Source organism: Apium graveolens, chromosome 10 (genome assembly GCF_009905375.1).
Source record: "Apium graveolens cultivar Ventura chromosome 10, ASM990537v1, whole genome shotgun sequence".
NCBI classification, from domain to species: Eukaryota; Viridiplantae; Streptophyta; class Magnoliopsida; order Apiales; family Apiaceae; genus Apium; species Apium graveolens.
In genome coordinates this window covers 119,041,478-119,113,566 of record NC_133656.1, presented here as the reverse complement: position 1 = coordinate 119,113,566, position 72,089 = coordinate 119,041,478, and the positions used below count along the sequence as shown (strand labels likewise).

Sequence of the window (72,089 nt, the reverse complement as noted above, 5' to 3'; positions counted from 1 at the left end):
AATCTTGAGAACGTTAGAAATCGAATACGCCATGGTTCAGTATATCAATTGCAGATGGGCGAGAAGATTAAAAGAAAGATTAAAGAGCCTGGAATGCGATTGGAAGCGATTATGAACTAAGTTAACTGAATAGAGAAACATGTGGGAATGGGTTTCAATAATCAGTAGCTGTTACAAACGTTCATGAGCACGAATTACTATAATTACGAAGAAAGGATAATTAGTAAGAATTATGCTAGTCCTTTTGAGATAGTAAAATAGTCAGGATAAGTGTAAGTAAGTTGGCTTCACCGCCACACTTTTAACAGATTCATAAGGTATTTATACATGTATACTCAGGAAGAGCAATTTAGCTCCATTGTATATAAAATGGAGACTTGAGTTGAGTTATATAAGAAACAGATATAATATGAGGTCAACGAGAGGTTGTTAAGTAATGATTGATGCTACGAGTAAAAGTTTATGAAAGTTGTAAGGTTGAGAATCAACCCGAGAAAATGAGAGTGAGATACTTGAAGGTATCACTGTCTGATCCTTAGAGTGATTCTGAGGACAGAATCCTTTTAAGGGGGAAAAGATGTAACATCCGGGATATCGAGTGTAATTATTTTTATCAATAAATAATTTTTGTATGATTATTATGTATTTTTTGGTGAATTATCTGATGATTGGTGTGGATATGTGAATCCTTATATGTGATACAGTATAAGTATGTTAATTTTTATATGACCAGAATAAAATATAGATAATTACGGTATTTTTCTGGTAATTTTTGGGCTGTTATATGATTTTATATTGATTTATGAATTTATTAATTATTTTCTGAATAATTACAAAATTATTTTATAAAGCCGGGAATCGTCCGACTTCAACTATTTTACGTTTTTACAACCTGAAACTCTTCTGAAAACTCCTTCCTAACCTAATCTGGTAATTCCGGATATTTTCCGTGTTTTGACTTTTTCAATTCAGATTACGGTTTGACCTGTGCGCGGCCTGGCGCACAATTTTCGATACGATAATTATTTCGATATACAAACAAAATCCGTATTTTCGAAAGACGGGATATTATTACGTTATTTTCATATATAGTGTTTTATAAGAATCCCGGTTTGGATAATTATCCAATACAGGTACCGAATCGGATCGTGTTTGCAGTTACTTAGCGGCTAAGTAACTAATTTAACGATCCAAGACGATCCAAAACGAGCCAATATTTCAAAAATATATATAGCCCTTTTATTATTTCATTTTATTCATATAATCACAATCAGTCACTAAAACCCCGTAAAATACAGAGAAAATGTCGAATTGATATTGCGTTCTTGAGAATCAAACGTACAAACGAAGGCGTTATCGAACTCCGATTCGGGCGTGCAACCTATCTAAACGAAGCTCTCCGAAAAGTAATTTCATAATCAATCATCCTTTTTTATGCAGGAATCAAGGTATTTTTCTGATTTAATTATTTTATTTTGAATTATTTATGAATTAAATTATGAAAATTTGTTCTTAATGTTGTTGATATGATTTGATGATTCCATCATGTAGATAATATTTTTCTGGTCAATCTGGTATATTATATGTCAAAAACCTAGTTCAATAACATAGAGAAAATGATGTTTGATTCTCGGATTTATAAATTAGGGTTTATGTTCTTGAATAATTTCAATTGAGATTTAGGGATTTCTTTGTTAAGGGTTATCCTTGGAAATTGATTATGCCATATTATAGATCGTGAGAAGACAAATTTATTGGTGTATCTGTAATTAGCAAACGATAAACGTAAAGGGTTGGCCAGAAAATTGAAGGTGCGGCGGCGTTGAATTTTTTGATGTGATTTCCCAGCGATTCGACTATTGTTTGTTTGACCCGAACACATAATCGTGTTCCTGGTACCGTTATCGACATATCTGCACATTTCAGAGTGTTTCTGGCAAGTTCTTCGTTCGCCGGAAAAGCTCCAGACGGCGGGGGGTCGCCGTTAATGGCTTCCCCGCCCGTCGCCGGCGAGTTGGTGGGGAAGAAAGCCAAAAGTGGTGTTTAGTTCCCCCTAGTTTCCTGTGTTTACAATCCAGCCCCTATAATTTTAAGAACTTACAAAATGTGGATTTATGTTTTATAAATTTTCAAAAATTAGATTTCTCTTTATATTATTTTCAGAAAATGATTTTTTTTAATTATTTAAAATTCCAAAAATCATTATTTTAATTCTAAAATTCATTTTTAATTCAAAAATTAATCTGATTTATTTTATTAATTAATTTTAATTAATTTTTAATTATTTTAATTAATCAATTAGTTTAATATTAATTGATTAATTAACTTAATTAATTATTAATTGAATTTAATTGATTTAATAAATTAGATTTATTTATTTATTTTGATTTAAAAATTCCGAGAAATAGTTTTGAGCTTTAAAATATTATTTTAAATTATTTTTAAGGCTCGATAATTATTATAAAATTATTTTAAAGTTAGATTATGGCGTTCGAACACTATTAATTAATTATAAAATGATTCGGAGACCCGTTTTAATTCCGAAAAATGTTTAAAAATTCATAATAAATACCTGAAAAATCATTTTGACCCTGAATCTTCTTTAAAATATTATTTTGATCAATCTCTTGCGTGTTATGTTCTACGTGCTATCCGATTGAGGTGTTATATGCCTATGTGGTTGTTGTTTGACTGTTTTAATCGTAACTTTCAATCCGTAAATCGGATTTGGGTAAAACGAAGGGTAGATAAAAGATTATGACGTCTATGTGACGATTAGAATAATATGAGTATGAATAATTAAAAGATACTTGTGATGCCTAGCAGAGTCAACAAGGCATAATTAAATTCTGATCAAGCTATCAAGACATCAACTACTGACAATGCTCAAGTTGATTTGAAGAAAATGACAATTGCTGATAAGAAGAAGCTGTTATGGAAGAAAGCTACTCTAGTTGAACCAAAATTCAATCTCATGATTAATCAACTCGCTACATTTGGGTTAAGATCCAAGCAACCTAGAGATAGAGCTGGATTAGGTTCTGACGAAGAGAAGATTCAAACAGGAGTAGAGGTTACTCTAAGAGATCCTTTCATGTTGACAGACAAACCATATGAACAAATCAAACAAAGGCACCTTGACAAGGTGTTGTCTGCTCAAATTGTGATAGATGCTCATGACAAAGAGAATCTAAAAGAGAAATTGATCTTATTTCTCAATGATGGAAGGACTTATAGACTAGCTGATACTGATGTACTAAAGAAGTCTTTCAGAGAGCTTCAACATATTCACTATCTTCTGGAAGTAAAATCTGATGTTACAAGAAGATGGTCAAAATACATTTTGAAGGCTATAAGAGATCTATTCAGAATCTCTGGTACAAAGACTTCTCATTACAGTCCAATGATTACTGAAGGTGATGAAAGAGAAATTCTTATGCTGAAGAATTCTGCTAAGGTGGAAGTTATTCTAAAAGGAAGATGCTTATATTATAATGAAAACTCTTTACATCCTAAGGTTATCAGACTTGGTGATGGACTTGAAAGAACATCCATTCAAGCTCTCAGAACGGCCATTTATCAAATTGGTGATAGTAAAGAAGAAGAACTGATGCAGGTCAAAGCACAGTTAGCTGAAGTTCTGAGAAAAGCTGAAGATAATCTGATAAATGATTTTGTTAAGAATCATTATAGATTCAGATTGATTCAGTGATGTTGGTAAAGATGGATGTTTTGTAAGTTGTAGTTAATAGTCTTATTAAACTTTTGTTGCATTTGAACTTAAATGTTTTTGACAACATCAAATCTATTAACTTGTACATTCTTGCATAATTTACAAGTTGGGGGAGATTGTTGGATATATTTGAGATGTCATGACTAATATGTTTCATGTTTAGTTTTCAGATCTTAACAAAAAGGAAATAACAGTTCTTACTAGAATCAGGACTTACTGGAAGTCAGGACTTAAGAATATCACGACTTGGATTATCAGAAGATAATATCAGAAGATGGATATCAGAACTTAAGTACTGGAGGACTAAAAGTTAAGGAAGGAAGCTGATTTACAGGAAAGAAGATCGAGACTAATACAGAAGAAGATATGCATGGAAAGAGTTAGAGGACTAGAATAATTATATAAGATATCTGATTGATATATTTTAGGAGACGGAATTGAATTCCATATCAATTAGAAGTTATCTTGTAACTGTGTGTCTATATAAACACAGGCATAGGTTTACACTATATGTGTTACGATCATCGAGAAGATCATACATTGTAGCCTAGCAGCTCTCGTGATATGTGTTCATCACTGAGAGAGGACAGTTCCATTGTAACAGAGTTCATTATATCGAATACATATGTTTTCTGTTACTTGTGTTCTAAATTGATTTAATTGTATTTTACACTGTATTCAACCCCCTTCTACAGTGTTGTGTGACCTAACATAACTACACACCGCCATCGTATACTTAACAACACAGTATTGACATTTTAACACGAGAACACCGAAGTTGGAATGAAATATTATGGATTCATATACAACAAGTTTCAATTACTTTACAACTATATATATCGAAACTACACAAATTAAGATTAATATCAACAATCTTTAACTCATGATCACAGACAACCAAAAAAGTTTTCATCATCAGAATCATCAAAGCCTAGAAAAAGAAAACTATAAACATTGCATGATATACTATCACTCGACAAACTAGACAATGATTGAGAATAAACTGCTTTCACTGACATATTTCGTATAATTTATTTAAATTATTAGAGACTATACACTTTATTTTTTAACAACACTATAAGAGAAAGGTCAATAAGCAACGACTCGGAACTGATGTTTAAAATGTTCAAAACTGATGTCTTCGTGGGTGTAATATAAAGTCCCTATAATATAATACATCATTTCTAGATAAATAACTGATATATTAGACATTCTAAGACATTATTTAGAAACCGATATGAAAAATAAGAAATAATATCAATTGGCCTATACAATAATGCTTCTGTAAATAGAAAAGACGTGTTATACACATCAAGCCAGTTATTGTCTGATGTAAAAAAACACATATCACCAATAAAGAAAATGATGTAGTATCATAGAAATATATGTGGGTGTGATTATGTTTTAAGAGAGTCGGGAGAAAGAAAGAAGAGGATTAAAGAGATTTGAGAGAGAGACTACGGAGAATTGGAAAAATATCGGGGAGTATAATAAAACCTGATGTCCAGCAGCTAAATATACATCGGAAAAAAGTGATGTCTAAGAAAAAAATAGTTTTTTTATAAAAATATATGTTTATAAGTTCATTAGACATCAGTACATAATGATGTCTAAGATGACCAAAGACATCAATTTATTTTCCGAAAAATTGATGTCTAAGGGCTAAATAAACATCTGTTGTAGGAAATTATGTGATGTCATACAACATGTTATACATCACTTTCAAAAAAACAAACGATGTGTATGTGAAGAATCACTCAGTGTGTTTTATTTTTTCTAGAATATAATGCAATTCATTTATTTATAAAATTAATTATATCTAACATACTTTATAAAAAAATATAGGATATACATCCGAAATTAAGTTATTAATCACTCAGTTTGCTTTGGGAAATGTTGATTGATTTTGTCCCAACCTCAAATGGGCTCTCATTGGCTGAAGCACCTGCTTTTAAAATGCCCCTGGTCATTCACATGCTAATGTTGTTGTTGGCATTTCTCTTCTTGGTGCATCATCAGCTTTCATCTTAAAGGTATTATGTCAAGAATCTATATATTTCATCAGAGTTTATATTCTGGTTGGAGTATTTAAAACATGGTGATTATTTTAAACATAACATAGAGATGGAGAAGACCTGTTTTCAATGATAAGGTAGGTAGTAGATCAAAGATTTCAGTGTACCATTATATTATTGATATTCAATATCTTATAAGCTATCGCATTTTTAGTTATCAGAATTTAGACACCTGACGCGGTCCATCTATTTTCCATGTCGTTCTTCTCATTTCATGTCACTAAATCTAAGGAGTTTAGCATAAACAACTATGCAAAATTTCTTTTTAACAATTAGTATAAATAAGCTGCTTGTAATACACAAGTTTTAAGCAGTATCATGTTGCATATTATTAAGTTCCGTCAAGTTGGAAGAAATGATTTGAATTGGTTCTATTTTATAGGTAAAAATACACATAATTTTTATTTCTTACTTCATTTCATTCATGCAAATTTAAGCACGTTATTAGAACACGTTTCTCTTGCCATCCCAGGCCAGAAAGACTTCCCCATAATTTCATACATATATCTAACAATTCCTTCATTATCATCCTCACAATCTCCTGACATCTCCCTAAGTAATCTTCTTTATTTTTATTTTCAACTTGAGATACTCACAACTTCATTTCAAACTCCTCGTTGGCTCGCTTTTCTTCAATACACTCCAACCATTATTATATTCACCTACTATGTTTTAATGCTTATATAAATTTAATACACACACATAAACATAACTGTACCAGTGTTCAGCTGTGTTGTATTGCAAATTACGAGCTTTCTCTATCAACTCATTAGTACTTTTCATCACTGAATTCTGATCTAGATGTTTTCTATCTGATAATAATCTTTCAAGCCCATGTCATATCACTTATTTATTCATTACATAAATTCAAAGCCAATGCTTTCGTGAGAGACACCCAATATAGGAAAAAAAATGGTCAGACAATAAACTAATTGTAAATGAATCTATATGTGTATTTAATTTATATTTTCTCTAAATACGAAAGCCTTTGAATCTTATAAAAACCTTTGAGCCTCAAACCATATGCCATAAACTGACACAAGTATGTTGGTTGATTCAACTATGTAAACCAGTGTTATGTGCCATATGAGACCATTGACATTAGTCCAAAATGTTGAAGGAAAAGGACTGAAACATAAAACTTAACACTACTAACTGTACATTATTGATAAAACTACCACCTCTCCATGCTTTTCAATTTTTGACTAGCACTGCTTGTTTTCAAACTTTATATGCTCTTCAAGTTCGGCCATTGCCACCAAAACTAGATCCACATCTATTAACTGTTTTATTTCCTCTACATTCCCCACTTTCATCCCTGTAATTTTGAGATAAAAAGCCCCCGTCTCATTGCCTCGTCTAGTGTTCCACAAATAGAACTATCAACACCCTTGAAAACTCTTGTTAATTCATGTCAATTACCGCCTTTCTGAAAGATTTAGAAATGTAAATCAACGAGCGCTCATCTATCAACTTAATTGCCAATGCACTTAGAGTACCATTTTCATTAAACGCGTGATCTTCCAAAACTTTTATCTTACCTTTCATTTCCTTTCGTAGATTGTCCAGTTCCATGGTCAAGTATTGCTGGTTTCTTTCACATTCTTTTCCCCTTCCTTTATCAAAATCAATTTTGGCAGTTCTAATAATTTTAAAAAGTTATTTACCTATTTCAGCATATGTAATAACTGGATTATTATAGAGAAAACTCATCTCTAAGTCTTATCTTATATTTTCAACAAATCTAGTAAAAGAAAAAATAATAACTGGTTCAAGTAAAGTATCCATTTATTTTAAACTTATTTTAATGGTATTTCTAATTAGGAAAAATTTAACTATTCAAACTAAAATACATCTATAAAACCTATTACTTGGTTATGGCCTATTCTTTTCAAAACATAATCATTTACTTAGAACTATCTATGTTGCAAAAAAAAAAAAAATCTAACGATCCTAATTATTTTACACTGTTATTTACCTATTCAAAATGCAAACATATCTAATTATTATACATACCTAATTTTTGTCTAAATAAAATGACACATTCCTAACATACTTAAACTATGTTTCATAAAGTTGACATAGGCTAAGGTAGAGGTTGTTGTGCATTCGGTATTAACAGAACCGAACCGAATTTTAATTCGATTAACCGAAACCAAAATATATTAAAAAAAGCGTAATCGAATATTGAATCGAACTTAATTCATTTATAAAACTGAGCTGAAATTTTTATTTCGGTTATCACCGAAAATCAATATCAAAAACCTATTTTATTACATGACTGAAATAACAACAACGATGGACCAAAATGAATGTCATCAAATGAATCATGCAATCCACAAAGGTTTATTACAAAATACTCATATGGTAAAATATTCATTTCAACCATTAATACTCATTAATTATTACATAATTAATAATAATACTCAATATTTAATGTATTATTATATAATAAAATTTAATCATTAATAAAATTATTAAGATTTATTAAATATTTTTTTCAAGCATTTATATTTTTTTCATTTATACCCATATATTAATATTTATATAATATTTAATTAATATTTATTTATATCCTGATATTAATACTTATATAATCTGTATATCATACTTATTCCCTCAATTAACACATCATTAATAAGCATATTTGTATATAACTCGTTAATTGATGTGCGGTAGGCATGCCCACATTACCAATCAGAAGTGCACTAAAAGGATGTGTATCATCGGAAATAAATAACACGCATGCGTATCTTGCTGTTTTCTAATCCCCTCATGTCTCCACCTATTCGCATATACAAATCTCCATATAATACAACTCTGCATGCGTTTAATTCGTACACTTTCTTCCACTCTCCGTCTAATTCACACACTTCATCACTCCGCCGTCATCGTACCAGCGTTGATTTCGGCATGTCGACCTACAACTACCATTATTTACAGCAATCATAACTTTGAAACTTTATTATATACAATCAACTTCATAATTTGATCAATACCACCAGTCATACTTATCACTTTGACAAAAAAAATTCAGATTTGAAATTAAAATTTGAAAGACTTGTGCTGGTGAGTTGTTGATATGGATGGTGATGGATATATAACCAGAAGATTTTGATGAGGGACAAAGGTAGAGGAGATGTAGGAAGCAGAGATAAGACCTTAGGGAAAGAGAGAGGGGGAGAGAGAGAGAAAGAGAGAGAGAGAGAGAGAGAGAGAGAGAGAGAGAGAGAGAGAGAGAGACGATATTTTCTTGACAGAGAGATATGCATCACTGAATAGCATATTACATGGGTAAATAGGGTCAAAATATGCATATGGGCAAATCAGGCTGCACCAACTCTAATGTCAGTATTCTGGTCATTTTCTAATGATAAACCCTGACATTATTATCTATAAAATATTTATTACATCTCATCATTAATTTATTAAAATTTATTAATTGTTACATATTTAATAATATGCATATTATCCATAACTAATTATCATTATTATGTAGCATATTCATATATACATAGTTACATACATACACACAGCTGTATATATATAATAATATTTTATTTAAAGATTGATTTTTCAGGTATAAAATGAAAAATTACATATCTTTGACCTAAGTTTAAATTCTGAGAACGAGAAGTTATATATTAATATTTATCAAATTAATAATATAACTAATTGGATTATATATTAGGAGTAAAAATAAATAGTATTATTTATAATTTAAATTTTACATAAAAATCAAATAGACTTAATTGAATTAGATATATGTTTGAACAATATGTATATATATAAAAATTTATAATAATAATAATAATATACAATAACTGTATGAGAGAAATTTGATTACAGAATCTTGTGATTTTATGGGTGATAGCTCTATGTAACTAATATAGGAAAAGAGTGGCCGAAATTGCAAAATTAGGGATGAGGATGACCAAATATCGAGCAAACACGGCAAATTAAGTGTTGTATCAACTAAAAATATCACACCAATTAGAGTATTTTTGTATTACATGGATCTGGATATCGAATCAACTCTCATATGCGAACATCTAACATATTATATTTATAAGCTAAACAGAATTTTGAAATTTTCGATACATCAGAAGTTACGGCATACACGTGAAATGCACAGTGCTATAGCTCCATGGAGGGGGGGTGACCATGTACATAATATATGACAACAAAGCTTACATTCATTCCTATAAATTTGTGTATAATTACCATTTGAGTATTCAAATTATCCAACAAAACTATGAGTACAACACTAGAGTAAAAAAATACCAACTGAAGATGGTGGAGAATTAATGATGCTAATAGAGATTTGAATTGACTCAGTTCATTTAGTGACTCGTAACGGTAAGTTACCAATTATTAATATAAAAATGGACAAGAAACAGAAGAGAGAATGAACTACATGTAAGGAGGTCGTTGGAAGGCAGCTATAATCAAAAAAATAAGAAGGGGGTGACGTTGAGGGGGTATGGATGAGTACATATTTATGCGTATATTAACATAAAATAAATACGCGATCATGGTTAGTGCATTAGGTGGGCAAACAAACCAACAAAATTTAAAATGGGTCAAGGTATAACCAATCTGGGTTTAGATTAATAATTGAATAATATAATAGAATTACTAAAATTATATAAGGACTAGGATTTAAAATTGAATTAGATTAATGGGCTTAAAATTTGGACCAGATTTTAATATGGATAACTTGTAGGTTAAGAAAAAGGTTTTTGTATCATTATAAATACATCATATTCGTGTTTCTCGTCTTTTTATTAAAAATTCGTAGGGCTCTTTTACACAAAAATCAGCAGTCTTGTAAAATTCATAAAAATTTCATCGTAAATCAGAATTCGTTGATTTTGGACTTTTCAGAAAGGTCTTTTCGTTCTCTTCAGTTTTTGTGTTTCGTGTTTTTCAAGATAAGATCCTTTAGAAGGTCCAAAAGGATAAATTAGAATCTGATCAGAATTACAATTGTGGAGAAGTTCAAGATTTTAAATATTTCGTATTTGATGGGTTGCTAATGATTGAATATGTGTTTCTTTGTGAATTACCATTTTGAGTAAATGAGGTAAGCAACAATTTGTTCTCCGTATTACTTGTTTGCTTATGTGTTATGTAAGTAACTACTCGTTGCTCCGTATATTTTCAAAACATGAATTATCTGTTTGATTATGTAAGTGATTCTTTATTGCTCTGTATATATTGTGTAACGTGCCTTATTATACGTGATTAGATATTCTCCGATATTTGTTTAGTTATTACAAGTATGATATGGATATGTGATTAATAAGATAACAAATTTTTAGAAATCCCCGGTCTTAGTCATGTATAAGAATTAGAACCCGATCATTGCGTAGTGTGATACATAGAACTTAGAACTAGTTTACGCACGTTTCGGAACACATCGATACATTTTCAAGCTTCGGTTTAACTTGTCGAGGGACGTAAACTAGCCACCATCGAAAAAGAATAAAAACTGGTCACTTGGGAAGTGTGGCATAAAGTATAAGATGCCGGTCACAGATAAATTATGGCATAAGGTGTGATTTAGGACTGTGAGACTAAAGATAAGAATTTTTTATTAAGATTTATTGGTTGATTAAGAATATTGATTATGTGAATTTTAGATTATGTGCTTCATTAAGAATATTAACCCGCACTGTTATAAATTGTGTGCTTCATTTCCAATGTTATCCAACTCAAACGCTTAGACAAAACCTGAAAATGGTAAGTAATAAGCTATACAGTCCATCAATAAACCAATCGATCCAACTAGTTGTGCCAAACAACTGTTAGGAATATGTGTATTAGTTTGATGATAAGTTAAACAAAACACTTAAGTAGAAATCTAGTGTTTGTAGCCTCAACGGATAAGACCATTTTGGTTACCCGTTGATGGAGTAGCTTTACTTAAAAATAAGTTTAGTATTGTAGCACATTTCAGTTTCTGTATGTAAGTTTTAATTCTTAGATGATTGTGGGAAATTATAAGTCATGTTGACTACTAGTGGATATGCAAATAGGAGGGCTAATTATAAATATTTCATGCCTTGTAATTTTGTATAAGTGAAGTAGTATCAACTGATGAATTAAAGGCCTTCAACGGATGAGAAACAAAGCTTCAACGGATGTCTCTAAAGCTTCAACGGATAACATCCTTCAACGGATGAGTGCATCAACGGATAAAGCTTCAGCTACTAATGCATCAACGGATAAAGCCATCAACGGATGAAAGCTTCAACGGATGCTCAGTTCAATAGCATTTGACAGTGACAATTCATAAGCTGACAGAGGCACATGGGTTGACAGAGACAATTGGAATGTGGTAGCCTCTTGGAGGAATCAAGAAAATGCAGCATTTCCATTCTGGTGCAAACAAGGAAGTATTCAAAGATTCACAGATTATCCTAGATTGCATTGGATAGAGAAATGAAGAAGAAACATGTGAAGAATCTTTTTAATTGTATTTGTACTTTTGTCTTCACTTGAAAACTTGGTAATATATAACCAAGTTGCAGCTAGTAATTAGATGATGAATTTTCCAGAGCTGTTTAGAAAAACATAGAGAGAAAATTATCTAGTTTGTACTAGGACGCAGCTGTGATCAATTCTTTTGAATCACAGATTTTATGAAATACACATCTCTAGTGGAACAACAAATCCACCAGAAAAGTTTTTAAAGCCTTTGTGTTCTTTACATTTGTGTTTTGAATATATATCTGTCTGCACATGTCCAAAGCAATTCACACGCAACTGTTCATCAAAACACTTAGCCTTTGAAACTGCTCAAAACTTGAAAAAGTTTTGAGATTTAAATTCAACCCCCCTTTTGTAAATCTCATTGTTAGTTCCTTAGGAATAACAATTGGTATCAGAGCAAGCTCTTAACTTACAAAGAGTTTAAAGATCTATTCTACTAACATCATGAGTAAGAAGGATATTGGTGTAAAGATTCCAATCCGGGAAAGAGATAATTATCATCACTGGAAAGTGAAGATGCATCTACATCTTCTCTCTCAAGTTGAAAGCTACATCAACTACATTGAAAATGGTCCTCACATCCCTCACAAGGTAGCCACAGCTGCAACTGCCATAGTTGTTATTGGACAGTCTATTCTCAAGACAAAAACAGAATGGACTGGTGAAGATATTGAAGAAGTTCACAAGGACAAGAAAGCCATGAACATTCTGTTTAATGGTCTAGATCAAGATATGTTTGATAATGTCATTAACAGCCAAACTGCTAAGGAAATTTGGGATACTGTGCAACTCATCTGTGAAGGTACTGAACAAGTCAGAGAAAACAAAATGCAGCTTCTCATTCAACAGTATGAATACTTTCATTTTGAAGAAGGAGAATCACTGAATGATACCTTCAATAGATTTCAGAAACTGTTGAATGGATTGAAGCTGTATGGCAGAGTGTACCAAGTCAAGGATTCCAACTTAAAATTTTTGAGGTCTCTACCAAAGGAATGGAAGCCTATGACTGTTTCACTAAGGAATTCTCAAGATTATAAGGACTTCACACTTGAAATATTATATGGAATTTTGAAGACCTATGAACTTGAGATGGAGCAAGATGAGCTGTTGGAAAAGGGAAAGAGAAAAGGTGGATCAGTTGCACTTGTAGCTGACAATGAGAAGACTGAAGCCAGGAATGAAGAAAAGACAATATCAAGTCTCAATCTGGCACAAGCAAATCAGAATCAAGCAAGGGAAAGGATCAAGTAGCTAAGGTTGAAGATAGTTCCAGTCAAGATGACTCTGATGATGTTGATGAATATATGGCTTTTCTGTCCAGGAGGTTTGCAAAGATGAAATTCAAGAAAAATGCTAAATTCACTAAGTCAAACAAGAACATGGTAGACAAATCTAAGTTCAAATGTTATAACTGTGGCATAAGTGGACACTTTGCAAATGAGTGCAGAAAGCCAACCTCTGATAAGAAGAAATTTGAGCAGGTGGATTACAAAAAGAAATATTTCGATTTGCTCAAACAAAAGGAAAGAGCTTTTCTGACTCAGGATGACTGGGAAGCGGATGGAGCCAATGAAGATGATGATATGGAATATGTTAACCTAGCCCCGATGGCTAATTCTGATGAAAATGAAACTAGTTCATCAAGCAACTAGGTAATTACTACTGACCTCTCTCAGCTTTCTAAGATTGAATGCAATGAAGCTATAAATGATATGTCCAATGAATTATATCATTTGCATGTTTCCCTTAAATCACTAGCTAAAGAAAACACAAGAATTAAAGAGAATAATTTGTTTTTAAGTGATAGGAATGTTGTGTTAGAGGGTAAGGTAATTGAGCTTGAAAAGATTAAAATCAAATGCTTATCTGTTGAAAGTGAACTAGAAGAGTTTGTTAAGAAAGTAGAAATTCTTTCTAAACAATTAGAACGTGAACAAGATGTAATCAAGGCCTGGAAAATATCTAGGGATGTTAGCGCTCAGATTGTCAAGGTTCAGGGAATTGAATCACTCTGTGAGAATGCCTGGAAGAAAAACAAAAAGAAAGTAGAATTAATTGATGGATTGTCAACGGATGTGGAATCAACGGATGATGAAAGTTATCCATTGAAGGAAGAAAAGGATCATCCGTTGAAGGCTCATCAATCAAAACAGGCAAGTGATTCTAAAAGGAACAATTTGAAAAATCTCAATAAGAAGTTTGGTTCAACTTCCAAGAACTTTGTCAAAGAAAAAGCTAGCACATCCAAAGATGCCAGTAAGGTGAATATACGGCACATGACTTTAGATCAGTTGAAATATAGGCTTAAGATGGTTGAGGATAAAAAGGAAACTAAAAGGAAATCTAACAGAAATTTAAAGGTAGGGATTAACAAACACAACAATTACACACCTGATAAGTATGCTCCTAGAAAAAGTTGTGTGCATTGTAAAAGTGTTAATCATCTATCTGCAAACTGCAAGTCTGTTAAGAATGCTCCCATGCCTTTAACTCTTTCCATGCCTAACATATCTATGTCACATCTACATGCTATGCCTGTTATGTCTCAACAGAATCCTCATGCACATTTTGCAAACATGCCATATGTTAATAATCCTTATTTTACTGCATTCAGTATGCCTCAAATGCCATACAACATGCCTATGTGGAATAATATGTTTGCACAATCTATGCCTTATCAAATTCAACCAAATGTGCTAAATGATTCTATGACTAACTCTACACTTCAACCAACTACATCTGAGACCAAGGTTGACCCAAAGTTACCTAAGTCAAAAGATACAGGAGGTATGAAGTCTAGGAAAAAGACTAACAAGGCTGGACCCAAGGAAACTTGGGTACCAAAATCAACTTGATTTGATTTTGTTGTGTGCAGGGAAAAAGAAGGAATCTATGGTACTTGGACAGTGGTTGTTCAAGGCACATGACAGGAGATTTCACCCTGCTCACAGAGTTCAAGGAGAGAGCTGGCCCTAGCATAACCTTTGGAGATGACAGCAAAGGGTTCATTATGGGATATGGCCTGATTTCAAAAGAAAATGTCATCATTGATGAAGTTGCATTAGTTGATGGTCTCAAACACAATCTATTGAGCATCAGTCAACTATGTGATAGAGGGAATACTGTTTCCTTCAATTCTGAAGCCTGTGTTGTCACAAATAAGAAGGACAACAAAGTGGTTCTAACTGGAGTTAGAAAAGGGAATGTGTACTTGGCTGACTTTAACTCTACAGATGCAGAATCAATTACTTGTCTTTTCAGCAAAGCAAGTCCAGATGAAAGTTGGCTATGGCACAAGAAGCTGTCCCATTTGAATTTCAAGACAATAAATGATCTAGTCAAAAGGACTTAGTTAGAGGAATGCCTCTAGTGGAATTCTCAAGGGATGGACTGTGTGATGCTTGTCAGAAAGGAAAGCAAAAGAGAGTATCATTCAGTAAGAAGCTTGAATCAGCAATTGATGAACCATTACAACTGCTACACATGGATCTTTTTGGACCAGTCAATGTATTGTCAATTTCAAGGAAAATATATTGCCTAGTGATTGTAGATGACTTCTCTAAGTTTTCATGGACCTACTTTCTTGGATCAAAGGATGAAGCTAGTGAAATCATTATCAATCACATCAAGCAAGTCAACAATCATCCAGATTTCAAAGTAAGGAATATCAGGAGTGACAATGGAACTGAGTTCAGGAATTCTACCATGAGGTTGTTCTGTGAATAAAATGGGATCATGCATGAGTTCTCAACTCCAAGGACTTCACAACAAAATGGTGTGGTGGAAAGGAAGAACAGATCACTAATTGAAGCTGCAAGAACAATGCTTGAAGAGTCAAAACTCCCAACATATTTTTGGGCTAAGGCTGTTAACTGTGCATGTTACACTCAGAATATTTCTCTAATCAATCAGGCAAAAGGCATGACTCCCTATCAATTGTTCAAGAGAATAAAACTAACTTTAAACTTTCTTCATGTCTTTGGTTGCAAATGCTACATTCTAAGGAATCAACCTGATCACAAAGGGAAGTTTGATGCAAAGGCTGATGAAGGAATATTTGTTGGCTATTCTGCTGGAAAATCATATAGGGTCTACAATCTAAGAACCAACATTGTTATAGAATCTGTGCATGTTGTGTTTGATGATAAAAAGATTGATGGACTAACAGATGAGGCACATCATGAAAGACTCAAATTTGACAACATTGAGATATATTGTGATGATAGTGAAGATGAGAATGATGGAGAAGGCACCTCGAAAAGAATTCAAAATCTGCCTTTGGATAATGCACAAAATGCTGCATCAGTTGAAAGTCATAATTCAGCATCTGTTGATAGAAGTAATGCAGCATCCGTTGAAAGACAAAGTGCATCATCCGTTGAAGTACATAATGAAGCATCTGTTGATCATAGTCTATCAACGAATAATCAATTCACTTCATCAGTTGATAGAACTCCTAGCTCCTTTCAAAGGATCAGTAACTTAGGGGGAGTTTCAACCAATCAACACTCTATCTCACATCATGACAATACTGAGGCAACCTCATCTAGAGCTAATTTACCACCTCAAAGGAAATGGACCAAGAATCATCCTTTTGAATTGATCATTGGTGATGTAACATCTAAGGTGCAGACTAGAAGGGCTACTCAAGACGAATGTCTATACATTAGTTTTCTATCACAGGAGGAACCTAAGAGAGTGGAAGAAGCTCTATTGGATCCAGATTGGATTTTAGCAATGCAAGAGGAGCTAAACCAATTTGAAAGGAACAAGGTATGGAAGCTGGTACCCAAGCTAAAGAACAAGAGCTCTATTGACACAAAATGGGTATTCAGGAACAAGATGGATGAAAATGGCATTGTCATAAGGAATAAAGCCAGATTGGTTGCCAAGGGCTATTCTCAACAAGAGGGAATAGATTTTGATGAGATATTTGCTCCAGTTGCAAGACTTGAAGCCATCAGAATCTTTCTAGCCTATGCAGCCCATGCCAATTTCAAAGTCTATCAAATGGATGTCAAGAGTGCATTTCTGAATGGAGAATTGGAGGAAGAAGTTTATGTAAGCCAACCTCCAGGATTTGAAGATCCAAATTTTCCAAACTATGTGTATTATCTGTTGAAAGCACTCTATGGACTAAAGTAAGCACCTAGAGCCTGGTATGAGACTTTGTCAAAATTTCTTCTAGATAATTACTTCACAAGAGGTACTGTTGACAAAACTCTTTTCTTTAGAAATGTTAATGGCTCTACAATACTTATTCAAATCTATGTAGATGATATTATATTTGGTTCTACAGATGATAAGCTTTGTAAAAAGTTTGCTAAGTTAATGCAAAGCAAATATGAAATGAGCATGATGGGAGAGCTAACTTATTTTCTTGGCCTACAAGTTAAACAAGTTAGTGGTGGTATTTTCATTAGTCAAACTAAATATATTTATGATCTTTTAAAGAAGTTTGACTTAATGGATTGTTCATCTGCAAAAACTCCCATGGCCACTGCCACCAAGCTTGAATTAAACAAGGCTGAAAAGTCTGTGGATATTACAAGTTATAGAGGCATGGTTGGCTCACTTCTATATTTAACTGCTAGTAGACCTGATATAATATTTTCTACATGTCTTTGTGCTAGATTTCAAGCTGACCCTAAAGAATCTCACTCAGTGGCTATTAAAAGAATTTTCAGATATCTCAAAGGGACACCAAATCTAGGAATTTGGTACCCCAGAGAGTCTGGTTTTGATCTAATTGGCTACTCAGATGCAGATTATGCAGGTTGCAAAATAGACAGAAAAGGTACAACCGACACCTGTCAATTTCTAGGGAATAAGCTTGTGTCATGGTTCAGTAAGAAGCAAAATTATGTTTCTACATCAACAGCTGAAGCTGAGTACATTGCTGCTGGTAGTTGCTGTGCACAGATACTGTGGATGAGGAATCAACTATTTGACTATGGGCTAACTGTTGACAAAATTCCTATATTCTGTGACAACACAAGTGCCATTGTCATTACTGAAAATCCAGTGCAGCACTCAAGAACCAAGCACATTGACATCAAGTACCACTTCATAAGAGAACATGTGATGAATGGTACAGTGGAACTTCATTTTGTTCCAAGTGAAAAGCAAATTGCAGACATATTTACCAAGCCACTTGATGAATCAACATTCACAAGATTAGTAAGTGAGCTAGGTATGCTTAATTATTCATAAATTCATGTCCTTATTATAATTTATTTTGAAGCCTGAAATGAATTTGTTGCAAGAACAAAGTAGGTTTTAAGTAAAGTTTATTCTATCAATGGATATTCCCTATCCGTTGAAAGCCAAAATTGTTCTATCAACAGATGTTCACTATCCGTTGAAAGACAAATACATTTCTGGTAATTTTATCCTCCAACGGATAAAACTGTGTTAATCTTCAACGGATAACTATTTACCTCATCTGTTGATGTGTCACATCAGTTGTTTTAAGTAAGTCACAACTGTTGATTCTTTTACTTAACCGTTGATACATATATACATACACAGTTGTATGTATTTGTATTAAAGGCAGTTTTTAGAATTTATACAGTTTTCTTTATTCTCAAACGGCTGTAATTTACTAAAATATATTGATTAATCATTCTCCTTACGTTTTAATTTGAGAAAGTATAAAGCTCTTGAATTTTTATTCTCACTTTACGCGTTCTTGCAATTTTTCAAAAGCTTTTACTCTCTTTCTCTCCCAAAACTCTCAACTTTTCTCTGCAACCTCTACCCACTACGATGGCACCAGTGGTAAAGATAATGTCCCAGTCTGGATTTGTCTATGAGAAAAAAAAAATTCATAGCTTTGGTGGAAAGAATGAAGCCCACTCAGATTATCACAAGATGATGGACTTCATCAAAAACTGCAAACTAAGCTATGCAATGCTGGAAGCCCCAACTATTTACTGTGAGGTAATTGAGGAGATCTGGACAACTGCAGAGTTCAACCCCACTGATATGACCATCTCTTTTACTCTCAAAGGTAAAGATTAATGTATTAACTGTGATGATATACAGTCATGATTCAAACTACCTGAGAACAATGCCATGACACCACACACTGATAATGATGTATCTGCCATGTCAGATTCCATAGGCTATTCTTTTGATTCTGCTAGTTTAGGGAGTATTAGAAGGAAATGCCTTAGGAAAGAATGGAGTTTTCTTGGTGATGCCTTTATCAAGGTTTTCTCTGGGAAAATTAGTAATTTTGATGCAATAACTTCATCTCTAGTTAATATGCTCTATATACTAGTTTCTGATAGGTATTTTAATTTTAGCAACTATGTCATGCTAGAATTGGGTACCAGGTTAGGTAACAAAGCTAATAGACCTCATAACATCTACTATGCTAGATTCTTTATGTTATTGGCTAACCATGTTGCTGAAGGTTTGGTCATAACCAATGAGAGTAATAAACTCAAATGCTGGGCACAAGAGAAAAGGGTCCTTGCAGACCTTTTGAGAATTAACCTCAACAATCAGGTGCCATTGGTATATTTACCAATAATGAATGCAACTCAGGTAAGTGAGATAAATACTTTTTCAACTCCTACTACTTCCAACCCCATTATTTCTTTGCCTTCAAGTGTGGCCATGGAATCTGTGTCCTTGTCCCAACAGATTCCTACCAAAGCCACCAAACCTAAAGTTTCAAGACCAAAGTCAAAGAAAACCACCTCTGTTGTTTCTCAAAAGACAACAGTTGTAACAACTACCATAAACCCTGAGGGGAGTGAACAGGGTGTGAGTGGTGAGGGGACGGGTGAACATCAAGAAACCCCCCAGGATAAGGTAGGAGAGGTGAGTGGTACCCCAGCTAGCCAAGCCACAGTTTCTCAAAAGACTGTGGTGGTTGAAAAGGATTCAAACTCATCCCTAGTTGCATCCTCCCAAAAGGGTGCAGCTATTGAAAATAGTCCCCAACCAGGGATACAGAACAAAAGAGGGAGGGACACTGAAGCCACACACTCACCTGTAAAAGCCTTTACAAGAAGAAAGAGGATCAAAACCTCAGTTTCCACACAGGGTGCACACACTGCACATATACACCCACCTGTATCTATGCCTTCTCAAATTCAGCTTGATGTGACTCCAACAAATGTGGAGTCACAGCCCCATTCTCTCAAAATTGACACACATCAATCACCAAATTCTCCATCACCATCTATGGATGTGGACATGATATTCACATCAATTCCTGATTCTCCCTCTTTACAATTCAGGGAGGAGCCCCACTCAAATACTGGTGATCATCATCTTTTAGATGATTTGTTGGATCATCAGCCAATTTTTTCAGATTTGGTTGAAGAATCTGTGTCCCCTAAATTAAAATCAATCCACACAGATTCAAAAATCATGTCACTTTCAATTTCTACTTCTTTTCCTTCTTCAACGGATATTTCTCATCCGCTGACAAGTGGTTGTTCTTCGACGGATAAGCTTAACAGCAGTTATCCGTTGATACCATCAGTTCCTACTTCAACGGATTCTCCCTATCCGTTGTTAGTCTCTACACAAATAACTGAATCAATTCCAAGTGTAGAAGATATGGCTACTGTACTACAATTCCAAGTCCTACAATTCTGAGAAGCTGGATTCAGTAATGCCCTATGGTACCATGCAGGACTTGTTACTGAGACTAAGGAGAGAATCAGATGCTGAAAAGAGGCTGGCCAAGTTGGAGGACAGAGTTCATGTCATTGAAAACTCTGTGGTCACCATTCTTCAAAATCAACAGTCTCAGACAAGTCTACTCATGCAGCTGGCTAAATCACAAGGCTTGACTCCTCTCCTTGATGATAACAAAAAGGGGGAGAATAAAGAAGGGGAAGGGGAGCCATCTACAAACATCCAAATATCCAAAGTGTTAGTTCTTGCCATCACTACTTCTCCAACACTTCAAATTAAAGGAAAGCTTGATGGAATTGATCTAATCCAGCTAGCAGCAGCTGAGATGAAGGTGAAAGAGCAAAGGAGACAAATTGATGAAAGGATGCAACATGTGTTTGGCTCTACAACCTCAAAATCATTATCTGTGAAACATAGCACAAAGGTTGAGCCAATCATTATGGAGCACAAGCCAGTAAGGAGGAATAAGGTTGGAGAAACTTCCTTCAGGAATTTGAAACCCATGGTACTCAAGCCATCCACTAGATTCAACAGGGACTCTACAAAGAACCCTCTAAACTTTAGTCAATCAAAAGAAGTAGATTTTCCTCTTCCAAAACCTGATGAAGACAAAGTTTTGGGTGGCAGAATCATAAAGCACAAAGAGACCAATGATGTAGTGGAAAGAAGGAATATGGCTATCATTTATAGAGAGGGAAATAGTATCTGTGTGATGCAAGGACATCCCAAATTCTTAAAAGCCAAGAGGGAAGAAACCATGAGGTTAAAGGAAGAAGCTAAAAAGCTGAAGGCTGGCAAAAGAGCAGAAGCAAAGCTTGAAAAACAGCTAAAGTCAAGTCAGGATGAAGAAAAGAAAAAGATTGAAGACAAGAGTGAAGAAGACAAGATTGAAAGCAGAAATGTGGATATGGGGAATGTGGTTGAAGAGAGTGTGGAGGAAAGAAAGGAATGGCAGAAAGGGAACAGAAAGAAGGCCAATGCAAAAAGGAAGAGTGGAGATAACACTGAAGAAACCCAATCAAAATCTAAACCACTACCTTCCATTCCTGAAACTTTTGTTGCTGATCCTAGTATAAATGTCCATGGTGAACCAATCATCCCTAAAGAGGAACCTATTGATTGGAACACCATCAACTTGCCTACCTTCCTAACTACCTCTCCACCACCAAAGAAACTGAAAAGAAAATCCAAATCTACACCTCCCCTATCCTCAAGTAAATTCACTCAGAAATACAAACCTAATCCTAAGCCACAAGCCTCAAAGGATGATTATGTTCACATTTGTGACATAAAAGAGTTTACAGATATTGAACTCTATCTGGATGAGCTGGAGGAAGTAAGGGGAATAAGTGCATACAAACAGCTCCCAGAAAGGCTAGTGTTCAAGTATAAAGGAAATGAGGAAAGGACTTGGCCTCTTCAAAGAATTCTGAATGAAGGCTACTCTACCTTGGTTAGAGTCTACTCAGCTATCAAAAGGGATTCTGGCTTTACCAGGACTGCCAAAACTGAGATTCTCAACAAGATTGCCAGCATAAGGAAAACTTGGTGGGAGTCTAATTCCTTGCCTAGAACATTACTCATACCTGAGCATGGAATTACAATTCATAAATCACCTCATTGGTTGATGGAGTTCAGAGACAATAAAGGAGTCAGAAGATTTTTCAGACTTGAAGACCAACTTAAAATTGCCAGTAATGAAACTCTCAAGGAAATGCAATCTAAGTTGGACATCAGTGAAGAAGATGAAGTTGAATTCTACAGACAACTCCAACTCCAGGTAGAGGAAAATGATAGGAGGCTAGGAAAGAAAACAAGGGATTAAAGAAAAAGAAAATGATCTGCTCAGCCTAAAGGAGCATCCTTGGAAACAATACACCTTTGCAGCACTTTTGAATTTCTACTTGACTTCAGTTCATATATTTGTTAAGTGTTTTGTTATCATCAAGTTAAACCTGAATTTATGCCTACAATTCTAGTAGACATGAATAGGGGGAGATTGTTAGGAATATGTGTATTAGTTTGATGATAAGTTAAACAAAACACTTAAGTAGAAATCTAGTGTTTGTAGCATCAACCGATAAGACCATTCTGGCTATCCGTTGATGGAGTAGCTTTACTTATAAATGAGTTTAGTATTGTAGCACATTTCAGTTTCTGTATGTAAGTTTTAATTCTTAGATGATTGTGGGAAATTATAAGTCATGTTGACTACTAGTGGATATGCAAATAGGAGGGCTAATTGTAAATATCTCATGCCTTGTAATTTTGTATAAGTGAAGTAGTATCAACTGATGAATTAAAGGCCTTCAACGGATGAGAAACAAAGCTTCAATGGATGTCTCTAAAGCTTCAACGGATAACATCCTTCAACGGATAAGTGCATCAACGGATAAAGCTTCAGCTGCTAATGCATCAACGGATAAAGCCATTAACGGATGAAAGCTTCAACGGATTGTAATATCCGGGATATATCGTGTAATTATTTTTGCTATTATATAATTATTATGTGTGTTCAGTATCTATTCTATGAGCTAATTGTTAAGTGTTATCTGTACTTGAATATTCAAAAATAATATTAATTGAGTATTTTAATTTTTATATGTCCAAAATAAAATATAGATAATTTTCATATCTTTCTAATTATTTTTATGTTGGTTTATGGATTTATAAGAATCATATGAAATTTCTAAAATCTTTTTCTGGGTAATTAAAATCTATTTTATAAAAACGGGAACCAACCGACGTCAACCGTTGTTACATTTTTGGAACCCGAAACTCTTTCGAGAACTCCTTCCTAACCTAATTGTAATATTCCGAGCATATTCCATGTTTCGACTTTTTCGATCCGGCTTACGGTTTGTCCTGCGCGGGTCCCGGCGCAACATTTTCGATACAATATTCGTTTCGGTAAATCAATAAAACCCGTATTTTCGATAAACGGGAGCTTTTTATTAAACTATCCCAATTATCACTTCGTAATACGTGTAACCAGGCGCTGAGACCAAGACCGCAGTACAAATTGTACTGATTTGGATAATTATCCCGAAAACCGATACCGTTTGGATCAGTTTTTACAAATAAACGTACCGTTTTATATCCGGAATGATCCAACGGGATACAAATTTTCCATAATTATAAATAGTCTTTTACCGTATTTTATTTCGTATCAAAATCATTTGCAGATAGTTAATTATATAATTTTTCGAGAAAAGCCCTAATTTCTTAAAATTGTTCTAAGAATCAAACAGTAAAACGAAGGCGTTACCGATCTCTGTTTTCAAAGCTTGAGTAACCAAAACGAAGGATTTGAAGTGTTCTATCAGATTCTGAGCATTGTTTCACTGCAGAAATCAAGGTTATTTTTCTAAAAATTTATTTATTTTCGAATTTATTTTATTAAAAATATGAATTTTTGTTCAGATGATTATTTGTATGATTTGATGATTGCATGTTGTAGAGCTTGTTTTCCTGATGATTTTCATATGTCATACGTCTGATTTGGAGTTCAATAACATGTTCAAATTTGAGTTTGATTTTCGAATTTCAAAATTAGGGTTTATAACCCGTATGAATGTTCTTAATTGAAATTTGGGGGTTTCTTATTCTGTGATAGATTGATGTTGTGTTATAGTGGGTTGTGTTCTCTGTGAAATTTGCAATCTAGTCGTATAAGTTTCATGAACCAACGAGGTCTGTAGAGAAGGGAGTTGTGTTTTGAAGTTTTCCGATGTTCGCCGGAAACTGGAAAACTTCACGGCCAAATTCCGGCCAACTCAGGGATTGTTAGGTTGTTTTGATTGCATGATTGTATTCCTGGTAATTTGTAGATGTGATCTGGAGCTTGTGGTAAGGTGAGGAGGTCGAAATCGTGTTCCCCAGCGAACCCGACTGTTTTCCGGCGACGGGGTGTAAAATTGCAGTTTGGTCCCTGGACTTTTGGGGATGATACAGTTAGGTCCTTGAAGTTTCCAGACTTTGCAAATTTAGGATTCCTGTTTATAAAATGTTTAAAAATCATATTTCCTATTTATTTTTATTATAAAAATTCGTTTTTAATTTTTGAAAATTCTAAAAATTATTATTTTAATTCTGAAAATTATTTTAATTCACAAATAAATCTAAATTAATTAGTTAATTAATTTCAGTTAATTTATAATTGATTAATTGGTCAATTAATTCGAAAATTAATTGATTAATTGATTTAATTAATTATTAATTGATTTTAATTAGTTATTTAATTAGATTTAATTATTTAAAAATGATTTAAAAATTCTGAAAAATAGTTTCGAGCTTTAAAATATTATTCTAAATTATTTCCAAGGCTCGATAATTATTCTAAAATTATTTCAGAGCCAGAATGGGCCAACCGAACCCTGTTTATTAACCCGAAATTGATCCAACGACCCGTTTTAATTCCGAAAAATGTTTTAAAAATCATTTTAAATACCAGAAAGCCTATTTATGACCCGAGACTTCTTTATAAATAATATATCATTGATTACGTGATGTATTATGTGCTACATGTGACTTGTTAATTGACTATCGGTCTATATATTCGGTGTTTACTTGATTATTGCATAACTTTCAATCCGTTAATCGGATTTGGGTAAAACGAAGGGTAGATAGAAGTATGTGTTGAATAAAATTCCATGAGTAAATTATTGATAGATGCTTATGATATGTGAGCAGAAGAGGCAAGACGTAGGAAAGGGAAACAGGTAGTTGAGGAGTAAAACGGTTGTGATTGGAAGCGAGTGCAGTGTAGTAAGCTAATACCAGGCAAGTGTTCTGAACTTTCTCGAGATATTGTAGTACTTGATAATCCTGTGATATTGCAAGTGCTTTGAAGCACAGAAACCTAAATCCTGATTTCAGTTATTGTACTTGAGCCATGAATCATATTCTTTCTAATCCATTGATTATTGTATACCCAAACAAGAACCACAAATCTACGATACTACTCTACAAATACATACAAATTAAATACCAAACACTGAAATGAACTATTATATACTCAACCCATGGTATCTTATACTTTGAAAGATCGAATCCTTGAAACCTTGAAACGTTGATTCCTTTGTTATCCAATTCTTTCATTACCCAGCATCCAAGCTTTTAAATTGCCTTATTGATCCTTACAAGGATTGAAACCCTTTCATTGTTAAACATTTATTGTTGTTAATGATTTCGGTTATTGTTTACTATTGCATATTCTGTTATTATGTTAGAATTGGATTGTTTTTATAAAATTGTGGACCAGATTCGTGGTCAGACCATATAATGGTCAAGTTAGGCCAATGTGTGCCTTGGATCCAGTAGTTAGAGCAATGATGTGTGCCTTGCTCGGGGTTAGTGCGTGACTGATCAGCAGCCTAACCTTGGTTTTTAAATTAAAAGTATAATATCCAATTCTAAATCATAATCCATTGTTCACTTGATATCATAAACATATTCACCTGATGATCATTATTCTCAGTTTTGTCATTGTGACTTGCTGAGCTAGTTAGCTCATTCGTGCGATGTTGTTTATATTCTTTCCAGTTAAAAAGGAACCAGTTGGTAAAGAGGATCCCCAGTCCAGCGCGAGAGCTAGGGGTTCAGGTTGAGAAAGCTGAGCAAGTAGGCTTCTTTTGGAATAATTTAAGTTTGTAAAAGTTTGTAATAATGTTTAATACTCAGTTTGAATTTGAAATAGTTGGGATTTGAACGGTTTGTAATATATTAGTGTGTTTGGCTTGTGTGCATACTTTAACCTGTTGCGGTCCGTGGTGATTGGTAAGTAGGGTCATTGCATATATTATTATTATCTTTATTATTGTTATAAGCAGGTTATAATTAAGGTGTGTGTGTGGACCCCAAACTTCTGACCCGGGTTTGGAGGGCGCCACACGGATGCTCGGTTCAATAGCAGTTGACAGTGACAATTCATAAGCTGACAGAGGCACATGGGTTGACAGAGACAATTGGAATGTGGTAGCCTCTTGGAGGAATCAAGAAAATGCAGTATTTCCATTCTGGTGCAAACAAGGAAGTATTCAAAGATTCACAGATTATTCTAGATTGCATTGGATAGAGAAATGAAGAAGAAACATGTGAAGAATCTTTTTAATTATATTTGTACTTTTGTCTTCACTTGAAAACTTGGTAATATATAAACCAAGTTGCAGCTAGTAATTAGATGATGAATTTTTCAGAGCTGTTTAGAAAAACATAGAGAGAAAATCATCTAGTTTGTACTAGGACGCAGCTGTGATCAATTCTTTTGAATCACAAATTTTCTGAAATACACATCTATGGTGGAACAACAAATCCACCGGAAAAGTTTTTAAAGCCTTTGTGTTCTTTACATTTGTGTTTTGAATATATATCTGTCTGCACCTGTCCAAAGCAATTCACACACAATTGTTCATCAAAACACTTAGCCTTTGAAACTGCTCAAAACTTGAAAAAGTTTTGAGATTTACATTCAACCCCCCTTCTGTAAATCTCATTGTTAGTTCCTTGGGAATAACAACAACATATAAACATATGACAAAATATGACATTCTTTACGATATATAAAACACACACTTTCGATACCTTTCATATTCTTATTTGATAAATACGATACACATAGAACATAAATAATAATTCAAAACCCATATTCCATGCTACGACCACTACAATCCGGTGATAATAATCCTAAATTTTTAGAAAACTGTCACAACAATCCGGTGATGAAGGTCCTAAATTCTTATTTGATATTTTCACAAACCAGGGCATAAATCAGAGAGCAAAAATTATTATCTCGTATACATATACTATAACACATAATACTTTAAAATATATCATCACTTCGCCCATATTTTGATAATCAAATATAAACGCATAACAATACAATTTTGAAAACACTAGTAAGATCGACCGAAAACTTACCTCAAAACATGACCAAATCTGAACTTACTCTTTTTTTTACCTTCTAAACGACATTTTATTGAAAAATATGAAGCACGAAAGTTGTACAGAAGGAAAGACCTTTCCGAAAAGTCCAGAACCGTCGTATTCTGACTTACGATGAATTTTCTATGAATTTTACAATACTGCTGATTTTTATGAGAAAAAGCCCTACAAATTTTGACAATAAATATGAGGAAAATGAATATTATGTATTTATAACAATATAAAACCATATCCTTATCCTACAAGTTATCCATATTAGAATCCGATCCAAATTTTAGGCTTATTAGTCTAATTCAATTTTAAATCATAATCTTAATCCAATTTTAATCCTTTTATTCTATTATTCTTTTAATATTATAATTCTAAAAATTACGGAATATTACAAATTTTAAATCATTTTATTCTATTATTCTTTTAATACTATAATTCTCAAAATTACGGGATATTACATAAGTCCGTGACACGTCTACCCATTGATCTACCAAAGATCAAACTATGGTCCACAAGATCGAATCCTAGGGAATGTACTAGTCTCATACCTAATACATTCTGAAAGACAGTCTGCTTAGATACCAACTGTAATAGCCCGCACTTCCGGCCTATTAATTCTAAAATCGAAACTAAAATATAATATAATTTACTAATCAAAAATCTATTACAAAGATGACTATTACGAAAGCGCAACTAAAAGCGGAAGTACAAAAGTCAATTTACTTCATTCCTAAGATCCTCAAACACCAATGTTATCCAACTCGAATTTTAGACCGAATTTGAAATATTAAAAGAATGAGCTGCGAAGCCCAACAAGCAACTACCATTTGACGTCTCAAAGTAATATTTTATATCTTTTTAAAAGCACACTTGACACATATTACACATAACATCTATCACATAGGATCACACAAATATTCTATAACAATTAGTATAAGATTCATATTATATATTCTATAACAATTATCAAAATGAAGCATGCAACATATTCTATAATTCACATAATCAATATTCTTAATCAACCAATAAATCTTAAAAACAAATTCTTATCTTTAGTCCCACGGTCCTAAATCACACCTTATGCCACATTTTACCAGTGACCGACATCTTATACTTTATGCCACACTTCCCAAGTGAGAGGTTTTTATTCTTATTCGATAGGGGCTAGTTTACGTCCCTCAACAAGTTAAACTGAAGCTTGATAATGTATCGATGTGTTCCAGAACGTGCGCAAACTAGTTCTAAGTTCTATGTATCACACTACGCAATAATCGGGTTCTAATTCTTATAAATGACTAAGACTGAGTATTTCTAAATATTCATTATCTTATTAATCACACATCCATATCATACTTATAATAACTAAACAAATATCATAGAACATCTAATCACACATAATAAGGCATGTTACACAATATATACTGAGCAATAAAGAATCACTTGAATAATCAGATAGATAATTCATGTTTCAAAATAAACGGAGCAATGAGTAGTTACTTACATAACACATAAGCAAACAAGTAATACGGAGCAGCGAATAGTTACTTACCATAGTTAATCAAAGAGATAATTCACAAAGAAACACATATTCAATCCTTAGCAACCCATCAAACACGAAACATCTAAAATCTTGAACTTCTCCACGATTCCAATTTTGATCAGATTTTAATTTGCCCTTTTGGAACTTCTAAACCATGTTATCTTGAAAAACACGAAATTAGAAAATTGAAGAGAACGAAAAGACCTTTCCGAAAAGTCAAAATCAACGAATTCTGACTTACGATAATTTTTTTGCGAATTTTACAAGACTGCTGATTTTTGTATAAAAGAACCCTGCGAGTTTTTAATAAAAGATGAGGAACACGAATATTATGTATTTATAACGATACAAAACCCTTTTTTCTTAACCTACAAGTTATCCATATTAAAATCTGATCCAAATTTTAGGCTAATTAATCTAATTCAATTTTAAATCCTAGTCCTTATATAATTTTAATATTTTTATTCTATTATTCGATTATTAATATAAATTAAAAAATTAGGGGATATTACACCGCTAAGTTGTTAATATATTATTTATTTTTATATTTAGTTATTTTATGTATATAAATTAGTGATTTACAGAGGATTGTAGTTTGTATTTTAATTTAGTTTGTATTGCAGTAAGACTCTATAAAAATATAACAATATACATTAACATGCTCACTAAAATTGCAAGATATATTCAAATTTAAATATATTTAAAAATTAGTAAGTTAGACATTAGATATTATATATATATATATTACTAGCCTATAACCCGTACAATACACGGATTGATTATAACATTTATTATTTTATTATTTTTTATTATATAAAATTAAATTATAGCAGATAATAAATATGTATTATTGAAATTCATGACAAATTTAATAATTTATATATCATGTTATTGATAGATTCAAATTTTAAATAGTTAAAATAATAAAAAGTCCTCCAGCAGTGTATGCGGTTGATTTGGTGTATGCAGATGATGTGATAAAGATTTTTTTTTAATTTGTTCTTGATTTGTTAATAGATTATTATTTTTAAATTGGAATTATTAAAATTAATTTTGAAAGTGTTTTGTTCCCTACGAAAAGGTGAAAAACAAGTGGAGTGCGATTAGAAATCAAGTAGGATTATCATTCAAAGAGTTTGTAATTATATCAAATACATGATTTAATTTTTTTAAATAAAATATATTTATTTTAACTTTATTTTGGAATGTGTTAACAACTATTTTAGGATAACCCGTAACCCGTACGATGCACGGGCTGTTTTTAATTTATTATGATATAACTTTTTTGTGTATAATAGTTAATTTTAATTGGTAATTGAATTTTAAGGTAATATATATATATATAATTAATTTTAATAATAAAATTGGTATACTAATTTATGTCTTTCTTCAATTGAGAACAATTTATTTTAAATTTGATTCTACCGTGTAATAATTTTGGATAATTGTGATTTTACTGTGATTCTACACTTTAAACTATTTTATCAAATTTCAATAATTTTTTAAATGAAAAAATTGTGCAACTTCGTTTATAATCTGGTACCTAAAATTTGTAACTATATATAATAAACGATGAAATAAAATATGTATATTTATATATTTTTAAATAATAAGTTCTTACGAAATAAAATTTTAATATTAATATGATATTAACATGTTTTGAACTTTAGACATTCGTAGTATAAATGTTCTAAGAATCTTTTTAATATGAGCTTGTTTATAATTTTAATATTTCATAATATTAATTAAGAAAAATTTATATGCGTATAATCAAATATTACATTCTGAGTTACTTTCCCGCTAAGTTACTTTCCCGCTAACTGTGATTGATATGATAGGATGAATATAAATCTTACATTATTCTTTATAACTATATATTTTAATAAGCCAAAGATTTATTTGATAACAAAATAATATCTATGTTTTATTTTTTCTTATCCATGTAAAACTTTAATAGACATAGAAAATTAATACTTCTTTTGTTCGGGACTTAGCTTTTGTTGAAGGTTAGAGTTTGAGTATATTCGGGTGTAGGGCTGTCAATGGATCGGAAATCCGGTCCGATCCGATCTGATCCGAAAACTAACAGAGCGGATATGGATCATTAAATTAAAAATCTGATCCGAAAAAAATCCGATCTGATAGCGATCTGATCCGATAAGTAACTGATTTTGATTTAGGCCGATCTGATCCGTTAACGATCCGATCCGAATATTTATTATATATATATATATATTATATAATAAATTATAAATCAAATATAAAATATGTGATGCGGTTTTTTTTAAAATTTTCGTTAACATGTGTTATGAACTTCTGTAAGTGTTCCTTGAATGTCATTCATATCCTGTAGTGTTTTGTTTCTATATCATAAAAGCTCAATTATGCCTGTAACATCCGGACCTTGAAGTGCATATAATTGATTTACCAAACTTCTGAATGAATACAGTGAATAAATCAAGCTGCTACAGTTAATGTTTTTTTGTTGCTTACCATTATTAAATTGCTGCTTCAATATAATTAGAATTAATTTTTTAAATATAAATGGATCGTAACTCCGATCCGTTATCCGTGATCCTAATGAATCCGGATGTGAAAAATCTGACTAAAATACGATCCGGATCCGAATTCGGTAAAATTAAATGGATTAGGATATGGATCAATGTCGATCCGATCCAGATCCAGATCCGATCCATTGCAGCCCTATTCGGGTGAAATTAAAAAAGGGCTTTTGATATGTATTGAATGAATTGTGAGTCATGTACGTGGGGGAACTTGGAACAGTAGTGACGTGTATTTATGTAATTTGTGTTTTGTTTTTTTAGGAAAGGGGTACTTTTTCATGGAAGGTGTTAAATAGCCAAACAAATTATCCTATATTTTGTTTATAATAGTATAATATAGATAAATAAGCTTTATTACTTATTGTTTTAATTTTTTATTTATTTAACAATAAAATTATTATATTATAATTTAAATCAATAAAGTTAATATTTTGGAAGTGTTTGATTTCCTACTAAAAAGAAGTTGAGTGCGCTTAGATATCAAACTGGATTATAGATGTAAACTTGATTATAGAGTTTGTAGTTATATTGCATACATAATTTATTTATTTTAATGAAATAATATTTGTTTACATTTTTTGGAAGCTGTTAACATATTTTTTAGGAAAGTGTTAATCAACCGACCAAACGAAACCATGTTTCGCTTATAATAGTATAGTATAGATAGATAAATATGTTACATAAACATTTTATAATATACGTTAATCAGCTTGTCATTAATTGAGAGATCAATTTACAAATTTTTATTAATAAATTTACCATAAATATCGTAAATGATATTGAAGATGTATAAATTCCTAATTCAAACTTTTCATAAATAAAGCTGATCAAATAATTAAATAAATCTTAGACAAATCTGAATATAAATATCAAACCTGAAAATGGATTATACATGGGTCAAATTAAACCGAAAAATTTAATTCAAGCCTAAATATGAATAACAAATCTTAGGAACGACTTATCCAACAATTTATAATAAATAGGTATACTGATTTTATAATATTGGATCAACCCTTATAAGGGCTGTGCTATGTTGTTCCTATAAAAACCACCTTTAAAACCAATTTCAACCTATGCCTTAAATTATGTCCTATACATATCTTAAAATACTAAAAACATTTATTAAATCTTATTTTTGGAGGATCATCCTTACGGCTGTCAAAAAAATTCGAAAAATTCGATATTTGTCCAAAAAATATGTATCTGAGAAAAAGCGGATATTATCCGTATCCGAGAAAAAACGGATATTATCCGTATCTGAATTCAGGATATTCGAATCTGAAACTAAATACATATATGAAATTTCAATTATATAAATATATAATTATATATAATTTAAAATTTATTTTTTTAATTTATAGTGTGTAAATGTATTAAATAATATGTTTATACAAATTTTATATAATTGTACTCATATTTTATACATATATAAATATATTTTTTGTATTTAATTATAGAAAATGTTCTATAATCATCGTTAAAACGGTAGGGGCAACAAATAAATTCAAAAAATCCGATATTCGTCCGAAATATTCGCAATCGTATCCGAGAAAAATCGGATATTATCCGTATCTGAAATAAAACGGATATTATCCGTATTTGAATCCGATGATTGTGGATACGAATGCAGATATAGGCATATCTGTATCCGAATTATCCATTTGACAGCCCTAATCATCGTACATATCATATCTCATTTTTAGGAATAAAAAAATTATTTATATCATTTCCCATACATCTCTCTCATATCATTTTTCTCAATCCTCAAATTTTAATTCTAATATATTATTGTTTTCAACAACAATCAACAACCAACAACTATAAAAAAATGAACTAAAAGTAAACAATAACCTGTTGGAACCATCAAAAAATTGATTTCTGGAGCTTCAAATGTGATCTCCACTGTTCAAAATTTAGATACTGATGCAAAGAAGGCGTGGTTAAAATTTCAGGATGATCCAATAGTTGAAACTCGGGAATCATAAAAACAAGTTGGCTGATTTGGGCACAAAATTTTCAGCCTCTTTTTAAAAAACTTTTGTTATTTTAACATAACTCTATCTATTTAATGATTCAACTAAACTTCTACGATCACTCGAAATCTATTTCTTGATATCATGATAAAGTATAGAGAGAAAAGAGAAAAGTATAGTTTTATTATAATACGACTTGTTCTCACTTAGAATAAAAAGAGGGGTTTATCTATATTATACTATAATAACCGGAATGAGGTATAATTTGTAGTTTGTTTAACTCCTCATTTTGGTTATCCCTTTTCATCTTGACCATCGGATCTTCTTTATCAAATAATCAGAGGCGTTGGAACCAAATACAAAAAAAGACACTACACAAATTCTCAGGTTTGAATCTCGTTAACAACAAACATTTATATTATTATTTATAAAGATACATTAAGTTCTCGGGTTCGAAGCCCGTTAACAATAAATATGTATATTATTATTTATAAAAATACATATAAGTTTTTAATTTTGAATCTTACTAACAACAAATATTTACATAAATCTCATCAATCATATCCTATTTATACATTTGAGCTTAACTTGAAATTATACACAATAAAAGTATAATTATATAATCATTATTCAATATTTAATTATTTACATAATTTTTTAATAAAATTACATAAAATAAAAATAAAAATATATAAATATTAACTAAGACTGTAAGTTAGTGTAGCTAACAATCAAATATAATACAAGAAAATATCACTATTATAACAATGAAACTATCAGATATTATCATTATATATGTTATCACCTGCAGACCCGTAGTGTGAAAAGGCTTGGCGCAACAAGCCAACAACAAGTACCCCCGGGTTGATGTCATCGATTCGGAAGGAGACATATGGTCGAAGCTTACAGATCAGTTTGACAAACGGTTAATAAGTCTGAACTGCATTGTATTTTTAAGTTGGTTTATTTGCTCTGTTTCTGAATATACGATTATAATTCAGATTCTGCTTTGTTAATCAGTATTATAAACAAGTTCGTTTGTTCTTCTACTTAAAAGTAAAGTTTGGTTTAGTCAAAAAAGAAAAGGTAATACAATAAGTCAATAAGTATTACTGTAATTCTTGAAAAGATGCTGGCCATTGATTCCAGAGTGGTAGACAACTAAAATGAATCAACCTCTGTTGATTTTGGATACAAGCAAGAAACATAATGAACAAGTAAACATCATAGTAATGCACCTACAATCACATAAGCTAGAGTGGATCCGTTTGGTCGCTAATTCAGATTCCTAACTCGCATAGAAAACCAGAAATTGTTATCCAAACAACCCTCGAATGCAGGACTCGTTTTTATGTTGTTGAGGAAGAGTGTTCCACCATCTAGTTAATGTAGAGTTATCAAAACATACTCCATTCTCCAACACTCCAGCCTCATGCCAATGCAAAATCTGTCTCTCCAGACTTGTAATCCTTTCCTTCAAACCATCATATGACTTCTTTTTACCAAGTATCATTAGCTCCTCTACCTCGGCCCAAAAACATGACTCTGAAATTGACTCCACTGCCAACTTTTTCTTGTGCTCCAACCATCTTTGAGTATACTTAAACACAGCAGACCTTCCCCTTATCATGAAAGGTCCTGAGTCATCGTTTAATCCACGTGAATAGTAGCTGCCAATTGCAATGGGCTCATCCAGCCTTCTGTGCGTGGTTCCCAGTTCTATCCACTCCTTATTTCCTTCAAATTCGTCTGGGAGTTGATTCATTTTTAACATTTCCATTATTTCATTCCACATTCCCCCTAGTTGCAGGCTTACCACCCCAGCATGGAAGTCGTCGTTATTTGCTTTAATCCTGAATGCATCATAACGACACTCCTTACGAACCTCACAGTTCCTGCAGTATTCTTGCAACCAATTCAGTTTCATTATAATTTCTTCTTTATCTATTTTTTTCTCATTACTTAACTTTTGCTCCTCGAACTCCACTGCTGCTAGGAGGCAAAGCTTTGCTCTAAAGCTCTGCACTTTCAAGACAAATCTGTTAGCTCATCATACATGGTTCTTTCACTTCAAATATAGTTATACAAGTGTTCTTATCAGATATTTTGCAAACAAATTTAACAAGGCACTTCCAATGTTAAGTTGTGTCGTTAATTGGGAAAAAATTATAGACAAGATATCTAAAACTCTCCCCCCCCCCCTCCCCAAAAAAAAAAGACAAGAAAATGTGTACTGACCAGACCAAGGTCATCAAGTGACATATTTTCTGTCTTCATAAATTCAACAGTTGCATTATCCAAATAAATACAGCTTTCTTCCTCTACACTCCGTTGGAATATGTCATTGTAGACCAAACTTTTTTCTAAGATTGGACCTGCAAACTTGGCACCTTCATCTCTAGATTGCAGTGTTGAAGAATGAAATAACAACTGTAAAACAGCATCAGAATTCCTTTCCACAACCATTCTTTTATTATTATTGCAAAATATGTATGTTCCAAAAGGTCTGTAAGGACTAAGTTCCATAAAGCTAGAAAAATTATCCACCAGCAAATTTTTGTATCCTGTGAGGTTACATGCAACATAGCTTGCTACGGATGATAAATTTGCCAAAACATTCTCAACAAAAGATGATGCCTCACTAGAAATGCATATATTAGAATCCTTGTATAATACGGATCTCGGATTTAGAAAGTCAAGAACTTTTTGTAGCTCTTTCTCAATAGAAAAACAAGGAGCAAACATTATGCAGGGAACAATATCATTCTTGATCACAAAATGAATGAAGTATTGACTCCAATTTTCACGCCTAATAGCATGAGGAAAAATGTGATTACCAACCAACGGGGATCCGAAAGTCACACATCTTGGAGTTGCAATGCAGTCTACTCTTGTATATTTTTCCAGAAACCAAAGTGCCGCAAAAATGGCCATTGGACCACCTAAGCCATGTCCTGCAAAAACTACCTGTTTCCTTTCTCTAACAGCTCCATCTACCTGAATATTACGTAAACATATTCTGACAATTTCTCTACAATTTTAAACTGAATTCATCGCCAAATAAACATGATTTAAAAACTTAGTATTTATCAATGACAATCTCAAATGTTTCTATTTTCTAACATATTGCTAAATATTTCCAACATATCTCACACGCGCGCAAATCAGAAATCATGCAAATTTAAGGACAAAATCTATAATAAAAAGTTACCTCAACTGCGAGAGAAGAAGTTTCGAAAATAGCTTTAAATCTAGAGAGAAATGCTGCATTAACAAGTGCAGATTCTTGGCTTCCAATTCTTCTAAGAGACGAAAACAAACCAAGATCAATCTTTGTTTCTCCATAACTAGAACAGGATCCTGCAAACCAATCACTCACGGACCATGCTCCTGCAAACGAAAACACGGCTGCTGCCATCGAGTCAAGTTGACATTCATCGTAAGTGTACTGCTTGGATTCATCACAACACTCATGAGCTTTCATTGACAATTCACAAGCTTTCTTTATAACCTCTTCACTAACCCCAAGACTCATATTTTCAAAATTGTTCAATATTTTTTTTCAAAAGGATTAAGTATTTTTTGGTTGTTGTCTTGTTGATTTGTTTAACTATATGTATAGTGATAATCTAATAGTGGAATCAACGCTTGGTTGATTTGCAGGTAGAAAGACTTGTAGACTTGGTACTATTTTATTAACAAGTGGCTGGCTAGTGCAGGTCCGCCCCTTAGTTATATAAAGTTCCAATCGATTTTTTTTTTTATTTTGCGCATATATTTCTTAATTTTTTTTCTTGTTACTTCATGTATATAAAAAAATGTGCTCGTGAAAATTCAATTTTTTCGGTGCCTTGTTCATTAGCATAAAGAGTTTGACCTCATGATCTTCTATGGTCTAATGTGTGAAAACGTCTTTTAAAATTTAGAGCACCTTCACTACCTATCTTAACTAAATCATGTCGATTCGGTCTTTATATGATGTATTTAAGTAATTTATTTTAAATGCGCCCAGTTGTTACAAAAGTTGATATTCATTAGCTAACTTTGAATAATAATTGTAGTACTAAACTCTAAAAGAACAAATGAAACTAATATGCTAAACTCTAACATTTGACTGATTTTTTTAGTTTGTTACAGAAGTGAAGCGGAGAAAGCATGATGCAGTTTCATCTTTCACACCAGGAAAGTTCACACCAGGTTGACTGTGCAAGAGAAGACTTCAAATTTAGTGTCTCATTGCTTCTTAATTAATTGATCAATCAACTATTCAACTGTGAGTGTTTTTTATGACTGCTGCTGCTGTGTGTGTGTGTGTGTGTTTTCTCTAAGTTCCGGAATTGTATAAACTACATTGTAGAAATGAATTTGATTGCTGAGTAATGTGTAATAAATTATAGTAATGTACTATAAACTATATAGCATAGTTGAATTGGTTTAGATTGTTGAGTAGTATGTGTGTGTGATCGCGCTCGAGTTTGGTAAATTCTGATTATGTGTGGACTACAGAGTAGAAAAGGAATTTGTTGCTGAGTAGTGTGTGCATATGTGTGTGTGGCGAATTTTGTAGTGTATACACTATAGAGTATAAATAAAATTGATTGCTAAGTAGTGTGTGTGCACCCGAGCTTAAGTATAAACTTTAAATTAGAAGTTGAACTCATTGCTTCTTGATCTTTTTCTCGAAGCAGTGGAACTCATGGCTTGGTAGTTCGTTTTGGAGGGGGGGGGGGGCTTATTAAATTTTGGTAGTGTATAGAGTGCAAAATGGATCTACTTGCTGGGGGTGTTGTTGGAGTAGCTTTTGCGGATTTTGAAAAGGCATTTATTAAGGTAATAAAGACAATTGCTAGATTCAAGTCCACCTTCAAGCGCCTAAAAGCTACTGTGGATGCCATAGATCTAATTTTCAAGGATACTAGAAAGTTGGAAGAGATCTTAGAACGTCCGAAAACAGAGCTTGAATTTTTCGCAGATGAGCTTAAAAAGGGGACCGATCTCATTCTCTTGTGTTCGAAGATAAAGTCTTGGAATCTTTACAAGAAGTATGTTTACTCAAAGAAGCTTCAGAGTTTTGATCAGGGGTTGACTAGGTTCTTTCAGATTAATGTGCAGGCTCACCAAGTTAGAAGTATCAGACAGGTATCAAAAGGAGTGAGTGATGTAAGTGTGAAGTTGGATGTAGTTAAAGGAGAAATCTTGCACGATGTTCTTGAGAAAATTGATTCTATGAGTGTGACCTGTAGCAGTTCGTGTTCGAGTAGGAAGTACATAGGCTCTGCTTATGTTGGTGAAATTCCAGAACTTGTTCTTGGGTTAGATTTGCCACTTGAGGAACTGAAGGTCATGTTGCTAAAAGACAATGATGTCTTGCCAACCGTGGTCGTGCTTTCAGCTCCTCCAGGATGCGGAAAGACCACCTTGGCTAACATGGTGTGTGTTGATTCTACAATCAAAGGTATGTTCTCTTCTTATCAATTGCTACTTATAGTTAAATATTGGAGAATAGCTTTGCCATTCTGATGCTTATCTTTTACAAATTTTTGACATGTAGAAAAGTTTAAGCAGAACATTTTCTTTGTCACCGTCTCAAAAGCAGTCAACATTCAGATTGCTGTTAAGACAATATTCAAACAAAAGGGATGTCTTGATGACTTGCTTGAATGTCGAAGTGACGAAGATGCAATCAACCAATTGGGACAGTTATTGAAGCAGATAGGAGGAGGGCCAGATAAAGATCCTATACTCTTGGTGTTGGATGATGTGTGGTCACCAGGACTCGAAGTTTTTGTGCAAAACTTCAGGTTCAAGGAAATCCCAGAGTACAAGATTTTAGTTACATCTAGATTTGCTTCCGATCTTCATTTGTCATATAAGCTGAAATTACTAAATGATCATGATGCCAAAGATCTTTTCTGCCACTCAGTGTTTCCTTCTGGGAGCGAACACCCTAAGATTTCAGATAAAACTGTGAATGAGGTTCGAATCAAAAACTTGTGATCAGCTCTGAATGTTTTGTTTGTGTACTCTAGAAGATGATATCAATTCTCTCTATCTGTGCATCTTCTCAGTACTTGTGTCCATTGATGTGATGGCTACAAATTTACCTGCAATATATATTTGTGTCCGAAATTAAATCTTAGAATATTAGTTTACAGTTTGCTAACTCCTTGATCACACAAAATCATCAGGAACCATCTGAACTGGAAATTGTATTGTAAACATTTACTAATATTAGAAAGTTAAAGATAATCTTATTTCTGAAAAAATTTCCCATTTGGATCTGGTGGAATTTCTTGCAGGTAGTTAAAGCTTGCAATGGGTTCCCACTGGCCTTGAACGTGGTTGGCCTTTCACTCCGAGGCAAGCCTGAGGTGACCTGGAAAACGACACTAAATAAGTGGTCAAAAGGGAGATCTAGTATATTTGATTCTAACAGCTTACTACTAAATAATCTGAAAACCAGTCTAGATGCTTTGGATGAGGAGAAGGGCATGGAAACACTGAAGGAGGGATTCCTGGACTTGGGTTCATTTCCAGAAGATCAAAGAATTTCATCTACTGCTCTGTTGGATATGTGGGTAGAGTTGTATGATCTAGATGAGGAGGGCATGGAGACCTACAGTAACCTCGTTGAACTCTCAACCAGGAATCTTCTCAACGTTGTGCCTATAAGGTAATAATTGTTAAGTGTGTGTTTTATCTACTTCTCTCTACTATCTACTACTCTGTATTAGCCTGCCTGGCATACTCTTGTGGGAAATTCTCAATTGCATCCATTTATTCTTTACTTTTTCAAGTAGTGTTATTTCGTGTTTTTGACTTGCAAGTGGTCCTTGTAATTTAAATATACCGTTCCGTTAGTCAAACGTTAAAATATAATGGTAATATGTAAAAGTAAAAATAGTAATCGTATTTGTTGGAAAAGTTTATAAGACAACAGTTTTACAATTAATATTCTTTCAAATACTTTCTGAAGTTCTAAACTTTGTTTTGTCGGAAATTTTAAGTAGGCTTCGCAGTTCATCTTCGATTATACTAAGGTGGGATCAGTCCACCAGAATCTAAAGAGATAAAAAAAAGATATATTCAGAGAAGTTACTTTTTCTCATTGATCAAATGTGATATTTATAGTGTACACTGCTCTACTTATATATGGCTATATGAATCAGTTACAAGTATGTAATAAACTAGACTAATAATCAGGGAGGCAATTGTGCTAACTATTTACACAGCTGAAGTCTAGGAATCTGATTATGCTAAGTATCTGCACAACTAGTATTAAGGAAAGATTGACCATGATATGCTCAATCCTTAACACGCCCCCTCAAAATGGTCGGCCAGCATGAGAGACCGATTTTGTGAACCAGGGAAGTAAAAGTAGATCGTGGAAGGGGTTTTGTGAGGGCATCTGCTAGCTGATCATTCGTGGATATATAAGTGACCCTAAGCTTGCCGGATCGAACATTTTCTCGTACAAAATGATAGTCCAGACCAAGATGCTTCATTTTTGAATGGAAAACCGGATTTGCACTAACGTATGTGGCACCTGCATTATCACAATTAATTACCGAAGTAGAGGTACTTTGCAAACCCAACTCATTAAATAAGTTACGAAGCCATAGAAGTTCTGAAGTTGCATTTGCTACAGCTCGGTACTCCGCTTCTGTAGATGAGCGAGCCCTTGTGCGTTGCTTTTTAGATGTCTAGGAGATTGGGTTTTTGCCTAGATATACAATGTAGGCTGTCGTGGATATGTAATCATCTCTATCCCGAGCCCAATCAGCATCTGAATAAGCATGAAGAGATAGTGGTGAATTTTTATGCAGAGTAATTCCCATGTGTAACGAACCACTTAGATATCGAAGTAGACGTCGCAAGGCTTGCATATGATCTTCGGTAGGTCTTTGCATATACTGGGCTAATTTATTTACAGAGAAGGCAACATCTGGTCTGGTCAGACTTAAGTATTGTAGGCTTCCAATTAACGCACGATATTGAGTTGGGTCTTGAAGTGCCTTTCCTTTTAATGACAGTGGAGGATGAGTTGCAAGAGGAGTTGCAACTGGTTTTGATTCGTCCATATTGGCCCTGCATAAAATTTCAGAAATATATTTCTTTTGACTGAGAAATAAACCAGCAGGATGTGGTAGTACTTCAACTCTCAGAAAATATGATAAATTACCCAAATCTTTAAGAGAGAACCTTGTCAAGAATTTTTTAATGAATGACTCTAAAAATTCTGGATTATTGCTTGTGACAATTATGTCGTCTACATAGACCAGCAAATATATAATGGATCCATTTGTGTGAAGTGTGAACAAAGATGAGTCTGACACCGCATTTTTAAATCCTGAATTCAACAAATATTTCCGCAACTCTTTGTACCAAGCTCTCGGGGCTTGTTTCAGACCATAAAGAGTTTTGTTGAGCTTGCATACATAATTTGGATATTCAGAATCCTTGTATCCTGGTGGCTGCATAGTGTACACTTCATCTGTTAATGTTCCTTGTAGGAATGCATTATTGATATCGAGTTGGCGAAGTGACCAGCCTTGTGAAACTGCAAGAGAAAGTATTAGACGTACTGTTGCTGGCTTGACAACAGGGCTAAATGTCTCATTATAATCAAGACCAGGCCTTTGATGAAAACCCTTTGCTACTAAACGCGCCTGATATTTAGTAATTTTGCCATCTTTATCCCTCTTTATTCGGAATACCCATTTACACCCAATCACATTTTGTGAGGTTGATGGCTGTACCAAGTCCCATGTTTTATTTCGTACCAAGGCAGCAATTTCATCATCCATAGCCTTCCTCCAAATCGGGCTTTTAAGAGCTTGTGTAATAGATTTAGGCTCAATTTCAGGTGATGCAACCTGAACATTTAAGTTAAGTTTAGTGATAGGTTTTCTTATTCCATTTTGGAGTCTGGTAGTCATATTATGACTTGGTTGATGCAAGACCGGAGGAGTCGAAGAAGGTGAGATAGCAGGTGAATGTGAGGCGGATGTATATTCATTAGAGATAGAAGGGGAGGTGTTGGAGTTTGTGGGAGAATTTATGGACTGACTTTATGAATTAGTAGAAGAAATAGGAGAGTGCTGACTTACTATGTCCATGGAAGGAGTAGAATGACTTGGTAATATTGTTTCTGAAGAATTTTCTGTAACTGATGATGAAATAGGAAGAGAAAGTGGACACCATTCTTCTAGTAACGTAGGTACAGATGGCGTTGGTTTTGTGAGATCCAAGAATGGAAATTTACTCTCCACAAAATGAACATGTCTGGAGATATATACCTTGTTCGTTTTTGGATCAAGGCAGTAATAAGCACTTTGTGCTGATGAGTATCCAACAAAGATACAAGGAATTGATTTTGGGTCAAGTTTATGTTTATTATAAGGTTTAATCCAAGGATAACATAAGCAACCAAAACCCCTTAGCTTTTGATAATTTGGTTGCTTTCCAAATAATTTAAAGAAAGGAGACTCATTTTTCAGTGTAGGTGTGGGAAGACGATTGATTAAATAAACCGTTGTTGAACAGGCATGCGGCCAGTATTCAAGTGGCATCGAGGAATGAGTTAGAAGAGAAAGAAATGTTTCGACAATGTGTCGGTGACGTCTCTCAGAGTACCCATTGTGTTGAGGGGTGTGAGGGGGGTTGTAATTCTTGAAATTCCAGCTACTGCTAGATATTCTTTAAGGGCTTCATATTCACCACCATTATCAGAGTATAAAGTAATAAGAGGAAGTTGGAAATATTTCTCAACTAATGCTTTAAATCGAAGAAATGTATTTTTGGTATCAGATTTTCGTTTTAATGGGTACAACCAAATGTATTTAGTATAATGATCAACAAATAATATATAGTATTTGTAACCATCATGGGAATATATAGGAGCAGTCCATAAGTCTGTGTAGATATATTGAAGAGGGGCAGTAGAAGAAATAGAAGAAACTGAAAAGGGTAATTGATGCATTTTATTGCAAGCACAAGAATTACAATCTAAAATAGAAATACTGGAAATATTTAGATTATTGGATGAAATAATTTTTCTAAAAGCCTTTTGAGAAGGATGGCCTAATCTATGATGCCAATCGAGCGAATCAGTCTTGTTGCTTGCGAAAACTTGAGGTGAATTAGAATGAATTTCATAAATACCGGACTTAACCGGACCCTGAAAGAGAGAAGCCCCCGTTTTGAGATCCTTCACAAGAAATGAATTAGGTAAGAATTCAATAGATGCATTATTATCATTGCAAAATTGAGAGATTGAAATTATATTGCGAGAAATTGAAGGGACATAAAGAACATTATTAAGGTAGGGAGGAGATGATGGGTGTGAAAAAGACATTGAACCAATATGAGAAATTTTTAAACCTGTACGGTCTCCAATAATCAACTCCTCAGTTCCATCATACGGAGTGTGTAGTGCCAAGTTGTTCAGATCTGTTGTTATATGATGTGAAGCGCCACTATCCAAAAGCCAAGTAGATGATGAGGGAGGAATTTGAACATTAGCAGTGTGTGCTTGAGGAGGTGTTGGTTTCCTGTAACTTTGTGCATAACGGTTCTGGAATGGAGGAGGTGGAGGTGGTGTAGCATTAGGAAACTTCTGAGTAAACACTGGGCATTGAGATACAACATGTCCTTGTTGACGGCACCACTGACACTTACCCAAGTAGGGACGAGTTTGCTTTGTAAAATTGTTGGAAGGGAGTGGGAGAATGCCAGGGGCATTTGAGCGACCGTAATTCTTACCATGGTTGCGAGTTGTAACAGCAAAGGCAGTTGCTGGCATTGAGGAGTCTTGACGATTTTGTTGAATGGTGAGTTCTCTATTTATGAGCTTTTCATGAAGTTCCTCAAATGAAATAGGAGTATCTCTTCCATTAACAGCTTCAATCACAGAGGTATATGACTCATCTAGACCGAGTAGGACACGATCAATAAGATCTTCATGTTCCACCTTTTTTTCTAGAGCAGCAAGTTGATCGGCACAAGTTTTAATGGCCTGCATAAATTCAGTAATAGAACAATTACCTTTGGTAGTGCGGTTAAATTGATCCTTCAATTGCTTAATGTGGCCCCTGCTTGGTAGAGCATATGTTTTGGCAAGGATATCCCACATCTCTTTGGTTGTGTGCGCTTGAGACACGAGAGGGACCAACGTTTGAGACAAGGTACCAACAAGTGCACTGAACAGTAGCTTATCTTGACGAGTCCAGTAGAGAAATTCAGGATTGGTTTTTTTCAATAGTGTCGGTTGTGAACAACCGGAGAAGGACAAGTAAGAGACCCGTCGACTTATTTATATAGGTCATGGCCTATCAGAATGGCCTCCATTTGTATTTTCCAAGAGAGATAATTTGTAGAGGTGAGTTTGATGGTGTTGTGAATGTTTAGAAAAATAAATGGCTTGGTTGGATCGTTGCCATTAGGGATCTGATATGAAGGAGTATCGTTGGCCATTAATAATGTGTTTAAGAAGAAAGGGAAAGATGGATCAATGCTCTGATACCATGTTGAGTAACCAGCTCATCTAAAATCTTAAGGTGTTAGAGGAAGGCCCCAATAGGATCATATATTTAACACTCCCCCTCACTCGAAAGCCCATTTATGGGTCGAAGAGTGGAACACCGGCACTCATCTTTCGGGTATTAATTGCCTTTAGTGTCCACAATAAATTGTGAGAATATTGGGGGTGGCTGGGAATCGAACCTTAGTTCTCCCGCCAGCCTAAGCTCTGATACCATAAAGAGATAAAGAAAAGATATATTCAGAGAAGTTACTTTTTCTCATTGATCAAATGTGGTATTTATAGTGTACACTGCTCTACTTATATATGGCTATATGAATCAGTTACAAGTATGTAATAAACTAGACTAATAATCAGGGAGACAATTGTGCTAACTATTTACACAGCTGAAGTCTAGGAATCTGATTATGCTAAGTATCTGCACAACTAGTATTAAGGAAAGATTGACCATGATATGCTCAATCCTTAACAGAATCCTCCCCAACTGTACCTAGAGGAAAAACTTTTAATTCACTGGTGGAAAATACAATTGTTTTACGTTGAAATTATATTCCCAGACCTAAATTACCATAATTTCTTCAACAAAGTGGCCTAACACAAATATGGAATTGCCCATTCATAAGTCTGCCTCGTATTACTTTTATCATCTGTTATTACTGATAAAAACTGATAATTTTAAACTTCTAGTAATGGTCTTGCTCAGCTGCACAATTTACCCGGACCCTTCACAATTTTCAGCTGCCTTCATATTAATTTGATGGTCTGCATTTTCAGTGTTCTCTGGAGGAGCTATATGTTTCATATTTTAGGGACCCTTGACAATTTTCTCACAACTCAAATAGAGCTTCCATTTGTAGTAAAATATTTGGAGAAACCTGCAGAGGAGCTACACGTTTCATATTGTTTTTCTGCTTTCAATGTTGTTTGTTCAGCTCACTTCTAGTAATTTATGGTCTATATATATTCCTTGTTTCTATAACCATTTCGAAGAACAAAAATATGACTGTAGTTATGCCCTTTTTTCTCTACTTCCTCTGTATGTTAGATAATATTTTTTTTAAAGTGTGTTAGATAATCTTTGGTTGCTACCGTTAAGTATAACTGTATAATGTTATTGTAAAGTGCCAGGTTAGACAATCTCTGGTTGCTAGTAATCTTGATGCATTACTGTACAATGTTACTGTAAATTGCCGTTTAGTTTCTTGGAAGTCTCTAGACGCTCATCCACTTATCCAGTTCATGCTTCATTACAGAAAAGATGATTCAAGTGACCTCGATGACCGCTACTGTAATGGCCATTTTGTTACACAGCATGATATGCTGAGAGAGCTGGCGATACACCAAAGTAGCCAAGAGGCTATAGAATTGAGGAAAAGACTGATAGCTGAGATTTTAGGAAAAGGCCAGCCCAAGGATTGGATAGGAATGTTAAACCAGCCTCTTGCTGCCCGGCTTGTTTCTATTTCTACTGGTATGCTCAATTTTAGCTCTTCATTGCTTTCTACAATCCCACATTTCCACCTTAGAAAAATTACATTCAACATCTTTAAACCTGGTTCCTGTGGCTACATTATTCACTTTTTTTACTGCAGATGACACGTTCACTTCAAGCTGGCCCGCCATCATACTACCTGAAGCCGAGGTTTTAATCCTCAATGCCAGGTCAAAAAACTACACCTTACCACAGTTTATGGAACATATGAGCCAACTTAAGGTTCTGATTGTTACCAATTATGGTTTCTGTCCTGCTGAATTGGTAAACTTTCCAGTTGTCAGACATTTGTCCAGCCTAAAGAGAATAAGACTCGAGCATGTATCGATTTCTTCAACATTAAGCGGTTCACTTGGATTTCAATTAATAAATTTGCAGAAACTGTCATTAACTCTGTGTGAGATTGGAAATGCTCTGGAAAATTGTGCTAATATGTTTCCACATCTCAGAGATATAGAGATGGAATATTGTCGTGATTTAGTTGAACTTCCTGTGGGAATATGTGACATTGTTCACCTCGAAAAGATCAGCATTACTAGATGTAACAAGCTACGTGTGCTCCCTGAGGAGATTGGAAAGCTGATCAATTTGCAGTCACTGAGACTCAATTCCTGTACAGCCCTAGAGGGATTACCAGAGACTATTGTATGTCTCCAGGAACTAAGTTTTCTTGATATATCTGATTGTATAAGCCTCAGTGAACTGCCGATACAGATAGGTGATTTAAAAGGTCTAAGAACACTCCACATGAGAGGCTGCTCTGAAATGGATGAGTTGCCAACTTCTGTTGAGGAATTGGAGGAGTTGGTCGTATTTTGTGATAAAGAAACTGCTGAATTGTGGGAAGATTACACTAATGTGCGCAAAATTCTGGTAAAAGAAGATGTAAATCTGGATTGGCTCCATTAATCTCTATGGAAGCTTCTTGTTTTATTGTATTCCTATGTTTGTGTTAAATAATCTCTTCAGTGGACTTAATCCGTGTTTTTCTTTGTTGCTTAATGTTTTCTTGTACTCTGTTATGTGTTGCTGATAAGAAGCTTATCTAACATGAGTGAGCAAGAACATAGTCATTTATCAAACTGCCCTGTATATATTATGACCAGGTAAACATAAGAAGTTATCTAAAATATATTCTACTAAATTTTTTACTTAAATAAGACTTCAGTCTAGGTTAGTCTCTTGTTCAATCACCGAGAAGATGGTATAAACCACACAGAAAAAGTACATATAAAACACGTTCATATACTCTAATTAGTAAGTACAAAACAGCAACATATCATAAATAAGCAAGCTGCACCCAAATTTACATACTACAGATGTGTACTCAAGCTAGACACTAGTTAACATACTAGAACATAAGATATCAGTGTTACACAAACTTATTGCTCATATAGTAACTGCTCAACTGATGACGATGTAAAGCAAAACCTAATTATTCTGTTGTGACTTGTCACTTTTGTCATCAGCTCCTCCACTAGGAGTTCCACCACCATAGTTACTGAAGTCCTGCCTAGGAATAAAATGGTGATTGTTGACATCACTGTTTACACCAGGATGCTCTGAATTGCTACCTGCAACAACTGACAGCTTCCGCGCCTCGACGTTGTGGAGATTCATTTCTGCCATCAAAGATTTCACGTTTATCGACATGCCAGAGCTCATCAGCAACGTTATCAACAACGGTAGAACAAACGCTAGGTACATAATCCTCCTCATGCTTTAAGGTTTTCACTGAAAAAATAAAGATATTTATGTACTTTTGTTAGCAATTAGCATATTAACAAGATATACTTTTTGAGTACCATAAAAAGAAAGAAGTAATATATATGCTATGCAGAATCTGATACCAAATTACCAGAAATGGACAGGTGATATATCTTTGTTGGTGACTTGGTGGGAAGCGAAGGAGAGAGTTGTGCTGTTTTTATAGTGAAGCTAGCTAGTCAGGTGACTAGTGTTTTTTTTTTTATCTTTTATTTTAATGGGCCACAGTACATATTATGAGCGGAGATTTGAGGACGAAAATTAAAAATGCATACATGATCTCAGTTCAAATTCATCTACCGACTGATCAATAAGGTGACCAGTGTAATTACATGTATATTATATTATTACGTATGTGAATTATTTTTACAAATTTGCAAAAATTTGTTGTTGGGTGATCCACAATTGAGGCAAAATGAAGTGGAAGTCCTGTTACACAACCAAATTGGTTTATAAAATGAGCAAATGATGAAATAGTTTGTTCCCAGTAAACCTAAATAGAGAAATTCCACCATTAAGTGGATTATTAACGCAGCCTAAAGTCCATACAAAAGAGTGGAGGGACAACCTGGCTCTCTGATAAAGGTACAACACTCTCAATGTTACAACTCTTTTCTAGCGGGTAATTATAGCTAGATAAAATTTAGTGGTGAATTTGACGCCCGTGTTTTACTTGACGTTGTTATCATCGGATTTTGGGATGCACAAAAAGCACCATCAACTGTGACGTAGGAAAATTTTCCATACATAATAAGAGTATGGTAAGATACGAGAATGTAATGAGACACGAGTAAATGTATGATCATAATGTGTACTATATAATCACGATATTAAAAATGTCTAATAACATGATCACAGATCACTCTGCGGTATTGTGTGGTCATACCAAAACGAGATTTTGCACCTAAAACTATTATGAAAGATTGTGCATGATCATGTTTAAATATCAGCTTTTAATAAAAAATTATTTTATTTTATTTCAAAGTTTTCTATTTATATATAAACAACCTTATTATGTTACTTATGAAGATTCTTTGTTTAAATTAGAAGCCTAAAATTTTTTTTCTATATCTTTCGGATTTAAGAAACTCATGTAAATTTAAAATTTGCCTTAAAAGGTGGTTTAAGAATTTTTCGTCTAAGAATCCCAGTAAGAATTAACATTTGCCTTTATTATGCTTATGTGCTAAGTTAAACTCAATATTTATCCGAGACTAAAAAACCAAACCTTTTTTAAAATAGATCGGATTAATTTCGAGTTTTCAATTTTTTGAATATTTTTTAATCGGACCAGAAAGATACGGGCAGGATAGGTTTGAGAACAGTAGAACTTTGAGCATTTCGCATTTTGGTACTCAAAGTAGAATTGAAAAAAATATTTTATTATATAATATTGTGGCATGGCCAACATTATATCTTCCCAGCCATCCCAAGACAATTAGGTATATGTTTGTGTTATTTAATTTCTGCTAAACTATAATGAAGTATTGGACCTCAAAGGGAAAGTGGTTCTCGTGTTTTATTTGACACTAACATTTTAATATACTCGTCGTTAATGGAATCACAGTGTTAATATTCTTGAAACCAAACAATTCTCACTTATAATCCGATCCGACGGTAGAATTCTGTTTCAAGAGGGACCTTCAAATGTCATTTTTTACCATTTGCAAGAATTATCCCAAGTGTTAACTATAGTTTTGGACTTCGATATTCAACAACGCTGACTGTATCCATAGAGAAACCAGATACATCTTCAGTCAAAAATTACAAAACATCGAATTTATATAAATTTTAAAAGAAATTCCTGCATTGCACTAAGTAATATAAATGAATATGTGGTCATAGTCTCTTTTGCATCACTTGTTCAAGTCCTAAAATTAATGTATTAGGTTATGAGTCGGTAAAACATAGACCATTTTCTTTTTAAAATAATGTCAAAGCCCTCTGGCTTGTGTAGTGTTAGCTCCACCTGCCATTTCGTGCTTGGTTGCCATTTTTTATGACTTTCGTCACCATGTTGTTGAAATCTTAATTCCTGCTACCTTGAAGTTTTTGAACATGTTATTCACGTCTCCCTCCGTTCTTTCTTTGTTCCGAGAAAACATCAAAAAAACTGCATACTAAGGCATTCTACATGCATACAATAATACATTTCTTGAACATGACATTATTACACATTTCATTCTTCACAACTTAAACGAAACATCATAGCCATGTAACCTCTAATTTCTTAAAATAATCTTGGGATGCTTTGTTCGTGGTAAAATAAGTTATTTGGATCAACCTCACTCTTGATGCCTGCTAATCTTTCGAAATTGTTTTTGAAATACTTGATACCCCAAGAGCTTGCCTCTAAAAAACCTGTTGACTTATCTTTGTTCATTCCCAAATCAAGATCTCTGTAGTTGATATATGCAGCTCTCGGAGATCTTGAAACATATCTTCCCATGTAGCTGTAAAGATTGCGAATCCAGTCAATGTGTTTTGCTATCACATTCTTATCGTCTGTCGTCCAGGCTGTTGAGTAGTGAATCATAAACCTGTTTCCCTTCCTGTGAGGGAATGGAATCTCATATTCTGAAATTTTACTCATCTTTCCACCATATGGAGTCCATATGACGGACGGAATATCCTCCTCAAGCAACCTTTTTAATAGCCCTTCAAGTCCGGTTTTTGGGATTGGTTTTTGTACAAAATCAGACTTTGCTTTGAAAGAGCGCCTGAATCGTGATCTGCCTTCAATCAAAGCTTCTAAACTTGTATTATATCCTGCTGATCCCGATATGAAAAGAACAGATTCGAGCCAGCTCATCTCAGTACAGTTTTCTTGCTTTAGTCCTAATTCGGGAAAGCTCTGGTTCATGATTTTAAGTAGTCTCTCTGTTCTGCCAAGAAACAATGCATTATAAGATGTCTGCACGGTTTTTTTGCCTTGTATAGCTGCATCCACAAGTCGAAAAATGACTCTCAGGAAGAGATCTTCATCAACTTTATGTGCAATTTGCTGATATTTATACAGTAGCTTCGTCGTGTCCTTGTCCATGATCTTGGCAAAGTTGAAAACTGTAACAGTTGATGGAACAGTGACTAAATTTATCTTCCACGAAATGATGATTCCAAAACTACCCCCTGCACCTCCTCTAATGGCCCAAAATAGATCTTCACCCATGGATTTTCGATCAAGAATTGTTCCATTCGCATTAAGTAGCTGAGCGTCTACAACGTTGTCTGCTGCAAGGCCATACTTCCTCATCAGAGGACCATAACCGCCTCCTGTAATGTGCCCTCCGACGCCTACACTCGTGCAAAGGCCAGCTGGAAAGCCGTGGATGTTACTCTTCTCTGCTATTCTATAAAAGAGTTGACCAACGGTTGCACCAGCTTCAACCCAAGCAGAGTTATCAGTAATATTGACAACAATTGATTTAAATTTTATTAGATCAAGCACAATAAATTTTTGCTTCATATCGGATGTATACGATAAGCCTTCATAATCATGACCACCACTTCGTACTCGTAGCTGAACTCCAAGTTGTTTTGAGCAAATAACAGCAGCTTGGACATGCGAAACGTTAATTGGCACAAAAATAAGCTCAGGTTTTGGAACAGAAGGTGCCGTGAACCGGGGGATTTGTGCAGTAGATGCAAGAATGGATTGAAAAGAAGAGTTGTCAGGGGTGTAGAATGTTGTGGAGAATGGAATGGAGATTTCTGAATTCACTGATAAACACCGACGAAAACTCTCTTCAACTGGAGTAGAAGAAACCCTTGAAGTTGTTAACAGAAGTGCCAGTATTGAAAGGGTGAAAGAGAATGAAATCTTTAGCTCCATTTTGTTCTTAATGTCTCATGGCTAATGTTTAATATATATAAGGTCTCGGGAAATCTTGATGACATTTTGTTCATGTGTGAACAGATTAAACAGGAATATAGAAAATTTTGATTATAGCGTGGAGAATTAAAACATTAATTGTTTTTTTCTCAAAGTTTAATATTTTAGTATTCTAACCTGGGACGGGGGTTGACTTACAAAACTCTCACTCCCTCTGTCCCATTAAATTCTATAAATTATTTTTTAGCACGTTTTTCAATTTTTCTTTAAAATATAATTTCACAATATTTTTTTAAAAAAATTATTTCTGAATAAAAGTTTCATGTTTAAATTTTTATTCAAAAAAATTTTAAAACAAATATTATAAAACTATGATTTATAGAAATCTTGAAATACGTGCACTGTGCCCCTATAAGAATCAACGGGACGGAGGGAGTATAAACTAGTACAACATAAAGCTAATTACATCGGATCATGCTCATGTGGCTACAACGGAGAACTTATTTTAAAAGTTGTTTCCATGAACTGAGAGTTTGTTTGATATATCTGACTATATAAACCTCCATAAAATCCCGTTGGAACATTTCTACGATACTTTGAGATTTTACGAGAGCCGGTAACTTAGCAAATAACACTTTATATGAGAGGCTGCTCAGAAATAGATGAGTTGCCAACTTCTATTGAGGAATTGGAGGATGTAGTCTTATTTTGTGATTAAGAAACTTGAGAATTGTGGGAAGATTACTCCGGTGTGCGCAAAATTCTGGTAAAACAAGATGCAAGTCTGGTTTGGCTCCATTAAACTCTTCGGGAGTTTCTCGCTTTATTGTATCTGTATTCCATGATGTGGCTACACTTCGATTATTCATAAATTTACAGTTAAACCTCTGTAAATCAATTTGCTTGAGACCGGGAAATTTTATTTATTTAACGAGATTATTCATTTATCGATATTAAAAATATCATCATCATCATTTTATCGTACCCAATAATACCGTTTATGGCAGTATCTAAGCAAGGTATAGTGTACGCAGTCTTACACTCATTTCAAGAGATTGTTTCCTCGAAAAACCCGGCTTGTATGTGTCCTAAATAAAAAATAATACCCTCATTACACCTACATGGCCTGCACCGAGTCAAGCCCACATCAACGGCGACCACGAGTAACTTTTTATACGATAAGACGTCAAAATCTTGCTTCTATCAATATTTTGATGTCTAGAAAAACAATATTAGTATCATTCAAATTGTTGATCAAACCATACAATCTCTATATTTCTGAGTCTGGATAAATTTTTCTTAGGAGGCAACTTCTCAAAAATAATTGATTAATACAAAGGCCAATCATCTGGTGCATGCCACGTAACTTTATACACATGTGGGCCGTAGTGTACTAGTGTTGGGTAATAGGTTTAAAACATTGAGTCGGCCCTTTTAAAAACTATATTGCTTTCTTTATTAATAATGTCAACCTTTTAAAGAAGATGAATTTCTGGCCCAAAAGCCTTTACAAATGCCCCCAGATTATGAATGTTTTTGCAATGCCATAGTGTACCCTTGTGGAAGAACTGTGTATCTTACCCCAAATTTTAACTCACAATTTTTTTCCCAAATACCGAGTCGTCAATTTATAGGCCGTAATTTTCTTTTCTTTTTTCTTTAAAAAAGGCATTAACTTTCTTAATAATATAATATGAACCCCATGTTTATATATATGCAAATTCAAGTCAAAATTTTGGGCTCTGTATTGTTAGGTTAACATTTGGAAAATTTATTTGACACTTGTTACCTAGAATTATCAAGTTATTATAATCAACAAAACATATTTAAGAAAAAAAATTATAATTAAATTAAAACAAACAAGCAAGTGTTTGGTGGCAAAAACTAAAGTTTAAGTAAATCTAAAGCAAACATAATTAGTATTCAACACTTCCCTCTCTCGTATCATAAAAAGTTTAACAATTTTTGTTATTTTTTTTATCGTAAAAAAGCCGCAACCGCTACATTTCGGGTGCGTACTGAGTAAACCCCACGGGCTCACACAATATCCTACAAACCACGTGAACCGAAGTAAACCGCATTTAAGCGACAAGTTCTGACTCAGAGGCATAATCATATATTCTCCTCCCGTGGGATTCAAATCTGTGACCAAGAGAATTGTTATCCCATCTTTAACTGATTGTCATTCAAGTAAACACTCGCATATGGTAAAAGCATCCCGACTAGCACTCAACCCAGCTCTATGGTGTGTCAAGCGCAGTTTGAAAATCAGGACCCTTAATTGGGACAAGCTAACGAAATGACCCGGGCTCACATGGATAACCGGCCCAAGCCCAACCTGAAAGCAGGATCACCTCTCAGCTAGGATCAGACCCGGCCATTAGGAGAGCAGGCTCGGGGAGGATCTGGGTCGGGCCCAGACCAGCTCAAACACAAGCATACCCCACAGCCCACCAAGTAGAGGCAAGTGAGAATGACAGCTATCAACAACCAACAAATGAGACAAACATGACACGCCTTAGCACACTTTTGGTTCATCCTAAAGGCGGTCCTTACCTAGACACGTGTACGGAATCCATCCGAGTCAGGCGTCATCCGCCTCCAACAACGAACGACCCTGATCCAAAGGTACCAACCCTAAACCCTACCTTTGGGCTATATATATCCCAAGGGAAAGGGATTTAAGGGTTACGCTCTCTTACACACAAATATACAAACACAGTCATCCTGCATTCCTATCTATCTATTTTTATCTTCCCAAAGCGAGTTTTTACTCGTACACCAGGGGCGCCGCAGGGGCTCAAACCCTTTCTGGTGTTATTTTGTAGACACCCCACAACAGCTACACTGCAACCGCTACAAAGGTCCAGGCGCGGCGTCGGAAGTAGTAGCTCTACACACCGGAGTTATCATTTGGCGCTAGAAGGAAGGCTTCTCCATCCTTGGGTCACGGTGCCCCTGGATTCACCATCATCAGAAAATTTCTAAAGTAGTCCTTTTATTTAACCTGTAAGAACACAAGCAACCTAGCTCTCTCATAACCATGAATGATATTTATTTAAGCCACGTTTGTGTGTGCTCGTCATTTTAGGCCACGTTTGTGTGAGCCTAGTTTCGTTTATTTTAAGCCACGTTTGTGTGTGTTATTAATAGTTTTGATTGTTTTAGAACCCAGATATGCTTTAGCTTGCATATTGTCTTCGTGTTATAAACCTAGTTATACTTATTCTGTAATATTGTTAGTAAAACCCAGAAAGTTTGTTTATTGTTGTTCTGGGTAAATTTTGGTTATTTTTTGAAAAACAACCTTAAATCTACATTTTTATCTTGAAATCTTGGTCAGTTGTTGTCTGTACATTTGAGACAATGGCAAGAACAGGGAAGAGTACGGCTGGGAGACCCTCCGCTAGTACCCGGGTTCAGGACCAGGACCATTCATAGGCACAGGACCATGGGGTCGACCGAGACAGCCTCCAGGAGCAACCATTAACACACACCCTGATCATGGAAATGGTAGTAACACCCCGGGATGCTAAAAATTTAATTGAGCTGAACCAATACAAGTACAATAATGTTCCAGTAATAGAGGAACACATTGCCAACTTGACTAGTGATAAATTAGCTGAAGCAATCCGGCTCTGCAGACAAGAGCAAGCCCAGCTCAAGATGAAGCTGAACAAGAAGAGAAATCGGAGGAATCCGAAGACTATTGAAAGCATCAACATAGGCAGAAGAAGACATTATAGCAGCATAATCCGGGTTATAGTGAGGCAAACCTGAAAGAAAACAAAGAAAACCAAGTCAGAATAATATAGCAGAGCCGGGTATAACATCACAAAAGACCCGGATAAGAATAATACAAAGGATCCGGGCATTAAACCACAACAAAAGCAGGTATAAAACAAACAAAAAACAATCCAAGTCAAACAAAAGAAAGACTTACACTCAAAATTAAAGAGAGTCTTGTGATTTAAGAAAGTATCTCGAGTAAGCTGATACTCGAGACAATCATAAAAAGCCCTAATCTGATCCACATCCTCTCCCTCGAGTACAGTCGGTTGAAACTTGGTTTCAATTCTCTCTAAAGTGAAGTAGGGGAGGTAGGTCAGATCAATTCCCTTCAACAATATTATTTCTCCATTTCAGTACTTCAATGAGGTCTGGTGCATAACCGGCTTGGACCTACCCAGACCATACCCACACTCGGTAGCTCTAAATCGGATCTCATAAAAGCGTTTCTAATTAAATTTAGACAAATAAAAGAGTTGGTGAAATAATTTCAAGGTAGGCTGATACCCGGACTTATCGCAGCAGGTTATAACCATGTCATATATTTGATCACAATTGGAGTAATCTGCATTAGAGAAATATTATACAAATGTTTGCAAAGGTGCTTCACAAACATATGATATCGGGGATTCCACCCAGACCTGAGATGCTCGATCCAAATCGGGACAAAGCCATCAGCTGGTCTATGGTAGATCCTTTCCTGAGGTTCCGGCCATCTACACTCAATATCGAGAGTGAACTGGAAGGCGGCCCGGACCTCCTTATCCATCTCAACCGGGTATGCTTCAGCAAAAAAGTATTTCAAGGCATAGTGATCATTTCTTATAGTTATGTCGGAAAAAGCACGATCCAGCTCCGCTTGATTGTACACCCCGGGGTGACCATTCGGTTGTTTCTCATATTTGATTCTCATATAATAAACAGAATTGTCGACTTCCCGACCCTTGGTCACAAAATGGTATTTGACATCAATCCAGTATCCCTCCGGAGTAAAAGGTATAGATCGGTCTGGGAGCTTCTTAACACGGAAACTAACAATAATCTTGTTGGAGATCACAACTGCTTTACCCATCTCTATCCGGGACTATTTTCTCTCTGAAAAATCCGGATCACTCTTCTGACTTGACGAACCCGGGTAACACGTCAAATACCTTTTGGCAAGCACTTTGGTCCGGACCATATACCTATTAAGATCAATGTGAGTTAGTCTAGATTTCTATAAGTTTTATATTTTTACTAAGTGGTCCGGACCAGGCACGTTATGTTAGTTCTATCATAACCTGCCAATCCGGACCGGCAATGCAAGTTCAACCCGACCATACATCACTAGTCCGGACTAGCATTATCTTACATATTATATTCTTACTTATCAAAAGAAAAAAATAGTCATATAACAATCAACCATACTCGGGCATAACCTCCAACCTGGGTATAAACCGAATACCCTATCCCAGAAAAATAATACATTCAGAGTCAATATCGAAAATCATACCCAGGTATGAACCCCCATACCCGACCATAACCAAAAAACCCAAACCACAAACAATTATAATCAAGAATCAAACAACCAAGATACGTCCTTTTTACATATACTTACATATATTCCAACCATAACAGCATAAACAAACCCAGAAAATCGAAACTAATATCACCCAATTATTTACAAATCTAAACCCAAAACGAAGAAAAACATCACAAAACCACAAAACCATCAAACAAATCCAAATCCAAACACAACCATCAAACAACAAAGCATAAACCTATGCATGCAAAACTTCGAGTAAATTATCAAACCGAAAGAAAAAATAAACAAAGAAAGGGAAAAGCTTACCAGTCGGTCGAGAACGAAGAAAGAAAACAGCGACGGTGAACGTTGGAGCAACAGCGAGGAAGCAAGACCAAGCCTTCGACTCTTCAGAAATTTGAAAGAAAAAGACTAAAGTGGTGACTGTTGGTTTCTGTTGAGGAATAAAAAAACAAAAGAAGAAGGGGGCACAACCTTTTATAGGGGGTTGGGTCAGGGAACCGCCCCATCACGTGACAGACCCGGATTGACCGCCTCTTCAGTTACGTATATACATACGGATATATGTATATACACCTACAATCAAAGTCCATAATCATTATGGGGCGTATTTCACGGAGAATTAACTCCCCAAAATTCAAATTGAGTTGAAAAACGTTACAATTTCTCCATATTTTTCGAAATTCAAAGCTTCCTACTAGGGTCCAATATCCTATACCTGAATCGGTCCCTACAACACCATACCCAGATTGGGGGGTAAGAAAGCAGCAAAAAAATTTCTAAGGCAACCAATTTCTCCTACTTGAATCGGGATTGGTCCATACATCACCATACGCGGATTGGGGGCAAGAAAACAACAATTTTTTTTAAGGCAGCCAATCTCTCCTACTTAAATCCAGATTGGTCCCTACTACACCATACCTGGATTGAGGGGGTAAAAAGCAGCAGAACATTTTCTAAGGCAACCAATCTTTCTTACTTCAATTTGGATTGGTCCATACAACAGCATACCCGGATTGAGGGACAAGAAAGCAGCAAAATTTTTTTAAGGCAACAACAATTCTATATCATTGTTCTACTCCCTCTTCCAGAAAATCTACATAAGGGAGTGGGGGCAAATGATAGGGTACGAGCACCCTGGATAGCACCCAGCTCAGCTCTATGGTGAAGCAGGCTCAGTTGGAAAGTCATGACCCCTCTTACCTAGGACAAGCTAATGGAATGGCCCGGGCTCACATGGATAACCGGGCCCAAGCCCAACCTGGGAGTATGATCACCTTTCAGCTAGGATCCAACCTAGCAATCATGAGAGCCGGGCTCGGGGAGGATCCGGGCCCTGCCCAGCTCAGACACAAGCATACTCCACAGTCCACAAAGGAGGGGCACGTGACAATGACAGCTATTAACAACCAGCAAATGAGACAAACATGACATGCGTCAGCACACTTTTGATGCATCCTGAAAGTGGTCCTTACCTAGACACGTGTATGAAATCCATCTGAGGCAGACGTCCTCCGCCTCCAAAAAAGAACAACCCTGATCCATAGGTACCAACTCTTAAACATTATCTTTGGGCTATATATACCCTAAAGGAGAAGGGATTTAGGGATTACGCTCTCTTACATACAAATATACACACACAACAACTCTGCATTCTTATATATCTATCTTCATAATTCCAAAACGAGTTTTTACTCTCACACCGGAGCGTCGCGAGTCTCAAACATCCCTCCGATGTTGTTTTGCAGACATCCCACAACAGTTACAGCGCAGTTGTTACGGGGTTCAGACGCAGCGTCGGAAAAAACTGTTACGCACACCGGAGTTATCGCTCTCTCCATTTAGCAAAAGAAAAAAAGGTAAACTCTCTGCGTATTTTTTTAGAGAAGAAACATTTGAAGTCGCTCTTGCTTTACCAAAAAACAAACAATTTGTGGTATTTAACTTTTGTTATAATTTAGGTGAGTTGAGATTGAATCAGGCGAAATGCCCAAAGTAGTCGGCAAATCCGTTGACTTGATTTTTTCTTAAAATTCGCATCTCTTATAAATAAAGCAAAATGGTTGCATAAAAGAAGTAGTAATGATTTGGACAAGTAGCCAACACCGGTGCCATAATACTACTACTGTAGTTCACTTTGTTAGTTCATGACAGGCTGTGTTTCCGGTATAGATAAATCATATTCCACTCCCCGAATAGCATGTACTATGTACAGCTAAATTGGCTTATATTTTTGTATAGTTGGATCAATGCATTTAAGTCTCTGTCTTTCTGTTCAGTCCAAACTTATGGTTGGGTGGGTATTTTCATTTTGAGAAATGCTATGTTTTTTCAAAAAAAAAATTCAAATATTTTCCCAAATGATGACATGTCACACAATGGATATCAACATTTCTAAATAGATTATGGGATTTTACGTGCATAAATATGCGCACACAAATCAAAATTAGACACAAATTAGCCACTTCATTTAATAAAATATTTGAAAAAGATTTTTGAAAAACTTAACATTAGCATTGATCTTTCATTTTTTACAACTTTACATCCATAGATTTATTGCATTTTCAATCCACCATTTCATTTTCATGCAGCTAAGGCACATTTTAACTAATTTGATTGATTTATTTACTGTTTCGAGTTATTTTATCTACGGAAAGGAGTAACATCTCTTTTATGGGTGTGGTCTGCCTTCTTTTACACTTTACTAATTTTCGCATCTATTATTTGTAAAAGATATGTTCTAACATACATCTGCTTCTTCGAATCCGACTCCGTTAATATATATTGATAAACGCAAAATAATGGTGTTTGCAGTCCAGGTGTGTACCCACACAGGGACGGAGGCATGGCGGGCCACCCCAAGCTCCGATATATTCGTGAAATTAGAATTAAAATTTATGTAAAAAAATTATATATTTATATTTTTAGTAGTAAAAAAATTATTTTAAATTTTCGCCCACTCAAAAATATATAAATTTTATGAATTTAATACTAAAATTAATGATGTTTACAATAGTTATGAATTTAGATATACGAATTCAAGTATATTATGTACATTAAAGTTGTTAAAAATAATATTTATTAATTTATTTAATATATAAAAATTAAAAAATATATATTAATTATTTCGAAAAAAAATTCACCATCCTAATTACCGATTTCTGGCTCCCTCCCTGGGTAAGGGTTACTGCAAGCTCTGCTTAATATTAGGGTTGGTCTATAAAAAAGGGAAGCTGGTTCCATACATGAAGGGTAAATCTATTAACTTATAATTCCATAAGGAGACATGTATAGGTGACAGGGGACCCCAAGACATACATGTTTTTGTTTGTTTTTTTTTTTTTTAATTTTTACATCTTTTGAGACCACAATAATTTTCAGCTTCATGTAATGATTTTAAGTTACACTTGTGCCAATTTAGTGGTGAAACCATTACTATAAAGAATCCTTGGAGCTCTTTTTTTGTGGGGCTGGCTCTTCTTTTTTATTACCTCTAAATCCATCAAACTTTTTGTGGCAAGTCAATATAAAGTGTAAAGCAATCTTTTTCAAGGGAACATATTAAGTGTCAAGGGCCTTGCTTTGCCTTTGGTGAATGGAAATTTGGATTGAATTCATACCAAAGTTTTCAACTTTCAAGCTATTTAGACCCCTTAATAATGTAAATATGACAATCACAAGAGTTGAGTAAATATGACCATTTCATGAACCCATGAATGGTCTAATTAACAGGACAGAAAATTAGTTGGTATAAATAAATACAGTAGAAGACATGTGAGATACTTGAACCAAGACAGGCCCCTTTATCTACATTATTAATTTCACATTCCATGTCTTTTTGAAATTTCCAACAAACAAAAGCACTTTGTTTGCTTTAATTTATGCTTCTATTTATTGCATTCAACTTGTTTGCAAGCTTCGATTCAAAGTTCAAACTCAAATGAGCACGTATGATGCCTTTGCTAGATTAATACAACATTGAGATGGAAACCTCAACTACTACCGCTACTAATCATCATAGACATTCGACTTTCATCACCATGCAAATGTTTTTTAAGAAATTACTAGAAATATTTGCATATATTTCAATCAGAGATGTTCAAAATTGCTCAAGTCTGGAATTTGATTTGAACCGATGTGAAAAAAAATTCGAAAATTCTTGATTTCGGAAAAAAAGATGTCCCGCTTCGAATATGCATGTCGACCTTAAACAAGTCATTCCTGTAAATCTCGTCATGCCGAAATCGAAAATGTCAAATTTAAGTTTTGATAAAAGTGTGGTTCGGCACGGAAAAACCCAAAATAGAAAAAATACGGATTAAAATTCATTTTTAACATAAAATTTTAAAAACTGTATATATTTTGTAATATATAGAAAAATATTACTCCCTCCGTCCCTATTTATCTGTCTTGTTTGATTTTTTACGGTCAAATTGACCCAATTTTGACCGAAAATTTCACATAGTATAATATTGAAAATATTTATAAAATTTATATTAGAAAATATATTTAATCTACTTTTATATGTATATTTTAATTTTTCAAAATAATGAAAAAATGAATTTTTATTTACGATCAAAGTTGAGTCAATTTAACCATCAAAAGTCAAACAAGACAGATAAATTGAGACGGATGGAGTAACAAAAAAACCCAAATATAAGTATGGTTATTATGAAAACACCGGAATTTTAAAAATTTGTCCCAATCGACCTGGATTTTTATGAAACCCTGCTATGGACTAACTAAAACTATTTACAGCCTCGTAATCAAATTAAATGTGATCGAAATTAATTTTATGTATAAAAATTCGAGATGACAAAGAATACGGCGAACTTATTGAAAGAGACGGGGATATTTATAAAATTGAAATTGACGTAATATAACAAGTCAAATACAAATGGCTTGTGATGGTGATCCACTTCTAAGTTTGTATTCAAAGATGCTATAATACAAGTTTGAGTGGGAGTGAGGTTAGTCATAAACTTTGAGAAGATATGGTTGAGAACTATATTACTACGTATATTGTAATTATCGTTTGGTCGTGATGTCAAGTCAGAGATATATAACATGGCTAAACAAAGACAACTATCTTTCGTAAATTTAGTTTATGTTTTGCTTATGTAATTTCACAACAACACGCCAATGAAAATCTTTAAATACAAATTAATTGACCAAATTATGCTGTACGCAATTAAAATTTCTATTTTTTTCCGGAATGTACGCAATTAAACTTATACACACAGTTTCGTACACAGAATATCGGTATACACACTGTTCTCATACCTGAATAAATTCAAAAATTAGTATCATTTACCTTATTATTTTAGAATTATACTTTCTTACGGTTCTAAAAATCGGTCAAAAAATATTTATCTCATTTGACCGATTTCTGATAAATTATCCGATTTTTTAAAAATTACCCGATAAATTGTAAATCGATAACTCCACCGAATACTTCCGATTTACAAAATCTATTACCATGATTTTTGGTATTTTAGAATTATGGTTTGAAACTAGTAGTATAGTTATCATGCATCCTAGTATTTTATAATTAGGTTTTTCCATCAATTCGACCCTGATATGTAGGGCTGTCAAAAAAATTCGAAAACTCTGACATTCGTCCGAAAAATCCGCATCCGTATTCGAGAAAAAGTGGATATTATCCGTATCGAAGAAAAAACGGAAATTACCCGTATCCGAATTTGGGATATTCGAATCTGAAACTAAATAAATATATGATATTTAAATTATATAAATATATAATTATATAATTATATAATTATATATAATTTAAAATTTATTTTTTTAGTTTATAGTGTGTGTAAATGTATTAAATAATATATTTATACAAATTTTATATAATTGTACACATATTTTATACATATATAAATATATTATTTGTATTTAATCATAGAAAATGTTCTATAATCATCGTCAAAACGGTAGGGGTAACAAAAAAATTCAAAAAATCTGATATTCGTCCGAAATATCCGCATTCGTATCCGAAAGAAACGAATATTATCTGTATCAGAAATAAAGCGTATATTATCCTTATACGAATTCGATAATTGTAGATGCGGATACGGATATAGGCAGATGCAGATACGGATATAGGCATATCTGTATCCGAATTATCCGTTTGACAGCCCTACCGATATGGCTTTACTCCATCCGCATGTTCTGAATATAATATAATATATTTATAATGTAATATTTTATTACGTATAGTATAAATATATTTATGGCATAAAATAAGCTATAACTTTTTATTTCAGTTATAATGTGAAAACCCGAGTCAAATCCCGAGCCTTTTTTGAAAACCGGGTCAAGTCCCGATTACGAGTCTGAAATAAACCGAAGCCTGCTATCCCAAATGCAGCCAACATGGGTAACGACTAGCCCGCCACAGACCCCCAAAAGATCATGATTTGTCGATGCACATAGTAGTAGTAGTAATTTGCCTTGTAAACTGAATAGAAGTTTCAAATCTCCTCGATGTGGGACTGGGTGTTACAAACTCCCCCAATTAAACTCCTAACATACTCGTCAGGCCAGAACAGACAACCCATCTTTGCCTCTCTAGCCATTGTGGGATAATACCGGCTGGCTTCGTGTCCCCATCTCCGGACCTCTTGCCATTGTGGGATTATACCAACAGCCTTCGTGTCCCCACCTCCGGCAACTTGACGTATCAAACTTTCGAGAGTCGTCTTTGATACCATATGTGACAACCCGGGTCAAATCCGATTACGAGTCTGAAATAAGTCGAAGCCTACTGTCCCAAATGCAACCAACTTGGGTAACGACTAACCCACCACAGGCCCCCAAAAAATCATGATTTGTTGGTGCACATAGTAGTAGTACTTTGCCTTATAAACTGAACAGAGGTTCCAAATTTTCTCGATGTGGGACTGGGGTGTTACATATAATATTATATTAAAAATATTAAATAATTTTACTTAAAATTAAGTATACATCTATTTTAGCATTATATAATATATATAATGCTATATATAATATAATCGTGGTTTGCAGGCTATTGCGTGAGCCCGTAGGGTTTACCCAGTGCGCACTCAAAAGATAGCGATTGCGGGTTAACTACGATAATATATATATATATATGTATATATGAGTCCCAATCAACGGAGAACTTTTTATATAGAGAACCAGAAAGAACCTTTATCTTAGCCATCCATTCTTTTAACAGCTAAGATTAAATCAAATTATCGGTGGCATTTTTGTAATTAGAATAAACATTAAGACTGGTTTAAAATAAAACAAAACAAAACCACCATTTTCTGAGGGCAATTACACACTATACCCGCAAAGATTGAGTGAAAGAGGGAAAACGACGAACACTAGTAACAAATCGGCAAGCTTCAGAATCGAAGATTTCATCACAACATGGCTGAGAATCATTTTTATTCGCTGAAATTTTGATGTTATTAAAATTCAATTTGTATATTTAGGATTTTGTTATAATTTAGATTCGTTTTTAATCTTGAATTAGTTTTTTCAGGTTAATTTTGAGGTTCAATTATAGCTATAAGATGTTTAATCGAATAGGTAAAGTTATTTTTTTTGTGTTTTATAGTATAATTTAAGGTTCTATACAATAATCTGATTTGATACTTGTATATTGATCTTGATTCTACAGTAAAAGTATATTTATGTGTTTATAATGTTTGATTCTACTGCAAAAGAATATATGACTTTTTATAGTTTTATATATTATCTACCGTATAATCAAATGAGTATTTTATATATGCACTAGTTCTTACTTTTAATAACGTGTATTTGTTGTATGTAAATATTGGTTATATAGTAGAAGCAATAAAATCTTATTGTACTTTTATTTTTTAATTATTTGTAAAGTTTTTATTTTACGAGAGAAGCTATTTATGTGTTTCTAGTTTTTGATTCTAATAGGGAAATATATTTTCTAGTCTAGTTTTTAACTCTACTAGAGAATTATATTTGTATAGTTTAGTTTTATTGCGGGAGAAAATTATCGAGAAATTCAGCTTACAGGTGTAATTTTTGAAAAAAAAAATATATAGAGATATCGGGTCAATAAATCTTGAAACTTGCCATCCATGCACTACTTGAAGTAAGTATATGATGCCTCCATTCCATTTTAAAGTACAAATATTATATTGCCTTTATAAATTCAATTTGCAGTCTTACTGCTTACACTAGTTTTTTAAGAATGCTGGTGATATAATACTATAATATGCACTAAACAATTATATATATCTATGTATGATATAGCTGGTGCAACACATGTGCCAAAAATGGTGCAAGTATGAAACTAAGACCTATATCCTTTATCACATTTTGGATCTAATTAAAGTTTTCATCTTCCAAAGATGTTGACAATGTTGCAGTTGCTATTGAAATCATTAACAAGCTGTTTTTGAATATTTAAAAGTAATACGTGATGTTTAAATATCGGCTAAACCGAGTAGTACTTGTTAGTATATTATTAGTATAAGTTGGACAAGTTACAATATATGTGGTATAATTGGTGGAAATAGAGTAAATTTTTTTTATATTATAGCTACCCCATAATGTGATAATTGATTATATTTGTAGCATGTTAGTTTTCATGAGCTTGATGAAGCTGAAATTGACACCATTAATCGGAATCGGATGGTGTCCATGATCTCATCCATGCTAATTAAGCTGAATCATTACATTGTTTGTCTACAACCAAAACAGATGCAGAACACATTAGCTTGCTTGATAATGACTTTTTTAAGGAGGATATAGCTATAATTTAGTAAAATTTACCTTTTAATCGTCAATAAATAATGGACTTATGTAATGCCATAATCTTTTATATAAATAAAGTTTACCTTTTAATGGGAAAATAATGGATTTGCAGCACCCTCAGTGGTACTACTCCTTGCGTGCAAATAAATTTGGAACCATTTATAGCATACGGCTCCTTTGAATTTGTTTCAATCTTTTCTACAAAATACTTGTGCTTTTCGAGTCTCTATTAGTATGGACCAGTGCAATACCCTTCTCAACTTATGATTTTTTTTTTTAGAAAATACAATTATAAAACAATATCCAAGCCTGCCTGTTTTTAGTAGTTTATTTTTTAGCTTTGTGTCAATTTTTTCTGCTCATAAATTATGACCCATCCTTTTAATTAAATTTGAAAGCTAGGGACATTCCGTATACTTTTGCATCTTTTATTCTTCTTTTCTTCCATAAATATATAATTTTGATCTTTGCTCTTTTGTATATCACATGTAGTGTACTATTCTAACCCATCTTTTTTTCTTGAGAGGATTAGTTTTAGTTTATATTAGTTTATGAAGTCAGTATTTCATAAGGATATGTTAACCTAGGCATATATAATGTTCTTAAAAAGATTGCACCCAACTTTAGCAAAAAAATAATAAATAATTAAATACGAAGTATCATAAGTCCAAAAGTTTATATTTACTATTCTTAACGACTTGTGCTAACTCCCCTTCCATACTAACTGCTTTTTTTGTCTTTTATTGCACTGTTAAATGTAGTTTTTCTCCACGCTGAGGGAACATAAATTTTCAGGTGAGATTAATTTAAGGATCTTGTAGGAAAGAAGATTGGTGCTTCAAGGATTGTAGATGGCCTTGGTGGTATTGCTCATGAAGGATTCTCAAATACAGCATTGAAAGGACATCTTCGATTACTATTTATTTTGGTATTTGCATAATTTAACATAAATTTAAAACACGTATATCCTCTCCAAATAGGCATGAATTTAATTGACATAATCAAAAGTGAAAAGCCATATCTAGCAAAATATTTCAAAAATAATTTTCAAAATGTATTTATATTTTAAATATAAATAAAAGAGATATTTCAATTTGCTGAAATTCAAAATACTTATATTTTAAAGGAATATACTCCAAAGCAATGAGATCGTAAAAGAACTATCGGAAATATAATTTATCTTAGGCTCTCTTGCAATATTAATAAGGCAACAAGTTTGAAAAAGGAATATCAGAACTTGGATATTCTTTAGAAGGCTCGTGCTAAATTTATTTCAAAAACAGATGATTTTAAAAGGGATAAAATATATATATTTCACTCCATAAAATATTTATAAATTCAAAGATATATTTTTACATCCTTAGAAATTAATATTTGATAAATAAATATTAATATCTCATTTTATCCCCCTCCTCATATTTTTCCAAGTAATTTTCTCTCGTATCACATATATATTATTTATCGGAGAAAATACTTTTAAATACTTAAAAATATTTCCCACACTCTCAAAATACTTTATATTTAAGTAAATATATTCTAAGTATTTATCTTAGCTTAAACTGAGCCCACAATGTCTATTTGTTTTCATAAAAGATCGTTCATATTTTATTTGGAACCGAACCCTGATTTAATCGTTTTAAATACAAATAAAATACTTCCACTTGCTAGAAAATCTTGAAACTTAATATTTGTCACTTAAATGGTATTTTCTATGCATGGTTAAAATTTTGTAATTTTTAAGAAATTTTGTCCGGGTGTGATTTTTTTGGTGTTGACCAAGACTTTGACCGAGTGTTTGACCAAGCTACCTTTGACCAAAATTGATTAAAACTTGCAGATCATCATTTTATGATATTTAGGTAATTATCATATTGTTGGTTATATTTATTAAAGGGTTTACAAAGTTGTTATATTTAATGGTGTTAATTACTTAATTAACTAAGTAATTAATGATTAATTGAAAAAGTTAAAATTCATTATTATATAATTAATAGTTGCTGGGATTTTTATTGTTTGTCCTATATTCAAGTTGCAAACTAACACACCTTATCCTCCATGTCATCAATCCACACCACTCTCTCCATCCACCATTCATTTTAACTCAATTTCAACCACTCCCTTCAACTAACTCCTTCTATAAATAAATACCCACCCCCCACCATTTTTTACATAATCTAAGAGCTAAATAATTGTTGGGCATTTTCAAGAAGTATTCTCTCTACACACTCTCTAATATCCAAACCCAAATACTTCATCTCAAAAATCTCTCTCTTACAAATATATATCATATATTCAAGGTTTTTGATCTTCAAGCTTAGTTCCCCCAACCAAGCTCTATCGTCCCAAGAAAAACTCATCCATACCACTTTCTTGCCTCCCGAAGGGCTGCCCAAGTTCGACCAACAAGCCAAAATCCGGCCGAACCTCCGGCGAACTTTTCCGCAAACTTTTCCGTTCATCTCTTAAAAGTGGTAAACCTCTTAGCTTCCATCCGAGTCTTAACCAACCACTCTTAATATTCATATAAGAAGATTAGTAACACCTTCTCTTCATCTCTACAAGCTCTTATATAGAATAACTTAAAGAAAAACAAATACGTACAAGTATTGTTTTCTACAAATTATACACTTTTAGCACGAAGTGATAATTTCAACAACGCTTGGATTATATTCCTAACTAGCACCTTTAGTATTTCGTGGGAATTAAATTATAAAACTAGCATTTTATTATTTAAACTTAAACACACTTATTTGGCGATATATTGATATATTCGTTATAATTGTTTAACAAGACTTAAGCGACTTCCCTTACTAACACCTTTAGTGTTCCGTGGAAAAAACTTAAGGCTTATATTATATTTATTTATTTATTTATTATATTTAGTTAAAAGATTTGAGTGAATTCCCCTTACTAGCACCTCTAGTGTTTTGTGGGAAGATCTTAAAGCTTTTAAGTAAATATATGTTAGGTCACACACATTGTAGAAGGGGGTTGAATACAGTGTATAATACAATCAAATCGAATTAAGAATACAAGTATGTAACAAAGAATAATCTTATTAATAAAACAGTATTGCAATGGAACCGTTCTCTCTCAGTGATGAACAAATATCACGAGAGCTGCTAGGGTTACAATAAATAATATTTTCGATAATGATAACATATATAGTGTAAACCCTATGTCTGTGTTTTTATATACCACACATTTACAAGATAATCTATAATTGATATCGAATATAATTCTGTATCCTAAAATATATCAATTAGTTATCTTTTCCTCCAAGTCTTATATTCTTCATAGTATTCTTCTCCATACATATCTCTTCTTGTTTTAGTTTTGATCTTCTTTCCCTTCAATCAGCCGCCTTCCTTATCTGAAAGTCTTCTTAAGTCCTAATATTATCTTCTGATGAATATCTTCTGATATCTTAAGTTCTGATATCTTAAGTTCTGACTTCAGTATAAGTACTGATTTTCAGTTAAGTCCTGATTTGTCCTGTTAGTTAAGATCTGAAAACTAAACACAAATCATTATTATACATGACATCACATATATATCTAAAAATCTCCCCCAACTTGTAAATTAGCATAATATACAAGTTCAATAGATATTTGATGATATCAAAAACATTAAGTACAAATGCATATGAGAATTTGACTAAATAACTACAACTCACAGTCCTTGTAGCTTTTACCATCCTTAAAGTCTAATATCAGCTTTAGCCTGTATATACTTCAAAATTTAACAGTTGTAGTCCTTGACCTGGCTTCAGTGTTTGATCTCTTGAATGTCAGGGGTTGTTCTGTGATAGTTCTTCAGAAGAGTTCTCTCAGCATATTCAAGTTCATTTATCATCCTCATTTTAGCATCTTTAAGTTCAACTGTATCTTCTCATGTCTGAAAGATAGCAGCCCTGAGTTCATTAATCTTTGCTTTCCTTATCTCCTGATCCAGTCTGATCAGATAAGCTTTGTTAGACTCCATATTAAATTCAACACCCTTAATACCCAGAAAAGTAGTGATCTTGGTGGTATTGGGCTTCATCTCAACTAAATCACCATTGTGAGCTCTGTACTTTGGATAGTATGGTCTGTCAGACTTTACAGAGTAAAACTTCTTCTGTCTTTGAATATCAGATATTAAGTATCTGGCAGTACCATCTGTTGACATGTTCTTCACTTGAAGTAGAAATAAAACATGTTGCAGTTCTTCATAATACTTCAACCGAATTACATTCTTTCTTATCTGGAATACTCTCCCATCTGTCATAAAATAAAGCATTATGTCTTCTTTCAGCTTGGAGTTGTAGACCATCTGTACAGACTCTAATTGATTTAGTCTTTCTGGAGTTGTCCCTATTCCTAGTTCAGTAAGGGATGTAGGATCTGAGGTAGAGTTGTTTATTCTTTTCTCATCAGGATTATCCACTCCTTTTTTATCTCTAGCTTCCTTCCCTTGGATCAATCTACCCTGAAAAACATTTGTTAAAGTCTTTATACGTTGAGCAGATTGTTGAGCTTTAGTAAACCCAGGTAGTAGAACTGTTGAAGGTTTAACATGAGCAATGTCAGAGATTTCCTTTTCTTCTGATGTCAAGACAACTTGAGCTCTGTCAGAGGTTGCTTGAATATTCCTTTTCTTGTTCAAAATCAGACTTGTATCTTCATCATCATTTACTTCCAGATCCATGGCTGGCATATATATCTTTACAGATTCATTAACTTTTGCCTTACCCTTGAATCTAGAATCAACTTCCACCTGTGATTTGGACTTGGCCTTAGATGCCTCAGTATCTGTCCTCTCTTTGATCACAATGTCCTTAGGCTTAGGTGGTTTTTTTCTATGACTTGAGCTTTAGACTTTGACTTAGATTTGTCATTTTCAGCTTTCAGTCTAATCTCTTCTTCCTTCAGGCTTTCAAAATCCATTCCTGGAATATCCTTTAGGAACAGCCTTTTGGAGATCTCTTCATCAAGTTTCAGAGTTTGTTTATCAGAACTTATCCTTTTACCAGTATCAGAACTTGTTCTTTGACTTATAGTTCTGGCTTTCCTTGATAAAGAACCCCTGCCTTGACTTAAACCTCTACTCCTTTCAGAGTTTCCCTGGTCTTCATTATCATCATCCTTACCCTTCAGTGGATGATCAGTTGTGCATTTGGACTTAATTACTTTCTCCCCCTTTTTGGCATCATCTGGTAGAAGCAGGGAGACAAGAAATTCCACAGAGTTTTGGATTTCATTGAGTTGGTTTTGTTGAGCAGCTTGATTCTTTAAAATATCAGATAGTTGAACTTGCTGTTTTTCTTGAGTCTTTTTTATATACTCAATGCGGTCAAAGGCTGGCTTAAAAAACTTTTTCTTGTCCAATATGACATTCATGGTTTG

The 72,089-nt window shown here is 33.8% G+C and overlaps 3 protein-coding genes across 3 annotated transcripts; 1 reads left to right on the top strand and 2 right to left on the bottom strand.

Annotated features, from left to right (window-relative positions):
• Positions 1 to 35,098: 35,098 nt before the first annotated feature.
• LOC141689408 (protein EDS1L-like) lies at positions 35,099 to 37,664 on the bottom strand. The gene is made up of 3 exons (XM_074493687.1): positions 37,192 to 37,664; positions 36,219 to 36,977; positions 35,099 to 36,000 (listed from the first exon to the last, which is right to left on the bottom strand). Exons 1-3 carry the CDS (start codon positions 37,513 to 37,515, stop codon positions 35,296 to 35,298), a joined length of 1,788 nt encoding a protein of 595 aa, XP_074349788.1. The 5' UTR covers positions 37,516 to 37,664; the 3' UTR covers positions 35,099 to 35,295.
• A 287-nt stretch (positions 37,665 to 37,951) lies between these two features.
• Positions 37,952 to 48,016, top strand: LOC141692411 (putative disease resistance protein At5g66900). Its single transcript, XM_074497239.1, has 6 exons — positions 37,952 to 38,253; positions 38,669 to 39,435; positions 39,532 to 39,956; positions 40,280 to 40,653; positions 46,776 to 46,993; positions 47,115 to 48,016. The coding sequence occupies exons 2-6, from the start codon at positions 38,745 to 38,747 to the stop codon at positions 47,921 to 47,923; spliced, it is 2,517 nt and encodes an 838-aa protein (XP_074353340.1). The 5' UTR covers positions 37,952 to 38,253; positions 38,669 to 38,744; the 3' UTR covers positions 47,924 to 48,016.
• A 2,904-nt stretch (positions 48,017 to 50,920) lies between these two features.
• Positions 50,921 to 52,720, bottom strand: LOC141693943 (berberine bridge enzyme-like 26). The gene has a single exon (XM_074499134.1). It carries the CDS (start codon positions 52,611 to 52,613, stop codon positions 51,012 to 51,014), a length of 1,602 nt encoding a protein of 533 aa, XP_074355235.1. The 5' UTR covers positions 52,614 to 52,720; the 3' UTR covers positions 50,921 to 51,011.
• Positions 52,721 to 72,089: the final 19,369 nt, after the last annotated feature.

Coding starts and splice junctions, on each gene's coding strand:
- LOC141693943 (XM_074499134.1), bottom strand. CDS start 52,613: ATGGAGCTAAAGATTTCATTCTCTTTCACCCTTTCAATACTGGCACTT.
- LOC141692411 (XM_074497239.1), top strand. CDS start 38,745: ATGGATCTACTTGCTGGGGGTGTTGTTGGAGTAGCTTTTGCGGATTTT. Junction 39,436..39,531: donor TGTTGATTCTACAATCAAAG/GTATGTTCTCTT, acceptor TTTGACATGTAG/AAAAGTTTAAGCAGAACATT. Junction 39,957..40,279: donor CAGATAAAACTGTGAATGAG/GTTCGAATCAAA, acceptor AATTTCTTGCAG/GTAGTTAAAGCTTGCAATGG.
- LOC141689408 (XM_074493687.1), bottom strand. CDS start 37,515: ATGAGTCTTGGGGTTAGTGAAGAGGTTATAAAGAAAGCTTGTGAATTG. Junction 36,978..37,191: donor CTTCTTCTCTCGCAGTTGAG/GTAACTTTTTAT, acceptor CGTAATATTCAG/GTAGATGGAGCTGTTAGAGA. Junction 36,001..36,218: donor CACTTGATGACCTTGGTCTG/GTCAGTACACAT, acceptor TTGAAAGTGCAG/AGCTTTAGAGCAAAGCTTTG.